The sequence below is a fragment of the Tasmannia lanceolata genome, unplaced genomic scaffold (genome assembly GCF_043159265.1).
Source record: "Tasmannia lanceolata isolate RefF3 unplaced genomic scaffold, GAP_Taslan_0.1 ptg000006l, whole genome shotgun sequence".
Classification (NCBI taxonomy): Eukaryota; Viridiplantae; Streptophyta; class Magnoliopsida; order Canellales; family Winteraceae; genus Tasmannia; species Tasmannia lanceolata.
Genome location: NW_027518683.1, coordinates 21,612,731 through 21,684,819, shown reverse-complemented (window position 1 = coordinate 21,684,819; position 72,089 = coordinate 21,612,731). Strand labels below are relative to the sequence as shown.

Here is a 72,089-nt window from a genome sequence, read left to right as displayed (position 1 = left end):
TGGTTTAAACCCCTAATTTTGTACTAAATCTATGGTTTAAAGCCCTAAAGGTTGGTTTAAACCCCTAATGTGTTACTAAATCTATGGTTTAAAGTCCTAAATATTGGTTTAAACCCCTAAGTTTTTACTAAATGTATGGTTTAAAGCCCTAAAGGTTGGTTTAAACCCCTAATTATTTACTAAATCTTTGGTTTAAAGGCCTAAAGGTTGGTTTAAACCCCTAAGTTTTTACTAAATGTATGGTTTAAAGCCCTAATGTGTTACTAAATCTATGGTTTAAAGCCCTAAAGGTTGGTTTAAAGCCCTAATGTGTTACTAAATGTATGGTTTAAAGCCCTAAAGGTTGGTTTAAACCCCTAATGTGTTACTAAATCTATGGTTTAAAGCCCTAAAGGTTGGTTTAAACCCCTAATGTGTTACTAAATCTATGGTTTAAAGCCCTAAATGTTGGTTTAAACCCCTAATGTGTTACTAAATCTATGGTTTAAAGTCCTAAAAGTTGGTTTAAACCCCTAATGTATTACTAAATCTATGGTTTAAAGCCCTAAAGGTTGGTTTAAACCCCTAATGTTTTACTAAATCTATGGTTTAAAGCCCTAAAGGTTGGTTTAAACCCCTTAATATTTGAGAAATCAGTTGGTTTAAAGCAGTTGTTAACTTTTTTTCATCACATTCTGTTTCAACAGGTCGAAATCTGATTTAGTGGATTTGATTCCATCTTTTCCCCCTAGTGATCATCTCATCAAGCCATGGTAATGCCTCCGTTATTCTTTTAGGCCTTGTATTTTTAAAAATGTTGTATATATCTAATAATGGTTTGTTTTGCAGGCGTCTTATGCTACGTCGAGATGCTGCCCCTCTAAGTTTGACGAATTCTTCAGGTCCCTTGACTTGAGGAAAGCACATACCGATATGCTAGAGCGCGGCCCATTTGGGGCCTTGCTTAATTTGGAAGGTCTGAAATTGCACAAGGCAATTTTGACCGTCCTCGTGCGATGTTGGATACCCAAGTCAAGGGCATTTCAAATAGGTGGCATATTACTCCCCTTTGAGGTAAGGGATTTAGCATTGGCATTGGGCCTAAGCTTGGTAGGAGATAGAATACGAATAGACTGGGATTCGACAGAGGAGGTCGAAGGTTGGAGGTTTTCCGGTGCTTGGGCGAGATTTAGTGAGATTGCAGATGTTATAAGGGCGGAGTCGAGATCGGATGAGATTGCATCCGTCCACGCAACAGTGAGACATTTGTTGCTGCTTCTGTGCTGCTGTGTTCTTTTTGCCCGAGCTGACCCTGTGGATCACAGGACAAAATCCTGCCTCTTCCCTTACTTAGGAGCAGAGACCGTGGGAAGAATTGCTTGGGCATACCCTGTGTACGACTTCCTGGTAGACTCATTGGATTCATATTCGAAAAACGGGAAGACAGGATATATCACCGGATGCGCTATTGTGCTACAGGTGAAGAGTACATATATTATATACATGATTACTCTTTTGTAAGTTTGGTTTTTTCTTCTCTAAAGGCTGACTGTCTGTCTTCATTCCAGGTGTGGCTCTTTGAGCATACTACCTTGTGGGCACCTTCAGCACCAGATGCACATCCACGCCTATTAAAGTGGATCACAGGGATCGATACAAGGCGGACTGACCATGCAGCCTTTATCAGACAGATCCGTGATGGGAGGCTAAAGAAGACCCAGGTAAGACCTAGAGCGTCTGTACTCCCCTAGTACTCACTTCTTGTAACCGAGATTAACTATTTGATTTCAGGTTGTGAGGTGCCTACTACCTCTTCCTCGAGAAGAGGGCCTGCTATCTTTCACGGCAGATGAGGCTGATACTGTGATGGGAGAGGTAACGAAAATGACTCTCTTTCTTGCATAGGGTCGTTATATTCAAGTTATCTAAATTTTCTGTATTGTTGATACATTTATAAGAAAGAAGCTTCTGCGACCGCCCCAACAGTTGAGGAATGCCTCCAAGACATTCGGATTTTAGAGGAAGAAACGATAGCGTCTCTGAGTGATATGTTACGTAAGGTACTGAATTTTAAGTCTATATTCAATTACTATATAGTACATTCTCTGAGTGATATGTTAATAATTTTCCATTTCCACTTTTCAGAGGAGCATACCTTTTAAGGGGAGGACAGGGAGAAAAAGAGATGTTGATAGGGAAGTGAAGGAAGACCATGTGTCTATAAGCAAGGCTGATTTTGATTTGTTAGTGGAGAGGGTTAGAGACCTTGAAAGGAGGTCAGTACGACATGAAAATGAAATAGCCGAGCTTAAGAGGATCATTGCCTCGGGTGGAATGGAGGCCGAATCACAGGATGAAGGAAAGGGGGAGATGATGGAAGGGGATGACGGAGGGGTGGCCGAATCGCAGGATGAAGGAAAGGGGGAGATGATGGGACGGGATGACGGAGGGGTGGTAGTCATCCCCAGCCACGATTCGTTGGAGGAGGAAATAAAACGGAATGTCATTTCCATCCCCGACAGTCCACTGAAACCTGTGGCAAAAGTGATTTGGAGTATTGAGAGAGGAGTGAGGCTGCGTTTGAGGAAAACTAAACCCTCTAAACATACTACTTCGCCGTATACGGCTTTCGGGACTAAGAAGGTCAATGATAAAGCATTGCTGGTGGCAGACCCGCAATGCCATCGGTTGCTCCCAAAGCTTCTTGCGCTTCCCCCAAGGTAAATTGGATTGAAGCCCTTTTCCAAAACTATCATTTGTAAATCCTAAACTATCTAGCCTTTGTAAATCCTAAACTATCAGGTGTTTTGCAGCGAACGAGTTATACAGGTCAACGACGACTTCCTGTGTGCCGAGGACTTGGTTATCCTTAACAACCCCAATGAGTGGTTAAGTTCTCCGGTAAATAATTTGGTTATTTATGCTAAAGCTGAATTCTTTCACCATCGATATTTGTCTCAAATCTCTATATGTTATTTTACGTAGATTATGAATGTATACGCCGAATATCTAAACGTTCGGGACGAAAATAAAAGAAAGCCTGCAGAAAGAGCCTGTGTGGCCATTACTACCTTCCTCTATGTAAGAATAGATAGTTTTTCATTCCCAATCACAAGTTATTTTTTAGAGGTGGTTGTTCACAAGGTTTGAATTTGTTTTCGTCACTCCATTAACTTCTCTTGTATTATGTTTTTAGGATTGTCTAACTAGCAAAGACTACACTGGCGGAGATAGTCTTATGAAGTATGTGAAACGATTAAACGACTACCCGCCGGATACCCTAAAAAGAGTCTTATTCCCGCTGCATGTCCCTAACCATTGGATTCTCCTGGTCCTCGATATGGTGGATGAGAAGTTCTACATCTTCAACTCCTTGCGAGAGCAGATCTACTATAGAGATGTTCTACCATTGGTGAGTTCGGGTCCCACTTTCCTTCGTTATATTTCAATGTATATAAAATCCTTAGCTTGTATGGATTGTTTTATAGATACGATACCTTGAACGGCTATACATAAGTATGTGGGACTTCGATGTAAGCAAGTTTAGAGTGGTGGAAGTCGAGAAGAGGCCCTTACAACTCAACAGGTAATAAAGTTCACTTAAAATCAGTTTGGAAGTTTAAATTTATTGTGGAAGAGCGTGGTCGATGATGTGTTGTTGTTTTGCAGCAATGATTGCGGGCTGTTTGTGCTTAAGGAGATGGACTGCCTCGCACGTGACGTTCCGCCTGAGTTCAGTCAGGCAGATATAGCGCTGATGAGACGACAACTGTTTGAGGATTTCTTAGAAGGCCGGTGTGGCACGGTTCTGAACTTGTAGGAGTTAATGAACAGGCAGGCTTGGCGAGGTTGAATTCCATTTGAAATGTAGGTTTGTAAGAAAAAATATCCTTGTAATGTTTATATGTGGGTAAAGGCTCGGAAGAATTCGAAATCGTTTTTGATATCAACATTGTATTTGGTTTGTCTTTTTCTACCAACCAGCAGAAAATGCTGTTGTAAATAAGATAGGCTTTACACGGATATGTAAGTGGTACACATTCCAACACGAAAACATCTCATCTCTGTTGTTCTATATGTGGATCTTATCAAATACATGGATGATGGTTTTTACTCTATAAATTTGTTTTAGATTTTGAGATCCAATCTAAGCAGAAAGTTGATTACTTCAGTCGGTAATAAATTTGTGACCAATAATCAGTTTTGATCCCAGAATTCCGTGGCCAAAAATCAGATGACAAATTGTGGGCAATAATCAGTGAGAAATTTGTGAAAACATTAAGCAAGGAAAAAAATTCGTCGGAACCTTACTGCGGAATTCCGAAAAATGCTTCGGAATTCCGACTTCGGAATTCCGCTTTATTTCTCGGAATTCCGTAGTACCCATATCCCAAACGTCGACATTCGAGTTGCGTACTGCGGAATTCCGCGCTATTTTTCTCGGAATTCCGCACTAACCGAAATGACAAAAAAAATGTCTCGGAATTCCGAATGTTTTTTTCGGAATTCCGAGTTTCGGAACAGGCGCGCATAAAGAGTGGACCGACTCGTTTTTCTCATTTTTGTTTCTACCTTTTTCTCCTCCATCTCATTTTGTTTTTTATTTTTTTTCCCCTAAATCCACCATCCATACTCCCTCCATCCTCGATCCTCTTCTTCCTTACGAAACCCTACATTCCTCTCCTAAACCCTACCCACACCATTTTTCTTGAAACCCTTTCCTCTTTCTCTCATTTTTCCATCTTTTAGGTGTCCCTTCCTCTTCTTTTCCCCAATCTCTCCTCTCCATCCTACATGCAACCCGTTTTTCTTCCTTCTCCCCCCTTCTTTCGTCATATTCTTCCATTTAGGGCTTCAAATCCCTCTTTTTCTCTCTTTTCTTTCCTTCTCTTCAAACCCTAATTTTCCAACCATGCCTAGAACGAAAAATCCTAAGTTTGGCCGTTCCTCCGGCGGCCGAGACGATGAAGGACCATCAAGAAAGAGAGCCAAGGCTAAAGCTCCGCTTCGGGAAACTGAGTTTATTTCCGATTCATACTCCTCCTCCGCCCAAGCCAAGAAGACATGGCCAAAACTGGCTAATCGGGGCATCCTCACCGGCTGATTCATTGAGCCCGACGTTCTCCACCATTTCGACCTTCAAGCGCGATTTGATGCCGTTGGGTGGACCCAATTTCTTCATCTCAACGAGCTTGTCTACCCTCGGTTAGTTCGTCTTTTCTATACCAATCTCACTATCACTCCCTCTTACTTCGGAATTGAATCTCGTGTCAAGAACACCCCCATCAAACTCAATATTCATCAACTTGCTGAGATTCTCGCAATTAGTTCTGACGGCTTTGACCATTACTTTTGGCCAAGCAATGGAATCCATTCCCTCCCAGATCTTGATCACGACACTGTGTTTGGCCGAATTACGAAGCACTATCGGCCCAACATGCTTGTGCAAACTTCTCACCTCATACCCGTGGCCAAAATGCTTCATAACTTCATGTTCAACAACTTCACCCCACGCGGTGGCATGACCGATGCCATCCGACCCCTTGAGGCATACATCATATATTGCATCCTTGAGGGTCGCCGGCTTTGTCTACCATACATCATCTTTCGCTTCATGTTCCAGACTCTTTCTCGACATCGCGCCTCATTGCCGTATGGCATGCTCCTTACCTGTGTATTTCGCCACTTCGGTATCACTCTGGAGAGTGAGGCAACCGACACTCCCACCGCTCCTTTTGATGATCGGACCTTCCGGCGCATGGCACTTGCGAATCAAGAAGTTGCCGTTGACCCTGATGAAGAAGTTGCCGTAGACCCTGATGAAGAAGAAGACGAGGACGCTCCGGACACTGAGGCCCCTGCGGTGTCCTATGCCTCTTCGGATTTGTCTCAGGGTTTCGCAGCCATGCAGGAGGCCCTTGAGCCATCTATGACCACGCAGTTTGAGCGGCTCACTACCCATGTTGACACAGAGATGTCTACGCGTTTCCAATCGCTCTCGACTCACGTTGACGCCCAGTTCTCTACCCTTTATCAGTACCTCACCGGTGGTCCGTCGAGTAAGCACCCGGGCAATTCCTCTTCTTATCCGCCACCACCTCCTCCAGACCAGTAGATGGATGCAGTTATTTGCTGATGGCTCAATTTTTTTGGTCCGACTCCTTTGCTATATTGTGAGTCTCTTTCTGGATGTTTTGGGCTGTATTAGCTTTATATTTCTACAGCTGCTATATGATGGTTGGATATTTTTGGAGCTTTATATTTCTACAGCTGCTATATGATGGTTGGATATTTTTGGAGCTTTATATAGCTTTATACTTTTTGACAGTGAGTGTGCTTGATCAAGGATACCCATTTTAGGCAGAACAAAACTTGCATTCATAATTGCCCCCATTTGCAAATGGCATGAAAGTAGCATCTAAAATGAAACCTGTGTTGCAAACTTCATTAATCAACCATTTTGTACGTACAAATTGAAGGCTGTACATTATAGGGTATCAAACAGTAAAATTTCTCAAAAATAGACTACACATAATTCTAGGCCATTCCCATATAACTTCATAATCTTCAGATGAATCCAAACTTCTGAATTGCGCAGTGCTTCATTGGTCCTTAGACCAGAAGTTTTCGATAAAGCATTAGATGATGACCCTCGAAACAGATTCTATCAACGAAATCCAAGTCCCTTCAATTCAAATGATCCGAAAAATAGAACAAAAGAATCCTACTTAAAAGAACGGAGGCGGGCGGGATAGGACGGGCCTGCAATCAAATTTAGTAGAATAGTTTCAAGATGGGGCACGGATTGTATTGAGGATCATAATATAAGAGTAAACAGAAGTTCAAAAATTACATACCAATTTTCCATTGCTGCGGAAGGCCCGATTGTGACCACGTTTGGCTGAGGAGTTACGATGGGCGGATTCTTGCACGATCTCTTATTATGTCCAAGTTGACGGCAAATACCGCACTTATGGTGCACTCCTCTTTGCATCCCTCTCTCCGTTCTCACTTTTTTCGGTCGGCCTAGCTGTCGTCTTGATTTTGGCGGCAATACCAACGGCAAAGGATGGGTACACTCCGGCCATTGCGATCGGTCTAACGTGGGATAAATTGCTCCATCGTAAGTCCTCCGATTCGTATCGGCATGATACCATTCCCCGCAGTAACTGTATGGGTCTCGTTGGTCCAGTCCCATGGCTGCTATTGCATGGGAGCACGGCATTCCCATCGTTTGAAACAAACGACACGTACATGTTTTCTTTTCTAAGTCCACCTCATCAACGTGGTACTTGGACTTCACCTCATATACGGTCCAACCACACTGGTGCGCCATATAAGCACCTGCTAGAATACATTGTTCGGCCAACCAGTCTTCCGCGTTTGGGGTCAAACGAGTCGTCCACTTCGTACCTGCCTTCTGACGGTACTGAAAGAAGTCAGATAGTTTCCATCTTGTCTGTTCCACAAGTGCTGCAATAGGCAGCTCCCTTGCGCCCTTTAAAAGTGCATTGAAGCTCTCAGCCGCGTTAGTTGTCAGCACGTTATATCTACAACCTTCAAAATAAGAGCTGGCCCAATTTTGTTTAGGAATCTCCGATATCCATTTCTCTGCACTTTTACTCATGGTTTTAATACTCTCCATCGCATCCTTAAAAACACCCTCCCTTAGGGAATATGCAGCATTCATAAAAAGTTTCCGCAGATCTTCACTCTTAAATTTTCCATGGAAGTTGGCACTGAGGTGGTGGATGCAATAGAAATGGTACGACCCTGGGAGAGCTTCCGCTACGGCTCTAGGCAACCCCTTCATCCGGTCAGACCCAATCGTGATGACATCTCGTCCTGCCGAAATGAAATTCTGACGGAACAAATGCAAAAACCATACCCAGCTTTCATACTTCTCGGCCTCGACTACTGCAAGTGCCAGCGGGAATAACCCATTGTTGCCATCTATCGCAGTTGCGGCTAGTAGAGTCCCCCTGTACTTCCCCCGCAGATGGGTCCCATCAATTAGGGCGAGGGGCCTAACTGTTCGATTGAACGCACTAATGCTAGGGCCAAATGACCAAAAGAAACGCCCAAATGTATCATCCCCTCTTGGCCGCAGGTCTCGAGTTCGGCACAACTGCACTACTGTGCCAGGATTCCTTCTTACCAACTCATCAGCATATGCAGGCAGGATGCGATATGACGCTTCGGCATTCCCACACATAATTTCCTGTATGATCATCTTTGCCATGTGGGCTTTTCGATACGACATTGTTATACTCCAGTGGGCCTTGATGTACCGTCTTATCATAGGAGCCCTAACATCTTCTGGGCTTTCGAATAAGGCTAGAGAGCACTCAGCAGCCCACTTTGCTGTGGCCATGGGATGATCGTTCCCTTTCATTGTGCTTGAGCATGTGTGCTGAGGGATAAATGTTTTTACCTTAACATAATATATATAAGTGGTCCCTGTGATACGCCATGGGCATGTACGATCCTTGCATCTAACACCGTACTTTGTGGGATTTGTCTCTTGTGGGACAAACACAAACCGATGCCGGATTGCGTACTCTGTGACTTTCTTCTGAAAGACTTTAAGATTTGGGAAGATTGCCCCGACCGTGAAATCCTCAGGTCCCACGATCACATTTACTTCATCACCCCCTACAACCATTTCATCCGCTTCCATCGGCTGCCTTATATTGGTATTTCCCAAAGCATCGCCTACATAATTACGAGGTTCATCCTCCTCCTCATGACCCAATTCATCATCGTGACCGAAGTCCTCTTCATCATAACGGAATTCCTCTTCATCATAACCGAAGTCGTCTTCATCATAACCGAAGTCCTCTTCATCGTCGTCATTACTGCCATAGTTCGGTCGAACCAAATCAATATCATGAATATCACCTCCAAAATCCCTACAGAAGTCCCAATCGTTTATGCCTGGTTGGCTTTTCTCAAAGTCGGTCTCAATCGCGCCGGTCTCATTCAAAGTGGGATCTTCAAAATCCTGATTCAAGTCCACTTCATACCTGCAGATCGGTAGCCAATTAAAGTTAAAGTAATTGATGATCCAATGAAAGGAATGAATATTAATCGCACCCAACGTTCAATACTATAATTTACCGATGTATGGTATGAATACCGCCAAGCGTTCTTTTCTCTTTTCGACCAACGGTCGTTACAATCGGTGATGCAGAAACCACGGGGACAGTAATATTCGGCCTCGAAGCCTCTGCAAATGAGGAAGGAATCGTAGGCTCCGGAGAATTGTTCCCTCCGAATCTGAACTCTTTAGTTACATATAGGCTCACAGTGTTAATGACCGTACTATCAAAGAGCATCATTACTAGATCAAGGTCGTTGTCATCTCGAATATCATATAAGATGATATGAGATGAGTCGAAAACATATCGACACTTTATAAATAGAGAAACGTCACTTCTATTGGTCCCAATTTTCCTATGAATTAGATTCTCAAAATCTCTATATTTTGCTCTCCAACCAACAATAAGAGGCAACATCTTGCCGCCCACGTATTCAAATGATAGCACATCCTTTAGAGTGCCGTCGATGTGTAAGACAAAAGAAGCCCTTCGTTCCTCTCTCCTGTAAAGACAAAATTAAACACTTATTAGAAGTTGTTTAATGCAATTTAAATGTGCTAAAAATGGAAATAGAGGAGAATGGAAAGGGAACTACATACCTTTTCATGGAAGGGAGGTTAGTATTGGTGCAATGCAATAGAATGATACTTTGGAGTGAACCAGTCGAATGGTGGTTTATGCCCCTACAAAGGAAGCAATGGAATGGGGTGTAAACAAATAATGTGTGAGGAATTATTGATTTAAACCATTCATATTTGAAAAATGAGGGGTTTTCTCAACTGAGTTCTAAATTATTAGGCGTGTAAACCAATGATATCCCACACATTATTGGTTTAAACAATTGATTGTTCAAACTTTAGGGTTGTAAACCAATAATCTGTGAGAAATTATTGATTTAAACCATTGATATTTGAAAATTTAGAGGTTTTCTCAACTGAGTTATAAAATATTAATGGTTTAAACGAATGATATCTCACACATTATTGGTTTAAACAATTGATTGTTCAAATTTTAGGGTTGTAAACCAACAATCTGTGAAAAATTATTGATTTAAACCATTGATATTTGAAAATTTAGAGGTTTTCTCAACTGTGTTATAAAATATTAGTGGTTTAAACCAATGATATCTCACACATTATTGGTTTAAACAATTGATTGTTCAAACTTTAGGGTTGTAAAGCAATAATCTGTGAGAAATTATTGATTTAAACCATTGATATTTGAAAATTTAGAGGTTTTCTCAACTGTGTTATAAAATATTAGTGGTTTAAACCAATGATATCTCACACATTATTGGTTTAAACAATTGATTGTTCAAATAATCTGTGACAAATTATTTGAAAAATTAGCTGTTTTCTCAACTGAGTTGTAAAATATTAGGTGTTTAAACCAATGATATCTCAACTTCTTACAAACTGTAGGTTTAAACCATTGATTTTGCAGAAATTACGAATTTTCCAATTGATTTTCTACAAAATTGTGGTTTAAACCATGCAGATTATGGGTTTCAAAATATACTTCTGACAAATTATTGCTTTAAACCATCTCTTAAACCATTGATCTTTGAAAAATGAGAAAATATATTAAGGGTTTTAAAAAACGATTTTTCACAAATATTGATTTAAACCATTTTTTCCAAAACTCTATTGGGTTTTACCTATTGATCTTTGACAAAAGAGAAGGAGAAAGTCACGATGAGGCCATTTCCAAAAAAAAAAAAACCATCTCAAAAAAATAAACTCACAGTCAGAGGGGTACCAGCCTCTTTTGTGCCGGTGGCGGGGAGAGAGAGGACCGGCGAGAGAGGTAGAGAAGACCGCCGGAGAAGACCGCCGGAGAGGGAGAGAGAGGTGGGTGGGTAAAGTGCTTTGGTTTTCTGAAATTTATATTTCCAACAGCTGAAAGTAATCATCATAGTTCTCAGTTGATTTGATAGGGGAGAGAGAGGGAGAGGGAGAGAGAAAAACGTATGTAAGGAAGGGTATTCTCGTCAAAGTCACTCTATATTAGTCATTTTCAAATCTCCCCTCTGGACACGTTATTATCATAATAAAGGCCTTTTTTTTGGTCATTTTCTCAAAAAAATACCAATAAAAAAAAAATTAAATTAGAAAAATCTCTGCCTTCCGGTCAATGTCAACAATAAATGGAAAGATAAGGAACAAAGCATGTGGCTCTTTTTTCTTTCCTTCAGTTTTGTTTTTTTTTGTGGTGGAGCTGAGCCCAACTCCTTGCCTCTAGATAGGGGTGTAAATGGATATTCGGAAATTCGATTAGCGTCCGCATCCGAATCCGTTTAAAGCGAATATTATCCGAATCCGTTTCAAGCGGATATTATCCGAATCCGTTTATGAGATATCCGGCTCTTAGCGGATGCGAATCTGGTAAATGGTATATCCAATCCGTTTAACATCCGAATCCGAGAAGTAAATCCTTTTTATTTATTATTAATAATATCATTAATATTTATTTTTAGTAATGACACATTATCTTTTGTTTCTATAAGAAAAGTGAATATTCTTTTTAGAAAAAAAAAAAAAAAAAAATAGCCCAAACCCATTCCATCAAAATAGCCCAAACTCATCCATCATATACAAAAAAAAAGGAAAAACCCAAAGACCACTACCAACACTATCATCCATCCCCATCGCCTCCCTCCCTCTCTCTCTCTGCCTTTGTTTTAAAAGGAAGAAGAGGATCTCATATATTTTAGGGTTTTAGAGTTAATTTTGTGAAGAGAATGTAGAGGTCTAGTTTTAAGGTTTGGAAAATTCATTCGAGTAAGTAGGAGAAAAAAGATAAAGTGCGGAATTTACCGGATAAACGGATACGGATAATATCCGAATTCGAACAATATCCGACGGATACGAATTCGGTAATAGATATTAAATATCCGTCGAATCCGAATTCGGATAGTGTATACTGTAATCGAATTCGGATATAGTCATATCCGCTCCGAATTCGATCCGTTTACACCCCTACCTCTAGATAAACGAAATTTCTTTCCAAAGCCTTAATCATTAGGGAGTGTTGAAGACAAGTAGAATCCCTCACTGACAAATAACTTCTATAGAATAATATGTCACTTGGGAAACCATGTTCTCAATCTAATTTGGTCTCCATTAAGAATTTTTCTCTATGACAGCTAAAATCATTTGGTTACTAACTACTTGGATCATTTCCCATCTTAATTAAAAAAAAGGGTTTTGCTAACGAGTGCCCAGACTTTTATCATCTACCCACACTTTTATCCTCAAAACAAATTTATTATTAGAGAACCGTTTCCCACAATTTCATTTCTATTACGAGAAAATAACAAGAATACCCCTATGCCATAAAAGATAATAGCCAAAGTACCTTAACCCATTTTCCATGAGATTGAAATATTTTATTATTTTATATGAGATAAGTTTATTTTTGTCATTTTCATGAGATAGTGTATTTTGCCATTTTTATGAGATAGTGTATTTTGTTCATAGGATCGATGATCCTAACCTTCCAATCTATGCATTTTTTTTTATTGTGGTGTCAATTTTAAACTTCCTCAAATCAAAGGGTTAAGATCATTCTATGGAGAAGATTTTACGGGCCCACACTATCTACATTAGGGCCCAACAAATGAATGGTTGGATCACCCACCCAAACAATGTCGGCACACGTATTTTTTTCATTTGTTGGGAGTGTGCCCAGAAAATATTTTTCAATCCTAACCCCGATCTATGTAGTTTTTTTATATTGCGGTGTCCATTTAAAACCTTCTCAAATCAAAGGGTTAAGATCATTCTATGGAGAAGATTTTATTAGAGAATAAAATTAGATCTGAATTAGAGAATAAAATCAGGGCCCAACAAAATGAATGGTTGGATCACCAAAAAAATGCGGCCACGAGTATTTTTTTCGGGTTGCATGTAAGTGTAGAGCCGTCCACCATGTAAATTGTCTTGTATTAGATAGGTCTTTTTTATTATTTTCTATGAGATATAAGTGTATTGGTCATTTTTTATGAGTGAGTGGTGTTTTGATCATTTTCTATGAGATAGGGTCTTTTTATTTTCCATGATATATGAGTTTTTTTTTTTTTAATTTTCCGAAGAGACAGGTGTATTTAACACTTTCTATGAGATATAAGTATTTTTGTCATTTTTCATGAGATTTAAGTAGGGATATTTTCGTTATCTTTTATGAGATAAGGGTATTCTTGTTATTTTGTCATGGTAGGGGTATTTTTGTAAAAACCAAACCCAGGCCTCTTTTGTTGAAATTGTAATTATGGAAATAAAATCTCGACTACAATCGTTGCTCCAGTAATAAATGTGTTTGAGGATATATGCGTGGGTGCATGAAAATAGGTGCTTTAAATGCTCCTTAACGAGTGCCCTAACGTTAGCAAAACCCAAAAGGAAGGGTTAGCTTTGATGGCATCTATAAATGCTGGATCCAACGTCTTGCAAGGAGGAAAAGGAAAGTGCCATAGGTTGGAAAAGCAATTTTCTAGATTCAAAAGTCGGGATGGTAAGCGTTTTGCAAAGAAATAAAAGGGGGAAGACATGAAGGCACAAAGAAGAAGATCATTTGGAAACTTACTCAAACATGAGGTGGGCAATCCATGCAGTAAAATAAAGTTACATTGACCATATAAAAGCTTGTATTGCACTTAAAGGGAATCAAAAGTTACATTGACTCTATAAAAGTTTGTATTGCATCTAGAGGGAATCAACAGCCCCCAAAGAGGATTGACTCACCAATTGACGATGAGTATCCACCTGACTTGTCTAAAGAAGAAGGATTGGACACGATGAAATCATCCACACCTTCATTGTGCCCCAGTCGTGGAAAACTAACACTGAAACTACTTGCCGACAGTTCAGGTAGAGGAACATCACCATCTAAAAACTGCATGACTTGCCTCATGCATGGCCTATAGGCCGATACAGGATGCGAACACAGCAAGCCAAGCTTTAGCACTAACTCCATTTCCCCCACTACGTAACCACTTCCCAAATTCGGATCACTTGTCTCTAAAATTGTCCCTCTCCTCCAACATTCTGACACCCAATCAACAAGAACCACTTCTTCTGCAGACGCCCGTGGATATATTGGTCTCCTTCCACAAGCAACCTCGAGTATAAAGGCCCCAAAGGAATACACGTCGGTGCTTGTAGTTGCCTTGCCAGTTCTGCTCAACTCCGGTGCCATATAACCTAGAGTTCCGACCACATGAGTGGTTTGAGGATCGGTTCCATGATCATATAATCTCGATAGACCAAAATCACCTAATCTTCCATTGAATTCATCATCTAGTAAAACATTGCTCGCTTTGATGTCTCTGTGGATGACAATCTGCTCCCATTCTTCATGCAAGTAATAGAGCCCGGAAGCTACTCCTTTGATGATTCAAAATCTTTGATTCCACGTTAGAACCGAAATGGGTTGATCAAAGAGTAATTTGTCAAGACTTCCGTTGGGCATGAAATCATAGACTAAGAGGAGCTCTCCTTTACGCCGGCAATAGCCGAGTAGCCGTACTAAGTTCCGGTGCCGGAGCCTCCCAATGCTGATAATCTCTGCTATGAACTCTCTCATCCCTTGCCTTGATTCATGGGAGACTCTCTTCACCGCAACTTCAACTTTAGAGGAAGGTAACACACCTTTGTACACCCTACCGAAACCTCCAATGCCTAGAAGCTCTGTGTATCTGAAGCCCTTGGTGGCTATGAATAGATCCTTGTATGAGAACCTTTGAGGCCCATACTCACGCTCCCAGTCCTCGAGTATCTCTGCAAATCTGATCTTCCTTCTCACAAAAAGAAGAACACTAGTGAGGATCACGAAGATGAAACCTAACAGAATTGTGGGCAACCCAACAATCAACATTTTTGATTTCCTCTTGGGACCTCTCCGAGGGAGCTTAGGAAGGCGTGATAGATCGAGATCTTGAGCATTCCCGTTCATCCGAAAGCTCCATCCCAGAACATAGTTAGAAGTTATGACCGCTCCCGTCGCTGAAGAAAAACCCACGTACATATTTTCTAACAAGACTGATGAAAGATTAACCCTCGAAGACAAGAGAGGGCGATTCGGTTTAGGTTTCTTCACTGGAGCTATTGTGACATCAAGTTTCTTATGTCTACCATTGTACTCTACCCAAACCTGCATTGGTTCGCCACTTAGAAGGCTTAAGTTCTTAATCCCACCATTTTCTTTACTGTAATAAGCTGCTGGGGCCGAGTTGGTAGAATTTAAGCTGTTGATATCGATTCCGACGTGGTTATCGTCAACATCTCCAAATTCGAGGTTCTGGACGGTATCGCGCTCAACGGCAAGAACATGATTAGTAGAATTTCCATTGTTGCTCGAATTGAAGAGACCTATATAATAATGCAGGGCCATGCCCTGCATTATTATTTTTTGATAAAATGAAAATGTCTTCATAACAAGAGGATGCAAATCGTGTCGAGTTGATGCAATTAATTATACAACTAGACGTCAACGTCAGAATGTACGAAGAGTATATTTGTTAATGACACTCATCTCTTGGCTTTACACCTTTTTAACTACCTCTCAAAAGTCAAAAAGTTATTAGAATTCCCATATAGCTCTCACAAGCCAATCAGAAAAGTATAAATATGGTGATTAGTGCGATTATCAAAATCTGATGCGTGGGAGCACTAATCACAATATTACCAAAATGGCCTGATGGTTAAGAACCTTTTTTTATGACATAGGGTATCCCCACCCCAATTTTCAGGGCGGGACTATTCTCTACATATGCGCGCAATCACCCCTAAACCACACACATCGGGTAAGCCCGGGGGATTCAAACTCGTGCCTATGGGGAGCATACCCATGATTTTATGCCAAAGAGCCACACCCGTACAGGTTCATGGCTAAGAACTTGTTGAATCTTAACTAGCAGCTCCTTTGCGAAATACCATTTCGCGACGCCTCTTTTACAAGAGTTAAGAACCATATATATCATAACTGAATTTGTCTTCTCTATTTAATTAAAATAAGGTTGGTATGAGGTGGCACATCTCTTCTCTGAAACACAGGCTGCAAAATAGCTTTTGCAAAATTTCCTATAAAGATTATTTTAACCCCGTCGAGAGTCTCCTTAAAAATCATGTTTTTTAATCTCAGCCCTTCACAAAAAAGTGAAATGTTCCTAATTTAAGACGTTTATAAGTGAACAGCTTGTTATATTTTCACCATTGCCTACTAATCAAGTTATCTTAGCTGCCTTATTGAAAATTTCCTACGGGAGACCATTTTTATTTCACATAGGCATTTGGGTCTCTCGATATGGTAAAATGAGAAATATTGAAATTTGGACACTGGAGTCCAAGGCAGAATATCTATTGGAATATGGTATGAGCCCCTCTGTTGCCTCACGGGTATATTGGACTGCCATTATCCAAACGTGAGCCTGAGGATATGATTTTTGGATAGGCGCAAAGTCAATGTTAGCTTCGCCACGGAATGTGCACCGAGACTTGGAAGTCTCCCTACTGACTTGGAACAGAGATATCAATATCTATAGAGGCCCGGACTTTGACTCAGCTCGACCACAAAAGGCAAAAATTGAAGGAAAGAAAAGCCAGCCGCATGTTCTGTTGAGTCTATGTTTTTTTCATTGCCGACATTCATAGAAAGATAGAGATTACTGTGGATGATTAAATCCGGGGATAGGGAGTTCTCATGGAGGAGGCAGAAATTAGCAATCCTTGGGACTTACCCAGGGTTTATGAAAGGAAATTATAGAGATGAAACAAGATGCAACTGTAGATTAAATTGAAATGGAGAGGGAACGCCTTGATTTTCTTCCAATAAGAAGAGCCGTTGTACGACAATGGCATGAGTACTTGTTTTTATTAATTGAATGAACAACATGGAGAGATGTGATGATGCCGAAATCTAGTTCTAGGATAAATGGCTGGTGATCGACCTGCGCTCATAGAGAAAGTGTTAGGGACCTGGAGTTGTGTTCTGGGGGACCACTTGGACGCTCAAGTTAGAAATCGGCACAAGAACAAGGCTAGAGGTTGAAGACAAATTGCAACTCTTGATAGAGATCGGAGAATGTGGACCTTTGAGCGTGGGGGTCTTATTTATATAGGAGTCCACAACTATTTAATTTAAGAGGAAAGTTCAACAACAAATTTAAGGTGATTTTTGTTTCTGTTTTTCCTCTTTCTAAAATATGGCATTCAATGATGAGCTTACGTCGGATTCCTCAAATCCGAGCAAGCCTTTTCGATTCAGTGGTGCTAATTTTAAGAGATGGAAGAAGAAAATAGTTTTCTATTTAACCACTAAGAAAGTAGCCCATGTTTTGGATGACCCTAAGCCTTGGAGATAAGAACTTAAACCAGTTAGATCTGTTTTGAAAAATTACTAGAAAGATTCTGATTTCCTACGCCAAAATTTATTCTCAATTGCCTCTCCTACGAATTGTACGATTTTTATAGTAACAGTAAGGATTCCAAAACACTTTGAGAAGCCTTACAAAAGAAGTATGTTACGGAAGAGGCCGGGTCTAAAAAATATGCGGTTAGCAAGTATTTTAGATATTACATAGTGGATGAGAAGACGGTGATTTCTCAAACCCATGAGTTGCAAAAACTTGTTCACGACATCCTTGCAGAAGGAATGACTACCAGTGAACAATTTCAACTTGCAGCCGATTAACAAATTACCCCCTTCTTGGAAAGAGTTTAGAAATTCCCTTCTTCATAAAACTAAAGAACTATCAATGGAGGGTCTTCTTGTTCGTCTTCGAATTGAAGAAAAAAATCGTAACCAAGATAAGAAAGAAGTGAATATGGAAAATGTAACTAACGTTATTTCTGCTGTTAAGAATCAACACCAGAAACCGCAAGTGAATCTGAAGCCCGAAAAGAAGTTGAAGAAAATACAACAAAACAATAATCGAGGTACCTTTAAACGTCAGAACCAAAACAAAGCTTCTGAAAAGAATGACTATTCTAAAGTTGTGTGCTATATATGTGGTCTCAAAGGTCATATAACACGGATATGTCGACGAAAGAATAATACACCTATCCCTCAAGCCAATGTATCCGAAGAGCCACTTGTGGCTATAATTACTGAAGTGAATGCAGTTGGTGGATCTAAAGGATGGTGGGTTGACACTGGTACGTCCCGTCATGTGTGTTTTGACAGGAAGTGATTCAAGACGTATGCACCTACAGACAATGAGAAGAAGGTTCTGTTAGGGGACTCTCATACTACAAAGGTACTCGGTGTTGGAGACGTTGAACTTTGCTTCACTTCTGGGCGAAATGTGATGCTGAAGGATGTTCTTCACACTCCAGACATGAGGAAGAACTTAGTTTCTAGTTTGCTTCTTGACAGGGCTGGTTTTAAACAAACCATAGAGTTTGAGCAATATGTTGTAACCAAATTTGGATCCTTTGTTGGAAAAGGATATGCATGTAATTGAATGTTCAAACTGAATGTTGAAATAATAAATGAAAGTGATTCTTTTGTCTACATTTTTTTTTGTGTTAATTCATGGCATGCTAGGTTGTGTCATATAAATAGAAAATATATGCATAACATTAGTGTATTAGGTATGATTTCTAAAGTAGTCTTAGAAGACTTCAAAAAATATGAAATATGTAGTAGGGCTAAAATTTCTAGAAAACCATTCAAAAGCGTTGAAAGGAATTCAAAACTTTATAGTTGGATCATAGTGACATTTATGAGTTAGATGTTATCTTAACTCGTAGTGGTAAAAGATACTTTATAACTTCTATAGATGAATTCTCTAAGTATACAATCATCTATTTAATTAGACATAATAGTGAAGCATTGAAGATGTTTAAGGAATACTTATTAGAGGTTGATAACCAATTCAACAGTAAGATTGAGAGACCTAAAAGTGATAGATGAGGTGAATACGAGTCAACAAAATTAACTAAATTTGTTAAGTCTTTAGAAATTATACATGAAACAACTGCTCCTTACTCCCCCGCCTCAAATGGGGTTGCAGAAAGAAAAAATGGAATGTTAGTGGAACTTACGAATGCTTTACTCCTAAGTTCAGGAGCCCCCTCTAACTTATAAGGAGAAGCAATTCTAATTTCTTACTATGTTATTAATAGAATTCCTAATTATAAAACTAAAGTTTCACATTTTGAACTATGGAAAAGTAGGAAACCCAATGTGAGTTACTTTAAGATTTGGAGATGTATAGCTTATGTACGACTTCCTGATATTAAGAGACCCAAACTAGGAAGTAGAGCCCTAGAGTGTGCCTTTATGGAGTGTACTCACTCACAAGTAAGACTTACATAGATTTTTATACCGTAATTACAATGTAATAGTAGAATCAGTAGATGTTGAATTTTTTGAAGACAAGTTTCCATTTAAGCCTAGACATAGTTGGGGTACCGAATCTATTTAAAATAGTGGGGGTAGCAAGCCTAGATTAGAGACCAACACTGAAGTTGAAGTTGAACCTAGGCGAAGTAAGAGACTTAGAATAACAAAGGATTTTGGGATTTCTATGTCTTTAACCTAGAGGGAGATCCTTCTTCCTTAGAATTTGTTTTGTTCCCTTCAGACATTGACTATTGGAGAGAAGCCATTAATGATGAGATGGAGTCTTTGATGTCAAACCAAACTTTAAAATTAGTAGATTTACCTCAAAAATTTAAGACCATAGGATATAAATGGGTTCTTAGAAGAAAATTGCAACCAAATGGAACTATAGACAAGTCTAAAGCTAGGCTTGTTGCTAAAGGTTTTAGATAGAAAGAAAATATAGATTCGTTGATACATACTCACCAGTCACTAGGATTACATCCATTAGAGTTTTGATTGCAGTAGCGGGAATCCATAACTTAATAATTCATCAAATTGATATAAAGACTGCATTTTTAAATGGTAGTCTAGAAGAGGAGATATATATGGACCAACCTAGTGATTTCATAAATCCAGGTCAAGAAAATAAAGTATGTAAGTTGATAAAGTCATTGTATGGTCTAAAATAAGCACCTAAATAGTGGCATGAGAAATTTGATAATGTCATTATATTAAATGGTTTTAGAATTAATGAAAGTGACAAATAAATATATTACAAGTATTATAATTCCTATTGTATTATAATTTGCTTATATGTGGATGATCTTTTAATATATTTTTTTCAAACTTAAAAGTAGTTAAAGAAACCAAAAATTTATTAATGTAAAATTTTGATATTAAAGATCTAGGAGAAGCAAATGTAATTTTAGGAATTAAAATTACAAGAACAAAATATGGTATATCTTTAGACCAGTCCCATTATATAGAAAAGATACTTAAAAAGTATAGGTACTTTGATTATAATCCTGTATGTACTCCTTTTGACCCTGGTATTATACTATATTCTAATCAAGGTGATAGTGTTAATAAAAAAGAGTATGATAGAATTATTGATAGTTTAAGGTATGCTACAGATTATATTAGACCTGATATAGCATACGCTGTAAGTATATTATGTAGATATACTAGTAATCCTAATATAGAACATTGGAATGCTATATCACGAGTCATGAGATACCATAAACGAACTATTAATAATGGGCTACACTACCAAAGATTTTTCATTATTTTAGAGGGTTTAGGTGATGCCGATTGGAATATGTCAGAAGATTTCAAGGCTATCACTGGTTATGAATTTACTGTTAGTAGTGGTGCACTTTCTTAGAGATCCAAGAAACAAACTCTCATTGCTCAATCAACCATGGAATCTGAGCTGATTGTCCTAACCTCTGCGTGTGAAGAAGCTAGTTGGTTAAGAAACTTTTTATCTGATATACCCATCTGGGAAAGACCTGTTCCCATTGTTTTGATTCACTGTGACAACACAACTGCTATTGGAAGAGTACATAACAAGTAATATATGGAAAGTCGTGATAGATACGCCGAAGACACAGTATTGTGAGAGAGTTGATCTCTAATGGATCTGTCAGCATTGACTTTGTGAGATCTTGTGCCAATTTGGTATATCTCTTAACTAAGGCCTTGTCAATGGAGAAAATCTGTAATACATCGACGGGGATGGGACTAAAGCCCATTTATAAGTAGTTACATATGATAGATACCCAACCTAGGGAGTGGAGATCCCAAGAACTAGGTTTTCAATGGGAAAAATGAGTTATAGTGTAACTAGTGGACGCTCATATTGATTTCGAGTTTGACTCAATGTACATCCCTATGGTGTAACTTAAGCATGATATCTTGAAGCTGTAAGGTTGAGTGATTACTCTTAATGAGATCTATAACTCATATGAGTGGGATGTCTAGGCTACAGGAGCATCCTTGATAGACTCACCTACATGTTAGCGAGGAACTTGGCCGCTTCTAAAGATAATGAGGGCTTATTCTCTTATGCTTACATGGATATTGGGATGTAGCGCATGGCTGTAACGTGCGAGCTTTTTAGAACCAATTGAATACTTTAGTATCATGTGTGTTGTGTACGTTTTTCTGTACCCAAGGGTTGTAGTTCATGACATAGTCACTATCAATTCCTTACGGTTAGAATGCATTAACACTAAGTAAAGGTTCAAGACATAGTCACCTTTATTGTATGTGGTACTTTGCTAATTGTTTAGCGTCAAGTTTTATTATTTCATTTTTTTAAAAGGAAGTTTTTTATTTCTTTTTCTTTTAAAATAAGTAGGGGATCGTTAGTATTTTAATAATAAAAGTAAAAAGAATTCCCTTTTTGCCTTTTAAGAAGATTCCTTCTGCTTTTGAAATTTTCACCCAAATTTCAAATAGATTCTCTCTTGTGTACTTTTCCCACCAAAAGTTTGAACCTTCTGAAATGTGCTCTCTTTTTCACTTGTGAAACATAGTCCCACATTGGAAAGTGGGAGAAATCTCTACATCCATATAAGAGGGAATGTTAAGACAAAGGCTTCGGCCTCTCAAGGGCATTCAACTTTGTTTGGGTTGGAGCTTTTACATAGAACAAAATTCAAGTTAAAAATAGACGCGTGCCCTTGCCGAGAATAGCCATGTCCTGCCATGTCGGGGCGTGGGTGCATGTGAGGGTTTGGGTTTGGGTTTTTCCTAAACGAATTTATCTTTTTTAAACACTAAGGCTTATGTCTTTTGGGTTTATTCTCTAACATATCTTTTCTATTTTGAACCCAAAAGACATATCCTCTTAATCCAACCGCTGGAACCCTCTTAAACAATGTTTTAAAATGTATTTATTTTTAAATGATGCTTTAAAGAACTGTTATGTTTAAAAGAGTGCCTTTAACAGACACGTTTTGCCTATAAAAGAAGGCCATTACCAATGTTTTAGAAGTGAAAAGAAAGCCTTCTCTATTTCTGTCTTTTACTCTCGGTTAACGGAAGACTATTCCTACTCTATCATACTGCTTTGTTAATAGAAAACCGTTTTCTTTCTCTGTTCTTAATAGAACGTTCTTCTTCTTCTCTCTGTTAATAATAGAAAGGAGTTATCCTACCTATATTTCACAGTAGCCTCTTATTTTCTGTCTTCTCTATTTTTATAATTTTGCTGGGCAATCGAAGTATTCGTTGTGTGGTTCAGATCTATCTGATCGTGCAGTTCATATAGGTATTGACTGTGAGTCGAGATATTGTATCCTAGGAGTAATTGCATTCAGATCTGCTGCATCAAAGGTTCTTCCGCAGAGGCGCAAAATCACCTTAAAGAGAGCGATCTAGTCTGTGCCTCATTTCGCCGCATCGAAAAGTTTTGACTAATCATCTAATTTTCTGTTTTCACAGAAATTTAGGTAAGTTGTATTTAATTTAAGAGGAAAGTTCAACAACAATACTAAGTTCCAATGCCGGAGCCTTCCAATGCTGATGTTCTCTGCTACGAACTCCATCATTCGTTGCCTTGATTCATGGGAGACTTTCTGTCATGCCCCAAACTCGGGATCTAGACCAAAAAGCAACAGCACCGCACACCTGCAAGGCGAACCCTACAAGCATGCAAGGCATTCGATATCAAATAGTGCAAATAATATCAAAGCAATTTTTCCATCAACACAAAACTATCATAGCTAAACACGATTTTCTATTTTGAAAATATATTTAACCATTTTAGTAATTCAAGATAAATACAATGAATGATACTCGTGGTCAGTAGCCCGAATAAACAGGTTCATGTACAAATCAAGGCTATGGGACGCTCTCCCATGTCCCAAGATAGAATTGCGTTCAATATCTGAAATTTGTAAGCCACGGGTGAGTTAACGCTCATGCAAGCAATAAAGCACAACTACGGTTAAGTAGGCCAAGAGAGGTAAGTATGCAAGTGGCAATGAAACGGATATATAAAAGTTCAATATCATTTACCATTCTGAATTCAAGTACTATTATTCAAGAAGGATTACTCCAAAGAAGTCAACCCTCGAAATTCGAAGGTTCTAGTACGCAAGCCAATGGGTTAGTAATCAGAAGGATCCAAAGAGAATCACACGCGCGTTTCGGAATTACCAATGGTTCTAAAGTATAGTTCGCAATTCGACAAGTTCAGATGTTTCAATAATTCTTTCGATTCACCATTCATAGTTCAATATTTACGTTCAATGACTAATCAAGACAAATACTGGGGTTCAAAGTTTTCAATACGGCGTCGACGTATCAGAGTCAAATTTTTAGAAATTCAATAGTTCTTATCACAATACATTATTCAATGAATCAGAGGGATGGTGACTTGGTTCAGAATTTGATAAAGCCACGGAGTCCTGCAGAACTCTGAGGTTCAGATAGACAGATAGACACACTGCTTATAGCTTAAAGCCAGCGGTCAGCGGCTCCAGATAATACTTGTCGACAAGGTCAATGAACTATGCATTCCCCACTTATTGGGTCCAATGAATTATGCATTCCCCACTTATTGGGTCCAGTGAATTATGCATTCCCCACTTATTGGATCAGAATTGAACTTGGCCAATATTATAAGTAAAAAATGTTCAGTCTTTGCCAATGTATTATGTGTGCCCCACTTGCGGGGTCCAGAAAGTCTCACAAGAGATGTCAATCACAAGGTAGTTCAGTATTCAATGAGTGTACAAAATTTGATAAACAGATTGTTTAAAGCAGGAAAGGATACACCCTTAGTATGCGGGACAATAATAATCGTGTCACAAGGTCAAACGGATTTTAGAGTTCAATAACAGGATAGGCACGAATCAAAAGGCTTGCATAGGATAATTCGATAGTCAATACAAAAATGGAGGGTCAAGCATATGTTAAACTATCGAAACCATAAGTTCAAATTTTGAGAATCTATATAATCGCATTTGAAAGGATAAATCCAAAGAGTGTGGAATCATACAAAATCATGTAGTCCAAGTGTAGGCAAAAAGGGAAACTAAGATAGACAAATTCAGATAAGTAATATGTCGAAGTTCCAAAACACTATTTCTATATTTTAATAATGGTATGAGTCTAGCTCAAATTGAGAGAAACCAAGTAATGCAGTATCACTTACCTCGATCGGAAATTCCCTCAAATTTGCCATAAGGATTAATTTACTTGACCCAAACAAATCATATTTATCTTTTAGGGGCTTAGGAGTAAGTCAAAACAAACAATCCGAAAATCTGAAACCCCCAAAACAAAAATCAGAATTCCAACATGTTCGGGCGCCCAACTCAGAATGTTCAGGCGTCCGAGCCTTCATTCAGATGACACTCGGGTGCCTGAGAGCCCACCCTGCAAACTTTTCCAAAATTCAGAACTCTCTGGTTCCACTGATCCCGCTTGCCGTGCGCCCGATCCAGTCTATTCTTTTAGTGATTTTGGTTTTTCAAAATCATGTATTTTACATGTTTTAGTATTTTGGAAAATGTTTTATCAAAAATGTTTGGGAAAAAGAAAATGTTTTCTTGGAAAGATTTGCTTTTTACAAAAGGATGTAGAAGTGTAGTTGAAAAGATAGTCTCGTACCGAATGAGAGAAAGGAAAGAGAATGGCTTATAAAGCACTACACTTCTCTATTACTTGTTTCATTGCACATTGGGTTGAACCCATGGTTGGACCCGCAGGACGGTGCAACGCACCGTTCGCACACGCGCACGCTCACGAGCGCACGCAGCGTTTGCAATGAGGGCGCATAGTGGCGCTTTTTTTTGGCGCACTTTGCACTTTTCACACAGAATAGACACCAGGTGGTCTATAAAATGTGCAGAATTCGATCATTTCAGTACAGAAACGAATTGGCAATTCTGACAGACTTTAAACTCTCTTCTACACTCCTATCTGATCCCCAACTATTTCTACATACTATTTTTCTTTTTATTTACTGTTCTAGATACTGTTCTTCTCCAGAAACAGTATCTAGAAATTTCTCTAAGGCTTGAAATTTCGGAAGGGCATTTCAGGTTTGATTCCGCTAGTGCGAGGCATCATCAAACATTAGTAGGGCTTCCCTACTAGGCTTCATTGTATCTTGGAGGCAATTCGCGGATCCCCTTTTGCACACTACTGGTGAAGGCGAATCTTGTCTTAAGGAAAGTGACATCACGCCTTGAAGCAACAATTTCTGTTTTTATCACCAACAGTACCCTCAAATTGTCCAACAATCTTAAGACAAGATTTTCTACTGTTGTTCCAATGACACTTTTTTCGGTTCTTCAAATGACCCAAGACTTTGTCAAACTCGAACGTTTCGACAAAGGAAATTTCAAGCGCTGGCAGAAGAAGTTGCATTTCATTCTGACTTCGCTCAAAGTGGCTCGTGTTCTGACAACTCCAAAGCCAGTACCAACTGAGAATGAGACTATGGCACAGGCTCGTGCAAGGATGAAGTGGGAACAGGATGACTACATTTGCAAATGGCACATCCTCAACGCTATGTCAAATACACTGTTCGATATTTATCAAACCATGGGTTCAGCCAGCGAGATTTGGAATGCACTGGAAGCGAAGTACATGGCAGAAGACGCCAGTAGTAAGAAATTCACTGTGAGTCGGTTTTTAAATTTCCATATGGTAGATGACAAGTCTGTCATAGACCAGTTGCATAAAATTCAACATATTGTGAGTCAAATTCATTTGCAAGGGATTCTACTTGATGATTCCTTCATAGTCCCTTCAATGATTGACAAACTTTCGCCATCTTGGAAAGACTTTAGGAAAAGTCTGAAACACAAGAAAGAGGAAATGTCTCTTGAAGACTTGGCTCAATGCCTCAGGATTGAGGAAGAATCAAGAATCAGAGACAAGAAAGAAGATGAACTTATATCCTCTAAGATATATTTGGTGGAAAATGTCAAGAATCTGAACCAACAAGGAAAAGACAATCAGAAGAGAAACAAACACCCTGAAAAGAAGACTAATAAGAATAAGAAAAGAAAAAGTGCTTGTTTCAACTGTGGCAAACCTGGCCATTACAAGAGTGAGTGTCGGCTTCTTAAGGATAAGAAGCCGGGTGCACCAACAGACAAAGATAAGTTTGTGGCCATGATTTCTGAGGAAATGTCCTTGAAGATGGCAATGATTGGTGGATTGACTCTAGTGCGATGAGGCATGTCTGTAAAGACAGGAACCTGTTTTCAACTTATGAAACAGTTGAAGATGGAAGCGCGTTATATATGGGAAATTCATCGACAGCAGAAGTCAAAGGGAAAGGAAAGGTAGAACTTGAGTTCATATCCGGCAAGCGACTCACTCTAATCGATGTCTATCATGTACCAGAAGTTAGAAAGAACTTAGTATATGGAAGCATTCTTAACAAGAATGGCTTCAAACTTGTATTTGAATCTGATAAGTTCATTCTTTCTAAGAGGGGTTCTTTTGTTAGGAATGGATATATGTATGAAGGAATGTTCAAAATCAATATCAATAAAGTGAATTTCTTTGCTTATATTTTGGATTCTTCTTTATCTTTATGGCATAATCGTTTAGGACATGTAAATACTAGAAAAATGAATGATATGGTTAAGTTAGCCTTAATTCCTAAATATGAAAATGACTTAGTAGATAAATGTAAAACATGCATGCAAACCAAGATAATCACTAAGTCATTTTCTAAAGTAGATAGAACTTCTAACTTGTTAGATTTAGGACATAGTGATGTATGTGACATACATAGTGTTCCCACAAAGGGAGGTAAAAAGTACTTTGTTACATTTATTGATGATTATTCTAAGTACTGTTATGTATATCTTCTTAGTCATAAATATGATGTTTTAGAAATATTTATGATTTATAAAACAGAAGTCGAAAACCAATGTGAAACAAGCATTAAGTGTCTTAGATCAGATAGAGGTGGTGAATATCACTTTCCTCATTTCTGTGAATCAGTAGGCATTGTCCATGAAACTTCCGCCCCTTATACACCACAACAAAATGGTGTAGCAAAAATGAAGAATATGGCACTTACTGAAATGATTAATGCTATGCTTGTTAATTCTGGTTTAAATAAAAGTTTTTGGGGTGAAGCCTTACTTACGGCTTATCACATTTTGAATAGGGTACCTAGTAAGAAATCTAATATAATCCCTTATGAATTGTGGAGGAAAAGAAAACCAAACTTAACTTACCTTAAAGTTTGGGGTTGTAGGGCTATAGTTAAAGTCCCTAAACCTAAGTTAAGAAAATTAGGTGAAAAGGGTATTGAGTGTATCTTTTTAGGATATGCTAGTCACAGTAAAGCCTATAGCTTCTTAGTTATAGAATCTAATGATTTCATAGAAGTCAATACCATAATTGAGTCTAAAGATGCCATTTTCTATGAAAATAGATTCACTTCAATTCCTAAAGAAATTGAACCTACAACTTCTGTAGAACAACATTTAGAATCACAAACAGAAGTTGGTGAACCTAGTGTATAACCTAGTAAAATAAGAAGAAGTTCAAGAGATAGAAGGGATAGGAGTTTTGGCCCTGACTTTGTAACCTACCTGGTAGAAGAGACAAGATAAAAGCTTCAAGGTTCTGTCTTGTTAAACTTAAGCATAGAAAGTGACCCTCAAACCTATGGAGTAGCCATAAAGTCACAAGATGCTGCCTTTTGAAAAGAAGCAATTAATGACGAAATGGATTCTATCATAGGTAATAAAACTTGGATTTTGGTTGATCTACCTGGGTCTAAACCTATAGGATCTAAATGGATCTTCAAGAAGAAGAGTAAAGTCGATGAGACTATAGAAAAGTTTAAGGCAAGGTTAGTTGCCAAAGGGTTTACTCAAAAACCCGGTATTGATTACTTTGACACATATGCACCAGTTGCTAAGATTTCTACCATTAGAGTGTTGATTGCTCTAGCTTCCATATACAAACTTCACATTCACCAGATGGATGTTAAAACCGCATTCTTAAATGGTGAACTTGAAGAAGAATTGTATATGAAACAACCTGAAGGATTTATTCTGCCAGGCCAAGAGCATAAAGTATGTAAGCTTATCAAATCTTTGTATGGCCTTAAGCAAGCCCCTAAACAATGGCATGAAAGATTTGATAAAGTCTTAGTGTCAAATGGTTATAGGATTCATGAGTCAGATAAATGTGTGTATAGTAACTTTAAGGGTGTCAAAGGTGTTGTTATTTGTCTATATGTTGATGACATGTTAATATTTGTACCGATATTGAAAGCATTCAAAATACTAAATCATTTCTTTCTCAAAACTTTGATATGAAAGATATGGGTGAAGCTGATGTGATTTTGGGTATTAGAATCATAAGACAGGATAATGGTCTTATTCTAACCCAATCACATTATATTGAGAAGGTTCTCAAAAAGTTTAACCATTTTGAATGTTCACTCATTTCAACACCTTTTGACCCAAATATGAAGTTGTATCTTAATTCTGATAGGACTATTTCTCAACTAGAGTATGCTAGTGTAATTGGTAGTCTTATGTATGTTATGTCTTGTACTAGGCCAGACATAGCATTTGCTGTAAGTAAACTTAGTAGGTTTACCAGTAATCCTAGTTTTTTTCATTGGAATGCAGTCTATAGAGTTTTAAAATATTTAAAGAAAACTATAGACTATGGTTTATGTTATAGTGGGTATCCAACTGTAATAGAAGGATACACTGATGCTAGTTGGATAACTGAGCGTATAGACCATTTATCAACCACTGGGTGGATTTTCACCCTTGGTGGGGGAGCAGTCTCCTGGGCCTCTAAGAAACAGACATGCATAACAACTTCAACTATGGAAGCAGAGTTTATAGCTCTGGCAGCATATTGTAAAGAGGCGGAATGGCTTCAGAATTTGTTATTGAAAATTCCATTATGGCCTAAACCAATGCCATCGATTTATGTCCATTGTGATAGTCAGGCCACACTATCAAGGGCATATAATTATGTTTATAATGGTAAGTCCAGACATATAGGACTTAGACATAGTACTATACGAGAGTTACTTACTAATGGAGTAGTAACTATTGATTTTGTGAGATCGAGCCAAAATTTGGCCGATCCATTCACCAAAGCTCTTGCAAGAGATCTGGTGTGTAAAACATCATTAGGGATGGGGTTAAAGCCATTAACCAATAGTCAGCAATGATGGAACCTCAACTTAACACTTGAATAAACATCAAGTCTTCAGTTCAATGAATCCAAGTACATCATATGGAGTGATTGCAAGCACTGTAATCTGTATTATTTGCCATCCCAATGTAAAGTGCTTGGTACCTGTAATGTTTAAAAGGAGAAGGCTGAGTATTTAAACTCTTAATAGGCTTATAACATAGTGTTGGAGTGTTTTAGCTACAGGGGCACTCTTGATAAGCCTACCTCTATGAGTGTGGGAGTGGTGCCGCTTCCTATGAGACTTGGCTAGTCTCTAGAGCACTCATGAAACTAAGATATAGACACAAGGCCAATACATGTGTCAGTTTTTTTAAAAAATTGCCCAAAGATGTGAAATCTTGTGTGTGAGACGTGTCCGGTTAACCAAATAGAATAGCTAGTTCAAAGGTACGTCTACTATTCAATTCTGGTTAACTTTGATGTGTCTTCACTAAGTGAAGGTTCAAATCGAGAGATACCTTCATCTATGCATAAGATTTCCAAGCCTGAAGAGAAAACTTTCTTTGATTTTGAAAAAGGTGGGGGATTGTTAGTGATTTTGGTTTTTCACAATCATGTATTTTATATGTTTTAGTATTTTGGAAAATATTTTATCAAAAGCATTTAGGAAAAAGAAAATGTTTTCTGGGAAAGATTTGCTTTTTACAAAAAGATGTAGAAGTGTAGTTGAAAAGATAGTCCCGTACCGAATGAGAGAAAGGAAAGAGAAGGGCTTATAAAGCACTACACTTCTCTATTACTTGTTTGATTTCACATTGGGTGGAACTCATGGTTGGACCTGCAGGACTGTGCAACGCACAGTTCACACACGCGCACGCGTGACATGGGCTATAGGGCGCATAGTGACGCTTTATTGGCGCTTTTTTTAGGCGCATTTTCACACAGAAAAGATACCAGGTGGTTTATAAAATGTGCAGAATTCGGTCATTTCATTACAGAAACGAATTGGCAATTCTGACAGACTTTAAACTCTCTCCTACACTTCTATCTGATCCCCAAGTATTTCTACATACTATTTTTCTTTTTATTTACTGTTCTAGATACTGTTCTTCTACCGAAACAGTATCTAGAAATTTCTCTAAGGCTTAAAATTTCGGAAGGGCATTTTGGGTTTGTTTCCGCTAGTGCGAGGCGTCATCAAACATTAGTAGGGCTTCCCTATTAGGCTTCATTGTATCTTCGAGGCAATTCGCGGATCCCCTTTTGCACACTACTGGTGGGGGCGAATTTTGTCTTAAGGAAAGTGATATCACGCCTTGAAGCAACAGTTTCTGTTTTTATCACCAACAGTACCCTCAAATTCTCCAACCTATTCAGGAGTTCGAACACGAATTTGGGTTTCATCCAAACACGTAATCTCTAACGAAACACATCGCTTGAATTGATTAAATTATATTCTAGGATTTTCAAGAATTAAGAAATCATCATAAGATGGAGATCTAACCTTGGATCGTGATCTTCGGTCTTCAACTTACTTCTCTTCCATTGACCATAGCTCTCCTTTTCCATTTCTTGATCAAATCATATAGAAGAGGCTTACCTTCCTCATTAGAGGTGAAAGATAAATATTCCTGATGTATAAACGAACCCAACTCAAAGTCCTATTTAACTTTTCTTTGTTGTGTATCTGACTGCCATAACAAGGAGTACTCTTTTATTCTCACCAAATCTCATTCCTTTTTGAAGAGTGATGACTTCCAAATTTTGATCAGGCTACTGCCCCCAAAGGTGTGTTGCCGTTCAACATTGAACAAGGCCAAGGAGAAACGTTCTGGGTGTTTTTAAATGGGTAACTAAGTAACTATCCAGATGATATTTTACAATGAGTACACTTGCTAAAGCTACCACAAACTACTTCCAGGGAACTCACGTTTCCAAATTTCTTGCGCACGTCTCCGAGAGTCCAAGAGGAGCACGTATCACTCTTAAGATTAATAAATTCTATGCTAATTCTCTAAATTTCATACGAGCTATATCAACTAAAAGGAAAGTGTCCAAAATTTTTGCATCTTGAGGTAGCTTTCCTTATAAGCCTCTTTCTTTATTGGATAAAAATTAAAGGAAAAAGAATACACAAAGTAATTTTATTAGCTTGGAGAAAAAGCTAGGAAAATTGCTATTTCAAACATCACCCTTCAAGGCCCCTTGTAATTTAACGCCTTTACACTTTGTGCTATCAACACTTCACAATTTAATTCGCTACATGCTATAAACATCGTATTCCCATTTGATAAGTACACCCCCTTCAAATTTAAAACAATTCAAACTAAATTTTGATATTGGCACTCTCCACAAGCGATAAAATTTTTATACTCGAGTTTTGATAAAGACACCATTAGAAAATAGGGGTTTTCTTACGGCGGGGCCGGGTATTACACTTTCTTCACAGCAACTTCGACTTTGGAGGATGGTAACTCCCCTTTGTACACCCTACTAAAACCTCTGATGCCCAGAAGCTCTGTGTCTCTAAGCCTTTGGTGGCTATGAATAGATCCTTGTAGGAGGACCTTTGAGGCCCGTACTCGTACTCCCAATCCTCGATTATCCCTGCGAAATTGATCTTCCTTCTCACAAAAAGAACACTTGTGAGAGTCACCAACATGAAAATTGAAGTAATTGTGGGTAGCCCAACTGTCAATAGTTTTGATTTCATTTTGGGACCTCTACGAGGAAGCTTAGGAAGGCGTGAAATCGAGGTCTTGAGATTTCCCATTCATCTGAAAGCTACATCCCAAAACATAATTTGATGTTACTATCAATCACGTTGAAGAAGAAAAACCCAGGTACATATTTCTAACAATACCGATGAAAGACTAACCATCGAAGACAAGAGAGGGCGATTAGGCTTTGGTGTCTTAACTGGAGATATTGTGACTTCAAGTTTCTCATCACTACCGTTGTACTCAACCCAAACCTGCATTGGTTCTCCACTTAGAAGGCTTAAGTTCATAATCCCACCATTTTCATTCGTATAATAAGCTGCATGGGCCGAATTGGTAGAATTTAAGCTGTTGATATCAATTCCGACATGGTCATCGTCAATATCCTCAAATTGTGGGTCCTGGATGGTATCAAACTCAACGGCAAGAACATGAAGAGACCTATATATGTGCTAGCTAGAGCTCCGGGGAGCCCTCTCGAGGGGGGAATGATGAAGGCCATCCCGTGGCTGAAATCAGTATACTGGGAGCCAATTGCGAAGACACAAGTAGTAGAAAAGGAGTAAAGAGTACCATTGGTAGAATCCTTAAATTGAAGAGGAATGGAGTGTAAGGCATGACCCTTGCGTTCCTTTGTATTGTTCGTTAGCTGCAAGAGGCCGTTGGGGGTGGCTTAGATCGGTGCTAAGGAATCCATTGTAGATGAAAACATCATTGTTAGATGCTGAAACTTTGTTGAGGATGAGAAACAGTAAGATCTTGGTAAACATGGCTGACATCCTGCAAGCAATTCAAAAAGTCATTCAAATATTTTTCACTAGTATTCTATAAGTGAATCAAAATATCATCTTTTACAGCTATACTCTTCATTTTACACTATTTTAACAACGAATAACAATGTTTTCAACTCCTGATGAGTGATGAGCTTGTTGAATTTGGATTTGCTGAGTTTAATAGAGGAACCAACAAAATAGAAAATCATTGGAGAGGGCTTTTTGTTTTTAGGAGGAACAAAAGAATTATTATTTTTTTATTTGTGACTAATCAACACCACCAACAAACACCCTTCAAATAAAATTTTGCATCATAGGTTTAATAAGTTACCGGTCCAAATGAGCTACCTTTAAGTGATACGAACTAAAAAATTAAAATAAAGACTCAGCCAATATACATTCACACCTCCAAATACAAACTGATAAAACAAAACAAAACAAAGCAAAAAAGAATAGGAGAAGTCTTTTGGTTTTTAGTAAGAACAGAAGAATGCTTCTTTTTTATTTGACTACTCCACGCCCTTTAAATAAAATTATGCGTCTCCTCTTATGAATTAAATTAAGATTTCGGAATGAATAGGAAGAGACATGCATTTAGCTGTATAAAGTCGAACCAACTGAAGCCCCTATACAATCATCGTGGAGTCTTTTTCACATGGGATCAAAATAGATTATCAAAATCAGACAAGTCAGTACTCATGATAAAATCACTCTATACGGATATCTTCGTTACACCATAGAAAAAAAAAACACCATTTACAACGAAGAAAGTGAATTCAAAACAAGGCATTGTACTTAAAGCCGCCCGTGTTCGTTTTAGATTATGACAACCGATTATCAATCACAAACCTATTATTGGACTCAAAATTACTTTTAATTTTAAGTCCAATAATCGGTTTCGTAATGACAATCCCTTGTTGCAATCTAAAACGAATAACTTTGGTGATCATATACAAAGTTCATTAGCTCTACCAATTTGTCTGAATCAGCAGCCTCCACCTCTGGAGAATGGTGACTCCGAATCCGTAGTAGGATAAGACCCTTCTTCCTGTTCCACTGCTATAACATTGGCCCCAATTCCATCTGATCTATAGGGAAAAGGAGCTTGGCCTTCCAAAAATTGCACTACTTGCCTCATGCTAGGCCTATTTTCCGGCAAAGGTTGAGAGCAAAGCAAACCAAGCTTTAGTACCATTTCCATTTCCTCCACCACATAAACCTCTCCTAATTTCGGATCCACGGCCTCTAAAATCGCCCCTCTTCTCTCACATTCTTGCACCCAATCCACCAAGAGAACCTTCTCAGGTGGCACCTTTCCTTCTATCGGCCTCCGCCCACAGGCAACCTCAAGCATAAAAGCCCCAAACGCAAACACATCGGTACTTGCAGTTGCCTTGCCGATTCTTGACAACTCTGGTGCAAGATACCCAAAAGTCCCCACCATATGGGTTGTTTGAGGATCACTTCCATGATCATACAATCTTGCAAGGCCAAAATCTCCTAATTTCGCATTCAATTCATTGTCTAGTAACACATTGCTGGCCTTGATATCTCTGTGTAGGACTACTTGAACCCATCCTTCATGCAAAAAAAGCACCCCTTCAGCTACATCTTTGATAATTTGAAATCTTTGATTCCAAATAAGCAAAATCTTTGGCTCATCAAATAAGAACTTGTTCAAACTACTATTTGGCATGAAATCATAAACCAAGAGCAGCTCTCCTTTACGGCGGCAATAACCTTGGAGTCTTACCAACTTCGGATGCCGAATCCGGCCGATGCTCGCAATCTCGGCAATGAATTCCCTCATTCCTTGTCTGGATTCGTGGGAAATTCTCTTCACCGCAACTTCGGCTTTCGATGTTGGTAACACACCTCGATACACCATACCGAAACCTCCAACACCCAGAAGCTCTTTCTCTCTGAAGCCCTTTGTGGCTATGAATAGATCCTTATAGAAGAACCTATGAGGACCATATTGGAGTTCCCAATCCTCGAGTATTTCGGCAAATTTCTTTTTCTTTCGATATGTAATTACACTAAACATGGTCATCATTAAAAGAAGTACAGAGATTATGGGCAACCCAATTCTCAAAGCTCTTCGTTTCCAAACAGACAATCCAATGTGAGGAAGAAGTGGAAGGCTCGAAAGATTGAGTGCATTAGCTTCCCCATTCAACTTAAAGCTCCATCCCAAAACATAATGAGATGTTAGCATTGACCCCGTAGAAGACGAGAATCCGACGTACATGGGATCTTTGATCAAAGTCGAAAGATCGAAAGGCAAAGACAAGAGAGGAATGACGGGTTTAGGTACATCGATAGGGGATAGTGTTACGTTAAGTTGCTTTCGGACCCCATCATATTCTATCCAGACCTGCATTGGATCTCCACTTTTAAGGGAAAGGTTTTGAAATCCCCCAATTTCACTAGAGTTATAACCTGCTGGAGAGGATAGAGTTGATCTCAAGCTGTTTATATCAATACCCACATGATTGTCATTTATGTCCCCGAATTCCGTGCTTTCGATTGTGTCAAGCTCAACTCCAAAGACATGATTAGAAGAATTTCCATTGTTGGTCGTATTGAAGAGGCCTAGATATTGGCTGGGTAGAGCTCCGGGGAGCTCTTCTGACGGAGCGATGAGAAAGACAATCCCGTGGCCGCTCAAAATGGGATCTTCATGGAGAATTGCGAAGACGAAAGTGGTAGAGAAAGAGAAAACATTACCATTTGAGGTGTTGTTCCAGTTGAGAGGAATGGAATAGAAGGCATGGCCTATCTCTTGCTGGGTATCGTTTGTTAGCCTCAAGAGGCCATCGGGTGTTATCTCTGCTATGCCTTTCAGGGTCAAGTTAGAACTGAGGAATCCATTGTAGGTGAAATCATCGTCCTTGCCTTCTGAGGCTGCAAGGTTCAAGAGAACAAACAACAGTAGGATCTTAGACAACATTGCTAAAACTAAGAACTCAAACTTTCCTTGCCTATTACATCGTTATTCATAGCATGACTTCATAAAGAGGATTTCACTTATAAAAAATAAAATCAAGGAAATATTCACCAAACCATATCTGGAAAATACATTCCCGGCTATACAATGAATGGCAGATGATGGCACGTGTATGGTGATCAGAACTGCACTATAGATCAACGGTCAGGATTGATAAAAGCATCTTTTAGCATGTACAGCATCTTTTTAACGTAAGATTGAGAAATGAGTCTAGAATTCAAGTTGGAATAATTTAGGGTTGGTGCAAATTACGAAATTGTATTTGACCCATCAAGACAGCTTGGCTACTCGATCAAGACCGTTCATTAGTTACATGGACAAAAATGCACCTATCAAACATAGGAAACGGTCGCCTGCAAGTGGAGGTCAGAAAAGGAGGGCCAATTATTCTAGAATAACTGTGAAAAGTCCAACGATTGTACTGCTGGGATTGTCCCAATTGACAAGATTTTCGGGTCAAGGCACATTACTTAACTGGATTTAACCTAAGTAATGGACCCGATCAACATAAGATTGTGACATGTGTACGGTTGAGATAAGTCAAAAGTTTGGTGCTTGACCTAAGTAATGGACGGCAACGTCAAGGAAAGTGGGGTCCACATTATTTGGGTGATCTAAACCATTCATTTGTTGGGCTCTGATATGTGCCGAGAAAATCATCTCCGTATGATGATCCTAACGCTCCCATATGTGATCACCATATAAATTCTCTCTAAAATAATATACCAATAAGACAGAGAATGATGTGGACAGTCTCCCCCTTCAGTAGAATCCGGCCTTCATCCCTTTTTTAATTTAAAAAAAAAAAGAAGAATCATTTAAGAGAGTCACCACCGACTCTGGATGCCAGAATTTTTTTGGTTCTCGGGACTTTTGTGGAATTTCCGCAGGAAACCCACGTTTGGTTGCTAGTTATATAGTGGGCAAAAAAGAATCCCACAAACTAAAATAACCCCGTACGAAACCTTAAGCTGGGAAAAAAAATCCCAGGAACCAAAATAATCCCGCACGAAATCCGAGGAACCAAAATAACCAAAAGAAGAACTTTTTTCTTTACAAAGTGGGATTTTTATTTTACCGGGATTTTTTTTTCCCACCATAGTCCGGTCAACCAAACATGGGATTTTTATTTTACCGGGATACTTCCAGGGAGTTTTTTTTCCCACCAATCTCCCAGGAAGTTTTTTGTTCCACAAAAGTCCCAAGAACCAAAATAATTCTGGCATCCAAACGGAGGACCTCAGTGGTTATTGTTTTGTGGTTTTCCACTTTTCCTTAAACGGTCTTTTACTAGACTAGTTTAAAGAGTTCTACTTCATCTAGACTAGGTGTTGGTTATCCAACAAAGTCAAGAAGTTGACGTATATAAGATTTGGACGAGTGAATAGAATTTTGAGAATAGAACTTTGGTTATCCAACAAAGTCAAGAAGTTGCTTTCACGTTTTTCTGTGCATTCACGTTCCCCATATTTCTCACTCTTGTTAAATCTAATAGTTTCTTTCTTCCTAAATAAACCAAAGAGGTTTACACTTAATCTCAAGACTCTACTAGCAAAGAGTCATCTTTTTCACGTAGCTTAATTGGTGAGGGATAGAAGTCATGCTAGATGGGCAGATAAGGAAGAGACAAGGCAAGCAGTCTTCTAGTAAACAAAACATGCAATTAACCCAGGGCGATGATAAATTCACTCCCCCTGTAGGAGAAATTCGCTCCCTTAACGATGAATTGACGCAAAAAATGTTATAGTGCGCTGCCACATGCCCTCCTTTAACCTGTTAATAGATAAAGTATGAACATAGCCTCCTTTAACCGGTGGTTAATCTCTCTCTTGCTCTCTCTAAACAAGGTAGGCGCCTGTGTATTTTTTTTTTTGAAACATGAGAAATTATATAATGCGTGCATGTACAAGCCCGTATTTTTTTAAATTGTGTTGTACGGCCCACTTCATAGGATGATCCAAACCGTCTGTGCCCTGAAAATCATTTTCATAGGATGATCTGACCCTCAAATCTATAGAGGGACTGCACATTATGAAAACTTAAATAGATTGGAGGGTTAGGATCATATTATGGAAATGATTTTTACGACAACCTATTTACTTTGTGGCCCAACCAATGGACAGTTTGTATCATCCTATGGAGTGGGCGGTACCGTACATTTTGAAAATTGTGGGTTGTATGGCCATCCATCATATAATTTGTCAATAAAACATAACCTATGTGCAGACACCAATAGATTGGAGGGTTAGGATCATCCTATGGATATGATTTTATGGGTAAGTCCAAGTTACATTGGGCCCTACAAATGAATGGTTTGGAATTCGAATATAGTAGGTCCAAGTATATGGTGTCCGACGCACCTATTTTTTTAAAACTACGGTGGGTCAACCTTTTCAAAGATCTAAAGGCAAGTGATATATTCACCCTTTTTTTACTTGAGACAGCCACCTCGAATGTATTTATGACTTCTCTTTTACGCTAGAGGGGGTGTCTCAAGCAAAAGAGGGCCAAATCTAAAACATTTAGCTGTTGGGAGTTGAGAGAGAGAGAGAGAGAGAGGCCGGTTGAAGGAGGGGTCTGTGGCAGAATTTAACGCTTTTGGCATCGATTCACATTAAAGGGAGCGAATCTCCCATGGAGGGGGAGCGAATTTATCATCGCCCTTAACCAGACACCCCTGTTAGATGACGTGGCACTCTAAAACCAGTCACAACACCTAGGAAACCGCAGAAATTGTGCAATCAAACGTCCCTTATTATTTCTCTGGCCATCTAATCATCTAGAGTCTCAACTCAACTCAACTAAGCCTTTGTCCCAAACTATTTGGGGTCCGCCAATTAATCCTTTGGAAAATTTTAATAAAGAAGGTGAAACGCACAACAGTATGTGAGAAAAATCTCTACCTTTTCTATCAACGTCAACAAGGAAATAACAAAGGCACAACAGAACATGTGGCTGGCTTTTCTTTCCAACTCAAATTTCAGTTTTTTTTGTGGGCGACCTGAGTCCAACTCCTTGCCTCCATAGATATCAAATCTCTGTTCCAAGCAGTGTTTAAAAACGCGGTTTCGACGCGGAATGCGGCCGAAGAAAATCCTTGTCGACTCGATGCGGATGTGGTCAAGAATGCGGTCGACGCGGTTGACACGGCCATGTCAAATTAGTCGAGTTTTTTTTTTTTTTTTTTAAAGTATGTTACGGCCTACACCATAGGATGATCTAAACCGTCCATTTGAAGGGCCACAATGGAAATAGGTTGTGCCTCAACAATCATTTCCATAGGATGATCCTAGCCGTCCGATTTATAAAGGTTTGATTATATGGAGTTTCACCATAAATCGGAGGTCTAGGATCATCCTATTGAAATGATTTTTGGGGCGCAACGTATCTACACTGTGGCGCATCAAATGGACGGTTTGGATCTTCCTATGGTGTGGGCTGCACAGCCCATTTTGAAAAATTGGGGGTGAATATTGTAGTAGCTAGAAGGGGGCGAATTTATCACCGCCCTATCAAAAAGGGGTTGCACAATTAACATTTCCCTTATGACTTTATTATTTAACCAGTTGTCAGGTGGTATAACTGTTCCCAAGAAGCTCTCAATCAAACAACCGATTGACAGTCTTAGAACTCTCAAAAGGGGCTGTATTTATCGAAATGAAGGATCTTAAATAATTAAGGACCTCAAAATGAAGGACCTCAAAATGAAGAACTCTAAAAAGCTAGTTTGGAAATAATATATTAGCCCCTTTTCCTTACGTGGGCTACCCGCTTGTAGTGTAAATGAGAAGCCATAAATACACAACAGGGGAGTAGCCGAGGGAAGAAAATAGGGTGTAATATCACTTCCCAATCTACTACAATAAGTTGGGATGAAAAGAGGTGAGTTTTTTTCATTTTTTTGAAAATTACATGAGATTTACACATCACATTTTTTGACTTTTTTGAACAAATGCACCCATTCAACTCATATAATTTCAATCCTACCCCCTCCTTTATGCTTTTAACAAAGGCACCCATTAAATCATATAATTTCACTCTTATGAAGCAAGAAGATTTTCAAACTCTAGCAAAGAAGGTTACCGATCCCATCCTTGAATCAACGTAACATCATAAGGAATGTATTCTCTTTTCAACCCACGAATAATATGCTGCTTCATTCGTTCGTCCAAAATAAGCTCTTGCAGATCCAATAAAGAAATCTCCGAATAAAGATTCTTGATCTTCAAAAAGAATTGAGAAATAAAGATATTGCCTCGTGCAGTATTTGCCAAATCATTTTCCAACATTTGTAGACGAGCCATATTCTTCTTGTTGAACAATCAATCAAGGGTAGTCCAAATCTTTCTCGCCAATTTACACCCAATGATGTTATCAAACAAGTCATGTGAAATAGACATCTTGTATATAAATTCAGCCTTAGCATTTATCATCCTCCATGTCTTCAATACGTTGGCGTTTTCTTATGTATCTTCCGGAGCTAAATGGCATTACCACAAACAATCACTCATAAATCTTCTCCCACAGGATAAGACTCCATACATGTTCTCCATATCTTGTAGTTTGATTGATGTAGTAGCTCAATACTGAGTCCACTATTCCTTCCACTCGTATCCATCTTCAAAGCACCGATTGAACTTCTTCTTCACCAAGGAAATTTTGACAAGCACCAACTTCCACCCTTGTGGCTCTGATACCTTATAAAGAAAGACAGATTTCACAACACCGGTATATCCGCTTCTCAATTAGTGAAATCGAGGTTTACACTAGCCCAAGATCAACAACCAAAGTTGAAGAAGAGCAATCACCAACAAGATATATTCCAATATATGAGAGAAGAACAACGATACAAGACAAGAACAAAAAGAGAGAATAAAGCATCAAAACAAAGAGAAAATATGGGACAAGTTTGCCTTGCTTCAAATACTATCTTGCACACAAGAGCTTTGATGGAGCTTCAATGGAGGTCTCTTGCTAGATAGTGGAGAATCTCTACAAAATGGAGTTAATGAGATTAGGCTTCGCCAAAGGAAAGTAGAGAGGTAATTGCTTTTGGTAAGTGGTTGGGGCTATGGGAAAGTGGAGTCTTTAATCCTAGGGAAGTAGTGGGTTTTGAGTTCCAAGTGAAGTTTCAATTTGAAATAGGTGGGTATGGGAAAAGATGGAGCAAACATGTGTGGCTCACACATGTGCAAGCTAAGCCAGTAAAAGACCAAAAGCCCATTGACACAAAATACATATTTGTCCTCACTGCATCTCTCAAAATAAAAAGAAAATAAAAACTACCCAAAAAAAATACACTTTAAAATTTAAAAAGGTAATGATAAAAATCAAACAAGTTCTTCACTTATCAATGTCTTAATTAGGAGCTCGTTTCTCGCCATTTCACTTTTTTCGTGAAGGGATGAGATTAGAAACATGATTTTTAGTGAGACTAGTCTCAACCCTTCACCAAAAGTGAAATGGCTGAGTTAAGGAGACTCAACAGAGTTGAAATAATCTGTATAGGGAGTTTGTAGGTAATTTTGCAGCCCCTATTTTATTGGGGAGAAGTGCCACCCCATATTAACCTCAATTAAATGAAGAAGACAAATTATACTATGAGCTGGCACTTCACTCTTGAAAAAGTAGGGGTGCAACTCGGGTTTGGTTCAAACCGATTTTTGCGCGGGTTGGGTTGATTTTCTTGGGTTGGGTTGTGGGTTGGGAATTTATAACCCGATTGAAAATCAAGTCGGGTCGGGTCAGATTGGGGTATCGGGCAACCCGACCTGAATCAAAATATCATTTTTCTTTCTTTTGATAAACAAGGTTTTGTCGGCATTTCACATCTTTAAATTAATTTTCACTTGTTTGAGTGTTTTATGTTCTTCTTAGACTTATTGTAAAACAAGTGAGATACATGTCATAGATGAATGATCATATTGAGGATCATAGACATGATTAGTTCAACGAGAGAAAAAGATAACTCATATGGATTTCTCATATTGAAGTAATATCATTTTTCCTTAAATGTTGTGAGATTTTAAGTTCTAAGGGAATATATCAAAAGCCAAGGATATTCAAGAGTTTCTCAAGGATGAGAGTCACCTTAGGGTAATGAAACTACTTACGAATTTCTTATGATGTTAACTATGGATTTGGAAATTCATAAATCTTGTGTTTTGACCCAATCTTGTTTGTTTAGAAAATGTCTAAGGTTTGGACATCTTATCATGTAGATAATAAGCAACCAAGGGCTATAACTATAGATTATAAAGATTTATCAAATAAGCTTAAATCTATAAAGCTTAGACATAAGAAGGAATGGACACTAGGGTACTATGTCTAAGAGACTTCCGTGGCAAATGAGGGTGAGAGATGATGCATATCAAAGCATCCATGGATAGTCAACAATGTTTGGACACAAGAATATGACACATAGTATACATGGTCCAAACATCAACATACATCTACAACCACAAATCGAATGACAAGGCATTAAGCACCATAGTGCATAAGCCCATAGGAAAACCAAAATGTGTGGGAGACACATGTTCCCAACACAAGGTATAGGGTATCAACCACCAAGGTTAAATTTGCCCAAAAATAATACTAGATTAAAAGAATATTCAAATCAAACTCAAATGAGTTTCAAACATGGAATCTAGATTCATTTCCATTTTTTTCCAAAAGAGATGTTCTATGAGAATGTAGGGAAGGAATCCAAGGACACTTAGGATAAACCTATCAAGTGAAAATACCTTGGACACATGTATTCCAAAGATGAATTTTCATGACTAAACACAAATGATATTTAAGTATCAAGGATCACACTAGTCATGAGAGGATGTCTCATTTAAGCATAAGGAATACACCAACATAACTCAACAAAGACTCCATATTACATATAGTAAAAACTTTTTAAGTATATAATAGGAAGGACTTGTGAGTGAGATGTGAAGGACAACTAGGTGCAATGAGATGGACTTGTTTTCTCACGTAGGGCATGAAAGAAATGTCTAAGAGGTGATCATATTCCTAGACATTGCATTAAGATCCATTGATTTGCTAGAGGAGATACATAAGACAATTTAAGTACCAAATAATCTAATAATCTAGCAAATGCCAAATATGTCCAAATAAGAGTTCAAGGATGAAAGATATGACCTTATGAGTTTATCATGAACTCATGGGCAATGAAGGGTTGATAATCATGAAGCACAACATGGCTTTCACATTGAGTACAAGTGTGGCAATCTAGTGTGGATGACTACTAAGTGCAAGAGGATCTAACCTATAATGTGAGCACTTAGCCAAAATATATATAGATACAAACTAATCTAACAAGATAAGCCTATGGTATCTATAGTTTGTTTCAAATAAAAAAAGATGTGATCATAAAGCACATATGTGACTAGATGCAATGGGATTAAGTGTGACATCTAGCACCCAACAAGAAACACTAAGGATATGGCAATTAAGTTCAAATAAACTAGATACACAAATATAGTTTAAGATGTGTGCTTATGTATCTAGAAATCAATTTTCCAAAGGATTTGACAAGTAAAGCTCAAATGGCTAGATAGGATGATTTTCAATAATTGTAAGCTATCTAGCAATCATAGTATGAAATGATTTATACATTGAGGCTCAAGTATATATGAACTAGACATCAACAAGGAATGTCTAGGGAACCTTTTCCAATAGATGTGACATTTAAGTGCAAACAAGTCGAAGTCTTACAAGATTCAAGTTTCATGCATAAAGACTTTGGATTTTTAAAAAGATAACCATTTAAGTACAAAGCATGGATACATGGCATTCAAGCAAGGAACAAACATATTGTATACTCAATCAATTAAATTTCAAATGATATTACATTAAAGCACATACCCTAATTACTAGATTCATAAAATTGATCAAGTAGGGGATTTTGGAACCCAAACCAACTTGGGTCCATTCACATGCAAGTTTGTTCTATATAAATCATCTTTTCTAATAATCCATACAAACTTACAAGATTTCATAAATCTAAATCTACATCTAGATTTATGATGTCCTGGTCTACCACAATAATCACAACTATCATGAGAGTAGGTAGATGGACAAGATGAACAACAAGAAAGTTTAGGCATACAAACATGTCAACTCTATCTTTTCAAATTTCAAATGATCAAAATTTTCAATGAGCTCAACATTTTTATTTTCCAAAACATTGCATCTGTTGATTAAGTCATGGTTTTTTTTTAACAAAACTTCACGTATTTGACTTAACTTTTCATTACTTGCAATGCTTTCACAAAGATCCAATTTCAAATTTTCAATTTTCTTTTGTAAATCGGAAATTGGATTTTCAAATTGATTTTCTTTTGCAAAAGAAGATTGTGAAATAGTATTTTGTCTTAGGATAACATTTTCATCTATAGATGCACTAAGACAAACATTGTTCTCATATATATTTTCTAATGTAGTCCATATCTCCTTTGCATTTTTGCATGATGAAATATTTTCAAAAATATCGTTTGTCATGCCACAACACAATGCAATCATAGCTTTTGAATTTAAAGTAAAAATTTTAAACTAAGCTTATTGCATTTTGGAAAGGTGAAGGCTTCATCAAGTATATCCATAATATCGAAATCTATGGACTATAAAAAGAAGGTCATTCTAGTCTTCCAAGAACCATAGTTCTTTCCATCAAAGATGGGAGAAACTACACAAGATAGACCACACTCAAAGTCCATAGGGGTTGCCATGATCTTAACTCTTGTAAAAATTTGAAAAACAAAGATCAAGAATGCTAATTGGGATTTGTTGAAAAATTCAAATTTCTATTAGAAGAGCCGACGCTCTGATACCAAATGAAATCCCAGTTGGGCAACCAAGAGGGGGGTGAATTGGTTGTCTTATAAAAAAATTTATCCTTTTAAAAACTTTTACAAGATTAGTTTTCAAAAGTTTAAATGAATATCTTCTCTTAGACCTTTTGACAAACACTTGTTAGGTGACTTTAGAAACCCTCGTTTTAAATCCCTTGTTCTTAGTAAATAATGAAACACTTATCTAAGCAAGTATTTATAATGCAAATAGAGTTAGAGTGTTACCATGGGATTGCAAGAATGTAAGACAAGAGAGAGTAGAAGGCACACCACAATAACACCACAATTTATAGTGGTTTGGTCTACAAAAGAGACCTATTCCACTCTTCTTGAGGTCGCACTCAAGGTTATCCACTATTCGAAGGCCACACAACGCCCGACTTCAAGGCTCCTTACAAAACCGAGTCTTTAAACTCACCTAGTCTTTAAACTCCGAGTCTTTAAACTCACCAAGGGTCGCAACCCTTCTCTTACAATGGTGGAAAGAATGTAAATGCTCTCAAGCCTCTTCAATAGGCATATACAAATGTAATAGCTCAATAATCACTCTTGCTTGTCACTCGACAACAACAACCCTAAAGAAACTCTCTTGAAAGATTGAAAGTAATGCACACTAGAGAGGATTTAATAAAAGTAAATCTCACAATGAATATCAAAATTAGAGTAGGTGAGAGTTCAATACTTTGAAAAATGGTTGCTAGGGTTTTTAAAGTGCAAGAGATGTGTTAGGATTTCTCAATATTTTCTACTTTTCAAGAACTCTTGTCACGCCCCAAACCCCACCCTGGGCGTAGGACATGACAACGCCGTATACCTGCAAAGCAAGCTCTACAAGTATACAAGGCTAACAGAATAATATCAGATCCAAGCATAAAATAAGCTAAACTTAAAGAAATTTAGCAACGTCTTTTACAAGGTTCACATAATACTCACTGTCTGACTGACCAAATCAAACTAAAAGATCTCCAAGGTTAAGCCTCGACTTCCTCGTTCGCCTCACGAGGATCTAAATCTGAAAATGTTATAAACCACAGTCAGCTGAAAAGCTCAGTACATAATAAAGCACTACTCTAAGTGTAGGTCTAAGCATGCCAAGGCTCAATCAGGGTCAAACTGTCAGAACTGAATACTGAAGTCGCAAACAGAAAGAGTGGGTATAATGATAATCAAAAGAGTATGTCAAAACACAATACTTAATCGAGGTACAATTGAAACTAAACAGTAATCAAAGCTAGTATCAAAACAGAAGTCGAAGCTAGAATCAAAACAGAAACCAAAACTAAAAATGGTGTCCAAAATATTAGAACAATAGTCATTGCCAAAGGGTGTTCCAAATTCAAAGTTCAGAATGCAAACTCCACTTCGAGATCATCGGCTTAATCCAAAAAGCAAGTTATTTTCACCCCGACTGCCGACGGGTCCAAAAAGCATGTTATTGCTTACACCGACCGCCCACGATGTCTGAACTAGTTCCCTAAATTCCAGATACAAGTCGACAGGGCCAACGATTGATCCCACTGACGGGCCAGAAGTTCCAGTTTACTACCCCCACGGTGAGTCCAGAGTTGCCAATTGTATTACCCCCATATGGCAGGGTCTAGAAATAACCCAAGCCTCCACCAAAGTGTCCAGAAACAGAAGGTAAATCCAAAGTCCATAACAAATAGTTCCAAAGGTCCAGATAACAGATCCAAATTCCAGAGTCAAAAACAGATATTTTTCCAAAGGTTCTGGCGTCATATCGAAGGTTCGTAACAAACTAGAATAACCAAAGCAATGGTAGAAACAAAAGCCATATGAGTCCAAACTGATGGTATCGAAGAGTTCATAAGGATGAGTGTCAAAGCTCAGCAAAAGGGTTCCATAAGGGTTTCAAAAGTTCACTTTATAGGTAAACTCAATAATATCATGGCAAAGGCAAAAATCAAAGTAATCAATATCAGTACAAAGCCAAAGAGTCCATTTCAAAACAATATCATAACGGAACTGAAATCAAATGGTATATAGGATAATAAGAATAGCATGCTAGACCCAAGCGATAACTGAAACTGTACAGGCACAAATCGAAGGTACACAAACAATAACATATGTAATCAAAGAGAATGGGTTACGGTTCACCCAAAGTAGTACGTTATTACGTACCTCTATGTCGAATGTTTTCCCGCGAACTTGTCATGAAGATCGATTACCTTGAATCGCGATCTAAGCTCTCCAAGTCCACACGAATATGAGTGTCTAGGGCTGTCTTGAAGCAAGCAGTGTGATGACTTTCCCTGAATCAATCTCATGGCATCAGCTCCTACGATAGTGAAAGATGAGGGCGAGTTCACAAGGATAGTTGCTGCCCTCGGGTCTTAAATCTTGCTATCGGCAATATGGAAAGCAAGGGGATGTTCTCACCAAAACTCTATCTCACTACCTCCATCTCCCTTTCCAATAAAGCTTTATTTACAAAAATAAACATGACTCCAATGGAAGATGAAGCCAAGGGATCGATCATCCCTTCCAAAGGCTTTCTACACTATCCCTAATATGCCATCCCAACAGCAAAATACAAGGACTGATTTCTTATACAAGTTGAAGTTACCTTAGGAACAAATCTCTCTTCTCAATTAATGTGCAGACATCCACCGACCATAAGTGCTTCTCCCTTTTTGTTTCCTAACCAAAACGAGACCCTGATGCCAAAAAAGGAATTTCCAGATCCTCCCTTACTTTTCTATTGTATAGCATGTTATTTGGAGATATGCTAATTCCAAATAAAGAATTCCTTTATATATGATAGCTCAAATAAAGAACGCTTTAACCAAAACCTCAAAACTGTCTTGCAACATGGCACATTTCACACTTTCATTCCTACCAAATAGCTTCTAGCTAAACTTGATACTTGTGATAAAACAAATTAAAAGAAGATAAGAATGAACTGACGTTTTCTACTAGTCCCACGCTTCACGCAATCTTGTTGAAATGGCAGTTCTAATTGAGTTGGACTCATAGCTTTGAATTAGGTTTCTAATTAAACCACCCATTTGTTTATACTAAAAATCCTAAAGAATGGCTTGTTAATGACCTTTCACATCCATCTGATTTTAATCTCAGCCGTTAGTACTACTTTCCAAACAAAGCTCTCTATTTATTTGGCTCTAATTGTGAAACCGACTAAGGAATTTTCTAAAATCCTCCTCCATCTCACACGCACACTTGTCCCATATTTATAGGAAGAACGAAAATTCAGTTCTCTATTCCTAATTAACTGACCTCCTAATTCTCCTCCTTCCCTTCTATCAAAATAAATTCCCAACTCCAACAGCAATACTTCTCACTAAAAGAAATTGTGACTCGCAATCTTACCGTTCAAGTGTCCTCACCCTAATGAAATACCCGAAAAGATTTGCCTTAAATCTTCCTTATTTAGGTGGAATTAAAGCTTTTCAAACTTTTTTTCCCCAAAACCACCTTCACTCTCAAATTTCTCAATTTCCAAAATAAGAAAACTAATCTTAGAAATTGTACTAAGAAAATATCAGTAAACTGTAAAAGTCTATATAACAACACCCCACAAGGCTACATCTAAATTTTGATAATGGCACTCCATTCAAACTTTTAAAAAATTGACTCCCAATTTTTGATAAAGACACCCATTTTGGAAATGGGGTTTTCCTTACGATAGGGCTGGGTATTACAACTCTACTAGGAGACAGACCCATGAGGATTTCCCGGTAGTTTTGCTTCGGATGGCAACTTGGTTGTTGAATTGCGTCGAGAAACCTCTTCAAAATTGGGTCAAATATATCAAATTTAAGTTATCAGGATCCTAATTCTTCTAACCATCTAACTACAATAAATGAGAAAAATATCTGCCTTCAAGAATAAATGGAAAGAGAAGTAACAAAGCATGTCGCTCTCTTTTCGTTCTTTCAGTTTTGGTTTTTTTCAATGAATTAAACGAAATTTCATTGAAATTTCTGTCCACACTCCTTGCTTCTAGATAAACGAAATTTCTGTCCCAAGTCTTAATCATGAGGGAGTGTTCAAGGTTCAGTGTCGAAGCCGTCATTGAGGACTTGATCGTAATGCTATCTTTGAATTAAATTGTCGGAATATAGAAATTTGATCAAAACTAGTTCAATGAATTAAATTTCAGAAATTAAGTCAACATCAACCAGAGATTAAGTTTCTTTCCAAGGAGTGTGGAAAAGTCTGCTCTTGAGTCTTGGTAGGTTGTCCTCGTGCCTAAGAAGATACTTTGATTCTATTAAAAAAGAATACAGTATAAACTTTTCGTAGGTCATTCCCCTATATTATGATCAAAGGCCTTTTAATTCTCTACCTCGATCTGAGCCATGTTTACCAAGATTTTACTTCTGCTTCTAATCAAACTTGCAGCTTCCAAAGATGATGGTTTCACCTACAATGGATTCCACAAAGCCAAACTGAGCTTAGACGGCATGGCCGGAATCACGCCCAACGGCCTCTTGCAGCTAACCAACAGTACACAGCAACACAAGGGTCATGCCTTCCACTCCATTCCCCTTCAATTCAGGAATTCTACCAACGGTATTGTTTACTCCTTTTCTACTACTTTTGTCTTTGCAATTTTCTCCCCTTATACTTATTCAAGGGGCCAGGGAATGTCCTTTGTCATTGCCCCCTCAAGAGAGCTCTCCACAGCTCTACCTAGCCAATTTCTAGGCCTCTTCAATGATACCAACAATGGAAATCCTTCTAATCATGTTCTTGCTGTTGAGCTTGATACTGTCCAGAACACCGAATTTAGGGATATTGACGAGAACCATGTGGGAATTGATATCAACAGCTTAAATTCGAATAACTCCGCTCATGCATCTTATTATGCAAATGAAAATGGGGGGATAAAAAATTTGAGCCTTATAAGCGGAGAACCCATGCATGTTTGGGTAGAGTACAGTGGTATTGATATGAAACTTCATGTAACAATATATCCTGTCGGGACACCTAAACCCAATCGCCCTCTCTTGTCTTCTATGGTTAATCTTTCATCGGTTGTGTTAGAAGATATGTATCTGGGTTTTTCTTCAGCGACGGGAACAGTTCTATCTCAACATTATGTTCTGGGATGGAGCTTTCAAATGAATGGAAAAGCTCAAGAACTCGATCTATCACGTCTTCCTAAGCTCCCTCGGAGAGGTCCCAAAAAGAAATCAAAAGTATTGACAATTGGTTTGCCCATTTTTATGTTAGTTTTCATGTTAGTGATCATCACCAGCGTTCAAGATCAAATTCGCTGAGATACTCGAGGATTGGGAGCTGGAATATGGGCCACAAAGGTTCTCATACAAGAATCTATTCATAGCCACCAAGGGCTTCAGAGACACAGAGCTTCTGGGCATCGGAGGTTTCGGTAGGGTGTACAGAGGTGTGTTACCTTCCTCCAAAGTTGAAGTTGCAGTGAAGAGAGTCTCCCATGAATCAAGGCAAGGGATGAGGGAGTTTGTAGCAGAGATCGTCAGCGTTGGGAGGCTCCGGTACCGGAACTTGGTACAGCTACTCGGCTATTGCCGGCTTAAAGGAGAGCTCCTGTTGGTATATGATTTCATGCCTAATGGAAGTCTTGACAAATTACTATATGATCAACCCAAGTCAGTTCTAACATGGGATCAAAGATTTCGAATCATCAAAGGAGTAGCTTCCGGGCTTTATTACTTGCATGAAGAATGGGAGCAGGTTGTCATCCACAGAGACGTCAAAGCGAGCAATGTTTTACTAGATCATGAGTTCAACAGAAGATTGGGCGATTTTGGTCTGTCGAGATTGTATGACCATGGAACTGATCCTCATACCACTCATCTCGTCGGAACTCTAGGTTATATGGCACCAGAGTTGAGCAGAACTGGCAAGGCAACGACAAGCACCGACGTGTATTCCTTTGGGGCCTTTATACTCGAGGTTGCTTGTGGAAGGAGACCAATAGGTCCACGGGCATCTCCCGAAGCACCGGTTCTTGTTGATTGGGTGTCAGAATGTTGGGGACGAGGGATAATTTAGAGGCATGTGATCCGAATTTGGGAAATGGTTACGTAGTGGAGGAACTTGAGTTGGTGCTGAAGCTTGGATTGCTCTGTTCGCATCCGGTATCTGGCACTAGGCCAAGCATGAGGCAAGTCATGCAGTTTCTAGATGGCGATATTCGTCTACCCGATCTTTCATCAAATAGTTTCACAGTTAATTTTCTAGAAATGGGGCACAATGAAGGTTTTGATGCTTTTGCCATGTCATATCCTTCTTCGATGGGCAAGTCGCATGGATACTCGTCATCAATTGGAGATTCAATCCTCTCTGGGAGCCGTTGATTCCCTCTTAGTGCATTTGTTTCTGTCTAACAAAGGTACGTTTGCTTCTCTCTAGTAAAGGAAACAATGTAACTGTCTGATAAGCTTATTGTCCTTAGTGCTTGTTGCAAAGAGAAGCGAAATTCAAATGGATATCACAATATATCTTTTAGTAATACAAGCCAGTTTAGGGTTGAAGATATTAATTTATAACTGATATAGCTATTTGATTCATACTCCAATGATCTATATGGGCTTTGTGTGTATCTGTGCATTTGTGTTTCTCTCCCTTGTTTGTGTGAGTGTGCATGCTTGTGTGTACGGAGGGATACTTATTAAACCCTCTCTATTCTTCTTACTTTTTCATGTGAGACTAAACTTTTACTCTTCCCAAAAGCCATTCTACACTACTTTGAAAAACACCCATTTTAAAATGAATTTTCAGTTTAATTTTTTTTTCAAAAATACTCTATTTTAAAAGATTCCAACAGTCTACTATAACTCTTCTGATCTCAACACAATTAGCAATCTACACTAAAAGAAATATAGGCATTGTCGATGGACTAAATGTATCAGCATAAATAATCCAATGGTGCCACCCTTGTAGCCCTTTTAAGGTTCCTATGACTTTAGAATCCCTCCTAAAGCGTTTAGCTGTTGGGAGTTGTGTTTGGAGGAAGAGAGAGAGAGAGAGAGAGAGAGAGAGAGAGAAACAGAGAGAGAGAGAGAGAGTTATCTGGCATACATTAATTACTAACCGGTTAAAGGGGTATGTGGAAGACTTTAACGCTTTTGGTGTCAATTCACGTTAGAGGGAGCGAATCTCTCTCATAGAGGGGAAGCGAATCATCACCGCCCTTAACCAAACACCACACTTAGATGACATGGCACTCTAAAGAGGGAAAACCAAGCTTCACACACTTTACCATCATATTTCAAAGAGGGAAAACCAACAGTCATATTCAATTTTTGCAATAAAGATAATCCACCAAAATTCAAATGTCCATATCTTCTATACCATAACATATACTCATCACTACTCGCACTAAAAGCATTGAATACTAGTTTTGAAAACACTAGTGGAAACATCTTGTTTTCTGTCATCTTAATAGACAAAACTAGTTTCATACTTTTCTTATCATAGAGTTTACATTCTCCTTCATCAAAGATAGCACGGTACCCCTTTGGCCCAAACTTAGCATATTTTGAGCCAAGGCAGGAACAAACATAACATCTTGAATTTGTTTTTTGCCAACCAGTGTAGAAACCATGAGGGGACCAATACTATCGGCATTAACATGATTGTTATCACCCATTCTTACTCGTGGTTTGATAGTTTCATCTATTTCAAGAAAATAATTGTTGTTCCCGGTTATGTGGTTACTACAACTACTATCTAAATCCCATATGTCATCATTCAATTCAACATTGGCAGTTAGATATGACAAAAATACGTTATCTTCTTTTTCAACTTTTTCATCACTTTTCTCTTCATGATAGTTTGCTTGTTCTCTAGCCTTTTGATCACAATTTTTTTCAATATGACCATACTTTTTGCAATAAAAATATTGTGGTAAATTTCTATTTTGATTTCCACTATCCTTATACCAACAATCCTTATCATTATGATTTGATCTTTTGCAAAAGGAACAAAAGAATGAAGTAGATTCATGGTTACGTCCACTTTGATTTTTTTGATAACCACTGAATTGGCCTCTACCTCTTCCTCTGTCGCGGAATCCACCACGTCCACGACCTCTTCCTCCTCAGAAACCTTTATTTGAATCATCAGTTCTTTTCTTCGAATCCACTTTTGATTGAAATGCTTGTTCTAGTGTATTTTCGGCAGTCCTATTCAATCTCTGCTCATGTGCTTGCAAAGAACCCATTAATTCATTCAACAAACACAGTCTACAAAAATGGTCATAACTTTTCAACCACCAGTTTAAATGAAAACTATAAATATCCGTTGGAATGATAATTTAAAATTCTACAACTTCTTAGTTAACAATTTTCTCTGATTCGTCCCACTAGAGGTCCAAAAACGTGCTTCAAAACTAACCAGATTCATTATGATGGGAATTGCAGCTGGATTAGGCCCGAATTGGCGTGTCCATGATCTTGGGCTGGAGCTGGCCTTTATAATTAGTGGATTTAAGTTAGGATTGGGCCTTGTATTGGGCTTGAATGCTGGATGATCTTCTTAAAGCCGTTGGATGGTCCAGCTTGTCTCTCACATAGATTGGGGTTGCATCAGTTCTTCTCGACACTATCCATTCTTACTTTTCGTAGTCATGGAATAAGCCTTTTGATTCCTTGACTGCATGTAAGAGGCATCCACCAAGAAACCACTCTGATACCAACTTGATAGATTATTGTTCTATTAAAAACGAAAATTAGAGAAGAAAGAGGGAAAGAGTGAGTTCATTCGAGGAAACTCAGGCCTTCAATGAGTTAATTCGATGAAACTTGACCTCCATTATGCTAACTGCAATAGATTTGATTATTCATTGCTGAATAGCCATACGGCATTTACATTATACAGAAATTAGTGGAATCAAAATAAGGAAATAGAAATGAGTAGGATATAAGGAAACCTAATATAAGAATACAATAACAGAAATAAGGAGAGCATCTAAATAAAAAAATTTATATCCGACAGAAAAAGGGGTTATGATGGAGCATACTACTACTACTACTTAGGAGAGCTTTTAAGAGAAAGGGAAAGGGAAACGAAAAGGGGGTCGGAAAGCAAAAGGGGCAAAGGGGTAATGAATTTAGGTTTCACAGGGTGGGGTGAGGATTTCCTTTTCCTATATGTATAAACTTTCTACCGGCAATCATTTATAACTGCAAGCATATCTATGGGTAATGATATCTCCCTCCACCCCCCCTAAATGGATAAAATCCCCCGCCCCCCTCTTTAACGGTTTCATTGAGAATGGTTCACTGCTTGAGGATAAATTCACCCCCTTTAGAAATTTTCTTTGCCTTCAAAACTTAACGAATACGGTTAATTTTATTTTTATTTTTTTTTGGGGGGGGGGGGCGGGGTGGTATTTGTCAGAGAGGGGAAAATATCATTTCCCCATTTCTATTAGTACCGACAAACAAATACTGTCGATTGTTAACAATTGCTGATAAATATGATATCTAGAAGTGGTTTTTAGTGACCACAGCTAATCTAAACTATCTATATAAAGCTGGATGTGGTACGCTGAGGGTGTGCCACGTGGCACCCCCTCTGCAAACCGCATTCAACACTTTTTTTTTTTGGACGCATCTATTCCAAAAGCCATCTCAACGAGTCTCCTTAGTATTTACGTATCTAAAATTCAAAATTCTTATGTCTCTCTCCAACCAGACACATTGATTATCCAAAACCCATAATCCGTTGCGACTATTCGTCTTACCCTTTCCGAAATGCCTCATCCTCCAAAACTTTCATATTTAGCGTCCATTTTAATTGTCAGCGATTTTATATACCACGGAATTTTCCATGAAGTGTCTACGCTTATGGCCTTCTCCACGTTATTTATTGCCTATGTTAATGGCTATATTTTAGAAAACGAATAGGTCCCTATAAATTCTCGCCTAACACGAAAATGAATTAAACCTAACACGAAAAGGAATTATCTCACACCCTTTCCACGAAAATTGTCTTTTCCCCTTCCCACGAAAACTGAATCGCAAGATTTTCTGCCCATAAATTAGGTAATTAAATCTAACACCTAATGACCCTCTTGATTACAACCCTTTCCCATTCTTCCCCACTAACTATTCTCTCCCAAAAATTTGACGGTAATTTTTTAAGGTAAGGCTTCCTACGTCTCTTTTTATGCAACTTCTACCTTTAGAATCAGATCACCGACCCATACACCACGATCAAGAGCAATGATTTTATGCAAGCGAATGCTATTATTTGCCTAAAGAAAACAAAGATCATTGAACTCCCATTTGTTGTTTAAGATTATCAGAATAGTGGAAATACAATTTGGTCGCTTTTGAATTTGCTACATTGCATCGAGTCTCTCTTCTATTTTTGGTCGCTTCAGATGCATCGATAGTGTAACTCTCTTGTTCTCAACGCAATTAGCAATCCACACTAGAAGAAATTTAGGCTTTGGCGATGGATGGACTACTAAATCCATCAGTATAAATATTTCGCTACGAAAATATTTCTTTCTAAAAAAGGATGCTACGAAAATATTTCTTTCTAAAAAAGGATGTCACGAGTGTTTTCACGATGGAAATTCAAGAAAATTTCGACGAACTTACTTTTGTCACTAATTGCTACAAAATAATGGCGGAAGTAAACTATCACTAATATTTCTAATATTTATTATTTAGAAAAATATTTTAGTATTTAGTGATGGCTATAAACCCATCACTAATATGTTTTTTTTCTTAAATCTCTATTTTATACTGATTGCCTCCCCTTTATCAGATCCTCGTCCCTTTCTGCTGTTGTCCTGCTTCGCATCCCACCCGCTGTGACTGTGCATATGAGCTGCTGTCCTACTTAACGCGCCCACCAACTGTGACTGCGCATATGAAAACCAGAATGCCAATGATGCTTCTCGCATCCGTTTCAACCCAAAGTGGGGTCTGCATTGGTGTGGGACTAGGTGGAACCCAACCTGGAATGGGACATGTTTAAAGGGCCTAGCGTAATGCTTTCCATCAGTCCTGGGGCTTTTGGCATATTGGTTAGATACCTAACATGCTGGAGGACAGAAGGAACATCTTAGGCTAGGCCCAGACCACGCTGGGTCCCACCAGTCCCATACCTAAGCAGGTGGTCCCTATTTTGGACTGTAACATCACCTGAAACCGAAGAGCCGAATGAATTGCAAAGGGGTCTATGGAAACACTGGGTGCAACTCGGGTCAGGTTCAACTTGAAAAAAAATCACGGGTTGAGCTGTGATTGAGTCAGGTCGGGTTCATGTTGAGGAAGTTGAACCTTAGTCGGGTGGGATCTGCATTCGGGTTGACCCAACTCGCATCAAAACCCGATATTTCAATTAATTTTTTACCATTTTCCATATATTTTGTTTTTCTAGAACATAAAAACCTAAAGGGAAAGATATCACCATAACCGGGTCAACCCGACTCAACCTGACCCAAACTGGGAAATCGGGTCGAGTGGGGTTCAGGTTCATATATTAATTTTTCAGGTTAGGTCAGGTTGAGGGTGGGGTCGGGTCCGGGTTGACAGTTTAGAGTTTTGGATGGGTTCGGACCAAGTTGCACCCACGTCGTCCTAGTTCCTTTAGCGGCATCCGAACTGCCCCTTGGTCAATTTTAACGAGGACCCCTGGGTCAATGTTGACTAGAGACGGAGAGAAAAGAAGTAACAAAGCATGTGGCTATGGCTGGCTTTTCTTCCTTCTGTTTTGGTTTTTTCCAAGTCGTAAGTTCACGGATCAGCACTAGTGGCAAAACAACTATTGACTACTGTTTACGTCCACCCTTGATATTTGATCCAACAGCAGCCCACTTTTTCAACTTTTTAAGAGGCTGCTGTTGGATCAAATATCAAGGGCAGTGCCCTGCCAGTGTTGGTGTCCGATCGGGTATCATATAATAATCTCATGACAATAGCACCCCTCGCGGAGTATTCGTCCCCATTATCAACTTCTATTTGAACAATAAATGAGGCGAAAATTCATATCGATTTGATAATGGCAGTCCAGTCTTTATTGAAGACTTTTACTTTAGCTTTTGAATTAATCATGTGAAGAGTGATAATGTGTCACTCTCCGAACTGGCACTACGGCCCGGCACGCGACAGTGCCGCACACCTTCAAAGTAAAGTCTACAAGCATGCAAGGCTAAAGTATATGAACCATTCTTAACGTTATTGAAAATATTAAGGTCCACTCACAAATGATTGAATAAGGTAAATGATATGATCTCATGCTCATCCCAAAAATAAATTTAATACATCAATAGTCTTAAACATTGTACAATATTGGTATTCACTCAAAATCAAAATAAAAAATGCAAAAATATCCCGAATAAGAAAACTACGCTCCTACTTCTCCAAGTCTGCACGGGAGTCGAGCCTCAAGATCTAAAATTGCACACAGTGGGGGCTAACACTTCGTAAAGCAACATGATTCTACTCTGGCAGGATCTATGCACGTCAAAACAATAAAGCCGAAATGAAATCAGAGTATGAAGTGAGGCCCAAATTCAATATGGAATACAATGCAAATAATACTTAAGACAGTGAGAGGTGATCTAATGCAATCATGACAGAAGTTCGTATTCAATGATAGCCAACTCGAAGTCATGCACAAAGCTGATACGATGGCCCACAGTAATGGAACTCGTTCCTACAAAATTCATGTCAACAAGGCCAACATATTAATCCCCAATGGAGATATCCAGATACCAACGTATTAATCCCCGTTAGCAGGATCCAGAAATCAAATCTATGCCTCCACAAGAAGTGTTCAAAGAAACAAGATATATCCAGAATATGTGTTCATCAGAATTTTACCATAAGAATATACAGAAGAGTATAACAGTGAGTCGAAAAAACAACCAATATTATAGTGGTATACACATCAAGTCAATAAAAATGAAGCACGGAAGTACAATAAGATAGTGGCATGCTAGGCCTGAGATTCATCAAAAAGGTTAGAAAATGGTTACCAACAACACTATAGTCTCAAGGAATTTCAAGGAGAATATTAGTATCAAAATACTAAAGCAGATCCATATCACTTACTTTGATCGGGAATCCTGACGTCTTTCATAATCCGAACTAATTACAATCTGATTCAAAAGTGTGTCCCAATAAGTCCAAACGTCAAAATCAATTAGAAGAATAATCGTAAAGATTCCTAAAACGGGATAAATAAAATTTTGGAGTAGACCAGTGTTTGATGGAATGGCCCTGGCGCAGTCGACCAGGCCTGAAAACTCAATTTAAAAAAAAAAAATAAAAAATCTAGAACCCTCATCACGTCAATAATGCCCAGTGTGATTGACCGAGCTCGGAAACTCAAGTATTTTATAAAATTCCAAAACCTTAGCTGCGGTCGACCGCAACCCTATACGGTTGACTGAGCACGATAAAGGGTTTTTTTCTCCCGAAGAGATCTATCTTTTGATTTTCACCAATATTGAGGGCTCTAACTTCTTCTTTTGTCATCGAAATCAAGCGAGGTTGGAGCCGTTGGAAGGCTTGAGATGGAAGGTCTTCAAAGAACACAAAGAACTTGGCGGAGTCTTGCTGGAACCCTGTCGAATGGAAAAAAAACAAAGAAGAAACCTCTCCCAATAGCCCTAACATATAAGAGAATTTGAGTTTAAGGAGATCAAGATCATAATCATGTTTAACACCTATTTCTTACCATGAATCATGTACTGTGGTGCTCAGGACTATCTTCGGCGACTCACAATTTTATCCAGGAACTCCTCCACTTGAGTTTGGGGTTTCATCTTACAGATTTTAAGGTGTCATTAGTATTTACAGTCTTGACTAAAGAGCCCTGATCCAGGTTTTTACTATTTTAACAAAAGTGTTGAAACATAGGGTAGCAACCCAAGGGGTGTCAGACACGGCGAACTCCCAAAATTTAGAAACCGGGACACGCCTAAAACAGAAAGTACATATAATCACGATTTGTGGGCACGGATTCATGTGCCGAGTTTCTACACGGATATGAGGTATCTAATATGGCAACCCGTAAAAATCTAGAAATAGTGTCACACTTATACACATACATACATACTGTAGACACCCCATTTTGACCTGACCCAAATTTCCCAAAATTGAATAAATCCCAAAATCCGAGTCCCGAAACCGAATTCACTGTCTTCCCGAATTAAGTCTCAAGTCCCCGAAACCTAAGGTCCGGAACCAAATTTAAAGTTTCCCAAAATATCCGAACTCGACATGATCCTAAGTTAATAGCCCAACCCGACTCTAAGAAAATTTAACCCAAGTTGCACTCTAATCCGTTTTTTTAATCTCAAAATCAAGCGGGAGGGAGGTGAAATATCCAATATGGGTGTGCTAATACCAACCCCATGAGCAGTGAACAAATAAAAGCTAAATGTTAAACCCCCCCATTTTCTAACCAGGCCACCCCAAGAGTTAAAAAAAAGAGTAGTCGTAATATGCTAGAGGTGGCTGTCCAAGGAATGAATGGGGGCATGAATATATCATTTCCCTATATCCCACGGTGCTAGGGCATCGAGGAGGAGGCTTCATGATTTTTTTTTGGGTTTTCTTCCTCTCTCGAGAGGGCAGCCGCAAGAGAGGAGTAGAGGGAGACAGAGAGGCAAAACGCAGAGAGAGAGTGGAGAAGAGAGAAATCAAGAGAGCAAGGAAAGCAGAGGGAGGGTTTGCTGCCACCATCGCCACCTCCACCGACGACCATCCTCCTCCACAACCCATTTTTCTTTTTCTTTTTCTTTTTATTTACAAACCCTCTTCCACCCTTCTTCAACCTCCAACCACCATCTTCCCCGGCCATCCTAGCCGGAATCCGGCAAAAATCCAAGCCGCCATCAACCCCATCTCTTCCTACTACCCTCTTCCACCATCAACCACCTCCTAATCTAAGCCACCGAACCACACCCATTACATTTTTTTTTTGAAAAAAAACCCATCTTCACCGGAGCTCCGACCTCGCCCCTCCACCATCCTCCACCTCCATCTCCACCCGAACACCACCCTTCGAAAATCCTCTTCCATCCTCCACCTTCACCTTCCTCAACCCCCAAAGCCGAAACCCATTTTCTGCACCTCCAAAAACCGAAACCCACCACCACCAACCACCACCAAACCGAAACCCATCTCCACACTTCGAAAACCCTCTTCGACCCTCATCTTCCCCAACCACCGTCATCTACCCCCTCTCTTCATCTCAACCACTAGCCTTCACCCCATCTCCGACCAAACGTTCTCCAACCCATCTTCTCCGATCACCAGCCACCATCGGCCACCGTAACCTCCATTACCATCATCCATCACTTCGAAAACCCTCTTCCACCCTCATCTTCTCCAACCCCCACCTCCAAAACCGAAACCCATTTCTACCCCAAACCCACCTCGAAAACCCATAGCCACCACCACCGGCCTCCCTCAAACCCTCAAACCCTCTTTTTCTTTCTTTAAAAAGAAAAAGAAAAAGAAAACAGAGCAAGAGAGAGAGAGAGAGAGAGAGAGAGAGAGAGCTAACAGAGAGCGGGGTTTTGGCAGGTTCTCTTCTCCGGCAAGCTCGCCGGTGCCGGATCCCACCTCCGCCCTGGCCGCCCACCTTCAATCATTTTCCTTCTTCCCTCCTACCTTTGCTACCTACTCAAACCCATTCCACCGAACCCCCTACCCTCAACTTTTTAAACCCTCCTTATGATCACCATCATCTTGAGAAGTCTCGGATCCGGCCCCTTTTCTGGCAAACCTCTCGCGGTGATTTTTCTTCCGCTAACATCGGAACCCGGCTTAGCTAATCCAATCTCTGGTAATTCCGAAGATTCCATTGACATCAGTTGAAGTTCAACCAGTCTACAGGTAATTTTCCTTTTCTTCCTATTCCGTCTGTAGATTTCAATGAGTTCATCGCATGAATTAGGCCCATGTCATTAGCCTGTTCTTCGAATTTCTAGTGGGAACGATAGTAGGCATAAAAGAAAATTTGATATTGTATTATCTATATTCCTCATTTGGGTGTCTTGACAATGTGAGAGTAATCGACTTTGCTGATTGGAAGTTGACTCCCCCCATGATTTTGCTTTCCCATATTGTTTCACTCACCCTCTGTCGTTTCTTCTTTTGGGAAGCGATGTTCACACTGCAGAATGTTTCCTGACCCATCCCTTTGCCCTCCATGCCTCTATCCTTATCTCATCATTTCTCATGGGCTTAGGGATTTTCCTTTCTCGGAGGCCATCCTTTCTTACAGGACTCAAGGGTTCCTTCCTCTCCGAGATGATCATTTTCCACACGATTATGGATTAATTTCTTTCCTTCTTCGGGTTCATCTTTTCACATGTTCCTTGGGATTCTCCTTGCGTTTCGGAATCCCCATCGATTTTGGGAACAATCGTCGGGTTTAGGCGATGACAGACGGCAACCTCTTGAGCCAAAACCCCCTTTCAATCAAAAGGGATAAAAACAACAAAAACAACAAAAAATATCAGAAAACAATAAAAGCGTTTTTCGAAAAGCTATTTCGAACTACGTTGGCTTGATCCTTTTCTACAGGGTACTGTAGACACCCCATTTTGACAGGGCCCTAAACCCGTGTATCTGAATGAAATCCCGGGGTCAGGCGGAAAATAAATGGAATTAATCCGAGCCTAACCCGTTTGGCAGTTGAAAATCTCAACCCGAATTTCATTAATCAGCCCGAGTCGCATCCCAACCCGTGTCTCGAGCTCGGGCCGGGCGTAGTTTAAAGAAATATAAAAAATAAAATAAAATTTTATTATTATTTTATTCCGCCCCCCTTTTCTACCCGAGCCCCCCCCCCCCCCCCCCCCCCCCCCGTAAAGATAAGAAGTAGTTAAAATACACTAAATGGGGCTGTCTAGAGCAAAAAGGGGGGGGCCAAGCATGTCATTCTCCAAAATAGGGGTTTGGGCAAAGAGGAAATCAACCCATCTTTAAGGGTATTCTTGGATGTTCACATTGCTTGCTTGAGAAGCAATAATTCTAAGCCATAGGATCAACAAGGAAAATGTGTGGGTAGGATGAGATGAGAAAGAGATTTTCTAGGGTTTGTAAAGGCAAAGGAGAGGATCAAGGGTGGAGAGCAACCAAGAAAAAAAGGATGCCACATAGATGGCTAGGATTAGACTTAGGGTTTTAACCCTAAGTATAAAACAAAGGGGAGTTCTTGCATGAGAGGGAGAACTCATCCATTTTCAAAAGAAAAACAAAGAAAAAAAAAGAAAAAAGAGAGGAGGAGCTGCTGCCACCACCACCTTCCTCCCTCTTCCTCCGGCCGAAATCCGGCAAAACCCACCACCACCTCCCTCTTCCTCCGGCCGGAATCCGGCAAGCCTACAACCCCTCCATCTTCCTCCTCCGTTCCTTTCTACCACCATCACCACCAACCTCAGCCAACAAACAACCATTACAAAAAAAAAAAAAAAGTCACCACCATCTTCTCCGGCGAGCTTGCCGGAATCCGGCAAGCCTATCTTGAGCCACCACCACCGGCCACCTTCTGCCACCCCCCCCCCCAACTCGTTTTCAATCTCCACCTCCATCTTCCCCTTTCACCCACAATCCCCACCTCCATCTCCCTCCCTACAAAACCCTCTGCCGAAACCCATTTTTTTTCCACCACCACCGACCACCTCCGTCGTCTTATTTTTTTTCTCTCCACCAGCCACCACCACCTCCAGCCACCACCACCCACCACTTCGAAAATCCTCCTCCATCTCCACCCTCACCTCCCTCCAAACCCAAAACCCAAACCACCCTCCTCCACAGCCACCACATCAAAACCCATTTTTTTCCACCACCACCGACCACCTCCGTCGTCTTATTTTTATTTCCCTCCACCAGCCACCACCACCCACCACTTCGAAAATCCTCCTCCATCTCCACCCTCACCTCCCTCCAAACCCAAAACCCAAACCACCCTCCTCCACAGCCACCACATCAAAACCCATTTTTTTTCCCCCACCACCGACCACCTCCGTCGTCTTATTTTTATTTCCCTCCACCAGCCACCACCACCTCCAGCCACCACCACCCACCACTTCGAAAATCCTCCTCCATCTCCACCCTCGCCTCCCTCCAAACCCAAAACCCAAACCACCCTCCTCCGCAGCCACCACATCAAAACCCATTTTTTTTTTAAAAAAAAAACCAAAAAACCTCCACCGAACCACCACCCTCTCCAAACCCATTTCGCCAACACCTCTGCAACTACACCTCCACCATCACCCACCTCCACAGCCGCCCATCCTCCTCCACCGAGCCGCCACCCCCATTAAACCCTCCTCTCTTCCCATCCTCTTCCTTCCACCTTCTCCACCACCACAGCACCGATCGACCCTACTCTGGCCTGCCACCATCTCTCTCCCTCCATCTTCATTTTCTTCCACCTTCACCACTACCATGCCTTCGCTCCATTAAATCCGGGCCGTCCTCATCATCTCCACCATCATATCTCCTTTCATTTTTTCTCCCAGGTACAGCTCCCATGGATTCCGGCCAGGTCCAATCATCCTCTCTAAACCCCATTTCCTAAACCCATACCATCATTCCCCTTTGCCTTCTTTAGCAATTTCTAGCTCTCCTTGAAACCCTGTTCCGAATCTCTGCACTCTCCAACAATCCCAAATCTCCTGCAAATTCCGGCAATCCCACGGCTCCAATCGTCATATTCTCATCACCCGATCAATCACTCGCAGCACAAAGGGGGAAAAGAAGAAGAGAGTTCTGATCAGTACAACATATTCAGGTAATATTCCTAATCTGTTTTTGTCCAGGTTTGATTTAGTTTGGTTGCCTTTATTTCAGTCCATTACATGTTTGAAATGGTTTCAGCTTATAGGCCTTGTTCTCTTTGATTTGACCCCCTTTGGGATGGTCATGATCTTTGAACCATGCTGTAGCAGTCAAATTTGAATCCTACTTATCCTTAATTCCAGTTTTAATGCTCCGCAATCACAAATTAATCGATTGATGTTCCAGGCTTACAAATGGATTTCAGTTGTTTATATTTAGCCATTACAAATCGATGAAATAATATGCTCTGTTTTGTACAAATGATCTTTGAGATTTCCTCATTTTTATTTACTCTTGACCCTCAGTTGCTTGAGACACTTGTTTTATTATAAGATAGCACTCTTCTTGGTAGCCTCATGTCTGTGTTGATTCTCTTTGGGTATAAACTGATTTGGTATTGACCTGTGAGTCTGAATTTGAAATGCCATTTCAATGTCATTGATTCGATTGGAAGAAGAGCATTCAGTAACAAAAAGGATTGTTGTTGGTGGTTTCCAAATGCTTGCATGTGTATTGTTTGTTGGATGACCCCAAATGAGAAAACCAGGTTACAGTCTTTTCTACTGATTCTAATTTCGTCATGATATGTTACTTTCGAAAGATTAGGCAATTTTAATAGTCATTCAATGCTAAAATACAAGAGGTGTTAATGCAATTACCCAAACCATGGAGGTAAGTTGTGAATACATTTTGTTCAGTTAAACGGCATATTTTATTTGACTGAAAGAAGTGTTATCAATACAGTTAAACTGGGACATTTACAGTAATCCAGTTGTATTCTTTTCTTTGATCATGTTATCAAAGTCTCTTTCATGAATGTGGCATATTTAATGCTGAAAGACAAGATGGGTTAAGAGAATGTCTGAATATGGTGGTAGCATTGATATCAGTCCTTGGTATGAATTTATTAGGCTAGGGGTAGTTGTGTGGGTAAGTGAAACTCACGATCCAGCCCCTATTTTATGCACATTTAAGCCCATGTTCAGCCCCATTTTAAGCACATTTCTGCCCCTGTTTCAGCACAGTATCAGTCCATGTTGCTGCCCAGTTTCACACACAGATTCATCCATGTTGCTGCCCCCTGTGTTTAGCACAGATTCAGCCCCGTTGCTACCCCCTGTGTTTAGCACAGATTCAGCCCCGTTGCTGCCCCCTGTTCAGCACAGATTCAGCCATGTTGCTACCCCAGTTTTTAGCACAGTTTTAGCCCGCAAATCTGCCTTATTTTTGGGCACAAATTCTGCTCATTTTCTGCACAACTGCTGCCCTGCTGCGCATATTTGCTGTCCTGCACCTCATAGCTGTTGTCCTGTATTGTATAACTGCTGTACTGCAGGTTATATGTTTTGTAGTTATGTTTTTGGGTTGGGTTAAAGCAAATATAGCGGTGGTCCAAGGCATTGACCCGCTAGTTTCCAAGGGAGTTTTCCAATTCAATCTTTCCTGTGTAGGGTTATCCATAGAGGATGTACCGTTTGGTATTAAATTGGTCTTTGGAAAAGAGAACAAGTGGGAAAAGGGTTGTAGGGTTTAGGTGTCTGTCCTACCCCTGTAGAGTTTAGGATTCTGTCCTATCCCTTCATAAAATTTAGGATTCCGTTCTTCCATCTTTCAGAGTCAGTCTTCAGCATAGGAGTCAGTCCTTCAGTCTTTCAGGAGTCAGTCCTGTCATCATAGGGGTTAGGATTCCGTCCACCCTCTCATCAAGTCGTGCGTTTTTTCTATCCACTCCTGCAAGGTATAGGATGCTGTCCAACCCTTGTAGAGTTGTTATTCTGTTCATTCCCCCCCGCAAAGCATAGGATGCTGTCCAACCTTTGCGGGATATCAGGAGTCTGTCCTCCACTTGTGATGATAGGATTTTGTCCTCTTGTGTCGAAAAAAATCAAAAACATCTGAAAAATCAAAAATCTCAAAAATCCCGAGTCATTAGAGTGTAGTTAGGAAAATCTTTTCCGAACTACGGATGGCTTGATCCCTAGCTGAGGGGTACGTAGGCAGCTCAGGCGTGCTGCTGGCACCCTGAGTTCAGTCACTCTTTTTATACCACTTTACCATTATTTCTCACATTTCCGTCCGAACTACGGATGGCTTGATCCCTAGCTGAGGGGTACGTAGGCAGCTCAGGCGTGCTGCTGGCACCCTGAGTTCAGTCACCATTTTGCAAATATTTCCCACAACTTCATAACTTTCACAACTTCAAAACCTTCCAAAACTACAAAAATTCTTCAAAATAACTTTACCAACAATTTTCAAAAGATCCTCCCATAGAGTTAGGAGTCAGTCCTAGGCGTTTGGGGGTGTTGTAGAGTGGGGAGTCTGTCCTGATCGTGTTGCTTTGTCATGTCCGGTCGTGTGAGTGTCCCTAGAGTTAGGAGGCCTCAGGTCGTGGTCGGTTAGACACTTAGTCGAGCCGATGGCTAGACTAGAACGCGCTTAGATAGCCCACGGTTTTCCTTAGGACACACAGCCTAGTCACACCTAGGGTGTAGGGTTCACTGGCATTAGTTAGGGCATACAGGGAGTCCTAAAAATCACCATTCACTTGAACTTAAGTAATGTCGCAAGAAGCTTTAAAAACTAGTCGGGTCTAGTTAATCGAGTCTAGGATAGCGGTTCTAGAGGGTTAGGCATTGTAGTTTAGCATAGGTCGCCGAACTACGTTGGCTCTGATTCTTCCCGAGGCCGGGATACGTAGTGCAGCTAAGATGGATGGCCATCTTGGTCCGAGTCAATTATCACCTTAGAGTTTAGGGTGTGTCGTGTCGAGTCATTGGTTGTGCTGTATGTTTTGCTGAATTTTCTTACTTTCATGTACAGATCCTATACCTTTAGATGTAGCATGCATGTGTGTGCCCACCAGAACTTAGACACCAATTAGGCATGGCACTCATATTCTAGCTATTCTTAGGTGACATCTTTCATTTCTTTTTTGTGCTTCTTATTCATCTCCGAGACATGCATGATTAGATAGACGTTATCTCGGAGATCTTCGTTCCCATTTCGCGTGATTTTCGCCCAAAATTCTTCAAAACTAATAATAAATGGCATAAGAGACCAGGTGCTCGCACTTGGGCGAATTGGGGGCGCCTAACCCCTTCCCCATTCGTCATCAGGCACGGACCTCTTATATATCTCTGGTTATCTGTTGCGACAGAGCACAGCATGGGATCCAGGGCCTACTTCCTTGGATGACGACTCTTTCTTTGTTTAAGGTGCGTCTCGAATCCGGGCTAGTCCCCGAATCGAGAGGTATCTCACTTCACATCGCCGCTCATGCTGTGAGGGGCACTCTTTCGAGAGTTCCTTGGCGGAGCTCTCCTTCACGTGGATGATCCTGAGACTCGCGTGGGGGCACGTCCCCCCGCCCCGTCTCGGATCGGGGTCCACAGGTACGTAGGCAGCTTGGGATCTTCATCCCAAGTTCAGTCAAACTTTTCAATAAAATCATTTAAACCCTGCAAAAAAATCATTTCAGCATCTAAAAATATCTTTCAAGCTTTTCCCAAAAATACAAAAACCAAAAATGGGCAAGGATGATGATTGCCAGGTCACTCGGAGCCTTCCTTTCATTTCATTATCGATTTCGATCGTGGGTTTCCGGTTTTATCGGTTTTTCGACGTTTGATCAGGTTTTGGGATGGGCGATGACGTAGCGTGGCCCGTTTACAGGGATTGCCCTCGCTGAGCCCAACGATAGGCTATGACGATCGCGAGACTTGCCCGATCTTTAGCGGATCAGGATCACTGAGCTCGATTCCTTTAGAATCGCTCCCTGAGTCTATTGTATGTCCCATTTTCTTTTCCCTGGCATTTTGGGTTTGCGCATACCGTCTATTTTCTGATTCCTTTCTTCCCTTGCATCCTTTAGTTTATCGTGTGTTCGTCTTTGGTTCCTTCTGTGTTTACTTTCAGCTTGCTTATTCCTTGTGCGTTTAGTTTCACATGCTTAGCTGTAGATATTTACTGCTTTTCTGCTTATCATATCTGCTATTACTTGCTTAGCTGTAGCTGTGCATGCAGATGTTATTGCTTTCCTAGATGTGATGGGTTAGGAGTAGATGCGGTGAGTTAGGATTTGGATGTTTATTTTCTTTTGCCCATCCCCGAGTCATGCATGCTTAGATAGACGTTTCTTCGGGGATACTCGTTCCCATTTCACATGAGTTTAGCCCAAAACTCTTCAAAATTAATTAAAAATGGCATAAGAGACCAGGTGCTTGCACTTGGGCGAATTGGTGGCGCTTAATACCTTCCCCATTCGTCATCAGGCACGGACTTTTGTATCTCTGGTTATCCGTTGCAACAGAGTATTTCATGGGATCCAGAGCCTACTTCCTTGGATGACGACTCTTCTTTGTTATAGGTACATCTTGGTTCCGGGCTGGTCCTTGAATCGAGAGGTATCTCATTTATATCGCCACCCATGCTGTGAGTGGCATCATTTCGAGAGTTCCTTGGTAGAGCTCTCCTTCACATTGTGGAGATCTTAGAGGACTGACGTGGGATCTCGTGTCCCTCGCTCACCGTCCTCGGGATTGGGGTCCACAGGCTGGCGACTCTGGCGAGTCTACTGGAGACTTCTTGGAACATTGCCTAACTCTGTAAAAATGCCACTTTTACAAATTTTGAAGAAATTTGGACTAAAATCATTTTAAATGGGAACATTTTCCGTTAGAATGCCAGGGGCACCCAATAGATACAAAATAAAACAAGGGCTCACACACTCACTTTCATCTCTTGCATATATTATCTGTTTTGTGGTTACTTTTCTGCTGTGGATATACTATCAGGTTACTCTCAGAGAGATACTATAAGTAGGAGCCGTGAGGGCTATACCCGCCTTCTAGTGCCACCGCACCAGTAGTATCTCAACACCTGGACACCTTGTGTGTAAAACGGACATAGTTCTTATGCTGGGCGATAGTCACATCATACAAGTAACTATGCACCCGGCCAGGTGGACCTCGCGACATTACTCTCTCTATATATTGCATGGTCCTTTTGTTTGCATTTATGGACGAACATATGTGTTGCTTACACATGTGGAGCCTAGAGTTAGGGACTTTATCCTATTTTTTAGACTAGGGTAGCTCACTTTATGTGGCTACAGACGCAGTTCTAGTACACTCACATGTCTATCTTGAGTCAAGACTTCCTGGACTCCTCTAGATTAGACTAGGGTTGGTGCCCCTGGTTAGGATGTATATATATGTATATATATTTATTACTGGATTAGTGCCTGCTTCATAGTTAGGTTTTCTTTCCTAATCTAATCCATTTTTCCCATCCATCCGTCTTTTGGATTATGATAAGATCATTGGTTTCACATCATTATCTTTATAGCCATGATCTATCTTCCCTGAGCTTGATCCTTTGATCAATCTTGATCAGATCGCTTCGCATGCCAATTATGAGTCTACTTTGCCATTATCACTACCAGAGTGTGTGTTCTTGCTGAGAGCCCTGTTTCATCTTGACCTTGTCGGCGTATTCTTTATGCTTGTTTGCCGAGACCCTCCTTGTACAGTTGTTATGCTGCCGGATTTTCTCCAAAAACCTTAAGCGTAACCGTTATCCTTTAGGGTTATTGATAAACCATGTGCTTACCGTACCATATCTCCTAGTACAGCTGTCATGTTGTCGGATTTTCTCTAAATGTCCTGAGTGTGGTCATCATCTTTTTAGGCTTGTTCCTAAACCATGTACTTACCTTACCACATCTCCATGTACTACTGTTATGCTGCCGGATTTTAGCCAAGAGAAAGATGTGCTTGTGTTACCTTTTGTTTCAATTTGCACATTACATTGCCATGTGATTACTTCTCACTAAGCCTAATGTTTGTGTTGTCCATGACAAGAGACTTGCCCAGTTGCCTATCATATCTCCCAAAAGAACCTCTCTATCTCTAAACTTTCCTGGTCTAGCCAGTCTGCTGTACCTATTTCCTCTCACCTTGCCCAGATGGTTGAGTCTACTGAGAGTCTCGTCCTGGCCGAAATGAGGGAAATGATGATGAAATCCAGGACCTGATAGACGGGGATCCCCTCACTCTTCTCGAACTCAAATGCTTCCGAGAACTCTGCACCTAACCATGTTGCACCTCTTTCACCCACCATGGGAACCACTCTACCCTTTCAACCTTTCATAGATCTCACCACCTTTACCTGTACCACCTCTGGGCTGGAAAATGAATCGGAAGGAAAAGGAAAGATGCCATAGCTTGAACCCCTTGAAAACATCATACCAGAGAAAGCCTTGCCATTATCAGGTGCTAAAGATCAATTTGAGTTGGGTCAACAGAAACCAAAGAGGTCGTTCCTTCTAAGATTCTAACTCCAGGGTTGCTCTCTCCAATCATTATCATCATTAATGAAGGCATGATGTCCATGAACTTCCAGCGCTAGTCTATTGCCTCAAAAAACCAAGTCTCACATCTTTGAAATTCGTTCTTTGTTGGCTGCATACCAACTCTCTTGTCAAAGTGGGTATGTCTAAATAATTGTGTCAATGTCAAGCCTGCGTATGTTGTGTCCGTTGATCTTTTTTATTGTGAGTCAGTGTCCAGTCCTCTGTTGAGTTTGGTGTAGAGCCCATGGTGGCGTGTCAAATATCACTGATGTACTTGAAATCTTCTATGAATTGAACATATGATTCCAATGTTGTCAATATTCTTGTGTATTCGCTCTTGGATCTATTCTCCTCGAGATCTGAAAGATGGTCAAACGAGAAGGAGAGTGTCGAGCAAAGCCACTTGAAGACGAAATCAAAACTGTCGATGGTGGTATCAAAATCTAAAACTCGGAAAATACGGATTGGCAAAAATTTATCTCCCAAAGAGCGCGAAGAATCGATAAACCTATTTAGAGGGTTCAAAGTAGTTCTGCTTGGTCCTAGGAGGATAAACCGATATCGTGCCCTTGCACTGTTCAATGTAAGTCTCCCTCAACTTTTGACATCAGGTCAAAAAAGCCAAAATTTCAAAGGAGGAACATCAAATACCAAGTGAAGATAGTAAAAAGATTGAAAAAAAAAACTTTCGGTCAACAAAGTCACAATCATAGAACATGGGGTCCCAACAGAATACTTGGGCCATGCATTCCGATGGAATTTCTAGTTAGAGCATTCAAGGAGTAGGGGGGGCATCCCCCGATATCCAAAAAAAAAAAAGAGAGAAAAAGAATGAACAAAAAAAGAAGAGATAGAATCCAGAGAAGAGAAGGAGAAGGGAGCATGCCCCTACGTCAACTCCTTAGAAATATCAGAATCCCAGGAAGTGGAGTCGATAAGATAGATTGAAAATTTTCGAATCATCTTCAGCATACAAAGAAGACCCAGAGTCGTACAATTCCGAGCATCAATTCAAGATCCCAGAGACAAGTGAGAATTCTTTCAGACAAGCTTGCGCAGTACAGATGAAGTCTTGCCGGGAAATGTCGCCAGACTCCTCGAAAAAAAAAAGAGAAAAAGATTCAAAGCCGTTGAACCTCAATCACTTCAGAAGCCTGTACACCAGAAGGCCATCATTGGCTGTCTGAACCTTCAAAACCAAAAATCCCAAGTTTGAAAAATCCTTTTGCAAACTCCTTTGAGCCCCAACAAAATCAAATATTCTTTCAACCACCCAACAAACCAGGGGCATTTTAACTCTGAACTACGCAGACCTGATTCGTAATTCTTCAGGGTACGTAGGCAACCTGGTCTTCCAGGTTCGGTCAACCTTTGAGTTAAAAGCTAAATCATTCTTTTCCAAACCCCAAGCGAGTTACGCAGACCTGATTCTCCATTTTTTGGGTATGTAAGCAATCTGGTTAGACCAAATTTGGTCGAAATCGTTTGAACCAAAGAAATATCCAACCCTTTTGAACCCACGCCACCTAGAAAGTCCTTCTGGTGAACAAGGAAAGGTTCGAGGCAAAAGCAGAAAGAAAAGAGAAAAGCGATGGAGTCTGAAGCCCCCCCGCTAGGCTGAAAACCCGAAAGGGTGGCCTAGGCAAAAGTTAGGGTCATTCACCCGCTAAGTTGACAACCAAAAAGTCAGCTTAGGCAAAAGTCAAGGTACTCAAGCCCGCTGGACCGAAAACCCGAAAGGGCGATCCAGGCAAAAGATAGGGCAAGCGGTCCTCCGGATTGAAAACCTGGAAAGGCAATCTGGTCAATGGCAGTGACTTCTCACAAGGAACGAATCAATGAGGTGCAGAAAGAACCTTCAACCGGAGCAAAATCTCAGAGTCTAAGGAGTGCCAACAAGCTTATTTTGACGCTCCTCTAAACTAGGGCATTGAAACCGAGCAATCTGAAAGGGATAATAATTATGAAGGAAATACCGAAGGAGGAGAGTAGTGTCCCTTGACACG

The 72,089-nt window shown here is 39.7% G+C and overlaps 1 protein-coding gene, 1 long non-coding RNA gene and 3 pseudogenes across 3 annotated transcripts; 2 read left to right on the top strand and 3 right to left on the bottom strand.

Moving 5' to 3' along the window:
* Positions 1–1,301: 1,301 nt before the first annotated feature.
* Positions 1,302–2,149, top strand: LOC143880088 (uncharacterized). Its single transcript, XM_077382844.1, has 3 exons — positions 1,302–1,700; positions 1,771–1,854; positions 1,938–2,149. Exons 1-3 carry the CDS (start codon positions 1,440–1,442, stop codon positions 2,139–2,141), a joined length of 549 nt encoding a protein of 182 aa, XP_077238959.1. The 5' UTR covers positions 1,302–1,439; the 3' UTR covers positions 2,142–2,149.
* Positions 2,150–13,687: 11,538 nt separating this feature from the next.
* Positions 13,688–33,157, bottom strand: LOC143878833 (L-type lectin-domain containing receptor kinase IV.1-like; annotated as a pseudogene).
* On the bottom strand, positions 32,812–36,106 carry LOC143880087 (L-type lectin-domain containing receptor kinase SIT2 pseudogene; annotated as a pseudogene). Its single transcript, XR_013251496.1, has 2 exons — positions 34,033–36,106; positions 32,812–33,067 (listed from the first exon to the last, which is right to left on the bottom strand). The product of XR_013251496.1 is annotated as an L-type lectin-domain containing receptor kinase SIT2 pseudogene (transcript).
* A 9,696-nt stretch (positions 36,107–45,802) lies between these two features.
* Positions 45,803–47,910, bottom strand: LOC143880089 (uncharacterized). Its single transcript, XR_013251497.1, has 2 exons — positions 47,074–47,910; positions 45,803–45,943 (listed from the first exon to the last, which is right to left on the bottom strand). It is a non-coding gene; the product is annotated as an uncharacterized LOC143880089 (long non-coding RNA).
* A 1,253-nt stretch (positions 47,911–49,163) lies between these two features.
* On the top strand, positions 49,164–51,493 carry LOC143880085 (L-type lectin-domain containing receptor kinase IV.1 pseudogene; annotated as a pseudogene).
* Positions 51,494–72,089: the final 20,596 nt, after the last annotated feature.

Excerpts from the sequence above, each read along its gene's own strand:
- LOC143880088 (XM_077382844.1), top strand. The coding sequence starts at position 1,440 with ATGCGCTATTGTGCTACAGGTGAAGAGTACATATATTATATACATGAT. Across the intron at positions 1,701-1,770 it reads GGAGGCTAAAGAAGACCCAG|GTTGTGAGGTGCCTACTACC; the intron begins GTAAGACCTAGA and ends ATTTGATTTCAG. Across the intron at positions 1,855-1,937 it reads CTGATACTGTGATGGGAGAG|AAAGAAGCTTCTGCGACCGC; the intron begins GTAACGAAAATG and ends TACATTTATAAG.